This window comes from Lissotriton helveticus, chromosome 6 (assembly GCF_964261635.1).
Source record: "Lissotriton helveticus chromosome 6, aLisHel1.1, whole genome shotgun sequence".
NCBI classification, from domain to species: domain Eukaryota; kingdom Metazoa; phylum Chordata; class Amphibia; order Caudata; family Salamandridae; genus Lissotriton; species Lissotriton helveticus.
In genome coordinates, this window is record NC_136067.1 from 730861107 (window position 1) to 730933195 (window position 72089).

The following is a 72089-nucleotide window of genomic DNA, read 5'->3' on the forward strand; positions in this document are numbered from 1 at the left end:
CAGCTCTGGGACACACCACCTACTGCAGCTATCACACTCTGGTAGCTCCCAGAGGCAAGCAGGTGTAGGCTACACAGCACCTGCACATGGGGTGGGCTGGCGTGGGCCCTGGGTGTTGGGTGATCCAGGTATGGGTGGAGGTCCCTAATTAAGTCCAGGATGGTTCTGGGGTGTAGCCTCTACCTCTGCAGTATCCCAGGCTCGGTCAGTTGGAACAGGGTGATCCTCTGCCTGTACACCTGCTCCTCCCTTCTCCATACCCTCTCTCCTGCTGCCTGTAGCCTTTGCCGCCTCGCAATCACATAGAATGCCGCCATTCTTGCAACACTGTTGCATTTTGGACCCTTTTTTATAGCCTGCACCTGGTTACCACCTGCTTTCAGTCCATGGTAAATACCGACTCTTAAATACCGAATTTCATGGAATTCGGTATTTTTGGCCTTTCCTACATCTCGATGGGCATTTTTTTTCAATTTCTTATTTACCGATTCGGAAAATAAGAACTCGGTAAAAAAGGAATCGGTAAATACCGATTCGGATTTTTACAGATTCATATTTGCCGATACGGTAAATTTTTAACACCTACATCTCATTTTCCAAATACCAGTCGGTAAAGGCCGAAATTACCGATTTTCGGCCGTTACCGACCGGTATTTGCCTACATACATCGGGCCCTCAGTCACTTAAAATACCAATTTTAAATGAGAAATTTCATTTAAGAGAAAAAATATCCAATACATCATCTGTTTCGTGATATAACTTTGCTTTCTTAAGGCACCTTAATAAATTAAAAGTTTAAAAGTTTTTTTTTGGCAGTAATAATACCAATTCAGTGGGTTGTCTTCTTTGCAATTCTCTTATTTTTTATACCTCATATAATCTCTTAATCGTCACTGAAGGAATCAGCGCATTTCTATTTGTAGTTAAAATCATATAGAAAATAGATTTTTTGCACCTTCTGCAAAGGGTTCAACATCTGATTTGCCTTAGCACAAAAGGAGGAAACTTCCAACCTAAGACTAGTATTACTAAACGTTTTAGACAATGGAGATTTACCTGACTGCCTTACCTGGATTAAAGGTCCTAGCCGTGATCGAGGTGTACAAACAGAAACGACCCCATATGGGTCTAAGTAAAAGAGATGAGCAGCAGTGATTGAGGAATCTAAAACGACCCTGTAAGACTTAGGATCCAAAAAGTCAGAATGCAAAGGAGGATCCCTTTGAAGCAAACATTCTCTCCACGTTCCCAAGTATTGGAAAATAGTTGTACAAAAGCATCATCCCCGAGCATTTGGGAGTATGGGGGGCCTGATGGTGTTTACTACAAAACCTAGGTTGAAACAAAAGGATATAATATATCTCTTACATAAAACAAATGCTGTCTGTCATGATCTATTACTATTACTAAAGATGTAGCTGAATTTCCTTCTAGAAAATTTGTAACAAAGGTGTGTCTTCAGAGGATGCTCCTTAGGAGGAGGTATGGGGTCCCAGGGAACCTCCATCTATTTTGCTAACAGGTGGATGTAATAAAAAAAAACTGCACCCACCTGTGGGGACATATCTGTTAACTCCCTGCACTCCTACCAGTCCTTCTTTATTGAAAGATGGACTGGTAGTTTCAAACTTTGGGGCAGATTTATGACCGCCTTGCACCGCCGGTGCGTCACTTTATTTGACGCAATGGCGGCGCAAACAATGCGCCCTATTTACAACGTGACGCATCTAGGAGATGCGTCACGTTGTAAAGCCCTGCGCCTTAAGGAGGCGTTCCGGCGCAGGGGGGGCGTTCCTGCGCAGGAACGCCTCCTAAAAGTGGCTGAGTGAAATCTATGAGATTTCACTCAGTCACATTCAGGACAATGCTGCATCAAAACCCTGCGCCTGCTTGAAGCAGGCGTAGGTCTTGATGCAGCATTGTGGAAATGGGGCACCCCCGAGCCTTGCTGGAGCTGCGTCGCGCTTGCGACGCAGCTCCAGCAATGCGCCACCTTTGCGGCACAGATGCGTCACGCATCTGTGCCGTTTTTGCCCCATGGTGCGCCGCATTATAAATGCGGCGCACCATGGGTGGCGGAGCAGCGGCGCAGGATGACTGGCGCATCCCCAGGGATGCGCCAGTCATCATAAATATGCCCCCTACTTTTTCTGAAATGCTAAGCTGTCCCTGGGCAGCTGAATGTTGTGTGGTTTATAGTAATTCGGTATAATACATTTCTATATAAAATGCATTGGCTAAAGGGTGAATGTAGTAAGAGGTGAGTAGTAGGGATGCAGTAATAGTGATATCACTCAAAACAAGCACTGGTAAACTCAACAGGTCTGGTTTAAATGTGTTATGGTATGCAAACAGAGTGTGGCATTTTAAGCAAGTATGCAGCATTACCCCTCAACACAGTTATCAAAACACGATCTCGAAACCTCGAAAACCCTTTTCTTTGCAACATAGGAACTTTGACATGGACCATTTCCCCAACTCCAACTCTAGCCTTCTTGACAACACTTTCATTGACAACCTCTTTTCTCTGACATCATAAAATGCCACTTCTGTCACTCAATAGCTTAGCCTTTTCACTACCACTCAAAACATCACAACGCTGACGCATAATGTCCATCTTCCAAAAAGGGCATAAAGCGATACCACCTTTCTTCCTCTCATGAGATCAAAAGATACCTTTACCGTGACCCAATGTGGTGTAGAACTGTAAGCCCAAATCAACTCTCTTAACGCAGTTTCACAATCCATTTTAGATGTGATTGCACTTGTAAATACTCCACTAACACTTTGTTGAAACTTTCAACATTTCCGTTGGCTTGAGGATGATAAAGAGGGGTGCATAGATGTTTCACACCACGCCTATCAAGAATTCTTTCATGGGAAGAGTAGTGAACTGAATTCCTTTGTCTGTAAGAAGTTCCTCTGGTGCTCCTTCTCTTGAAAATACTTGCAGAATACATTAATCACAGACTATGTGTTAGGTACTGCCACTCCTCATACCTTAACCCACCTTAAAAGATGATCCACCAAATATATGAAATATCTCATTCTGGTAGGCAAAATATGAAACGGTTCCGAAGAATCAACAGCAATCCTCTGCCACACTTTACTAGAACTATTCACAGGAATGGGGGTAGGTATAGTAGTAATCAAATGCTTGTCACTAGAACAAGATTATGTGCAGTTTCTCACCAATCTGTCTACTTCAGAATCAAGACCCGGCCACTAGAAATCGTTTCTTATTCTGCTTTTAGAGGCAGTCATGCCTAAATTTCCAGCATGCCCATTCTCTAGGATCTGTTGCTGAAAACATAAAGGTGGGACCAGCTTAACACCTCTTGCCAACACTTCACCTTCCAATGATAGCTCATCTGCCACTTTGCAGTATGGTTGTAATGACACATAAAGGAACTTTTCTCCCAACCATCCCGATTTCATCAATGATACCACCTTGCTTAATTCCACATCCTCTTGTATTCTCCTATGCCACTCAATCATGTCAGCACAAATCACTAGGCCTTTAACTTTAGCAATTATGCACTCTTCAATTACATCATGCACAACTTCCATACCATCATTTTCCACAGGCAGACCAGATAAAAAAAATCGGCTCTAATGTTTTTACCACCTGCAGTATGGCTAATCTGGGTGATCTTTGACTTTTGACTTTGACTTAATCTGGCTGATCATTTTATCTTCATACCTAATAAAATGTCAACTAACAGTTTGTGATCCGTTCTAAGGTCAAATGCTCTTCCCCAAAGATAATTTCTTTTTCTATTACAGAATATCTCCACACAGAGGCATTCCAGTGCTTGGAAAAAGCAGCAAAAATGGACTGCTTTCTGTATAAAGTGTGTATAGGAGATGGGGCACTGAATGTGACAAAAAGTGTGATGATTGAGTTTACGTATCAGATGTAAAATAGTCATCTGCCAATGGCATACAGTTAGAGAGAAATAAACCTCCAGTATGACTCAAAGCCCACTCTATGTATAATTGAAAGAACTGGTAACATTAAGTCTTACAGACCCAACAACTGACCTTTAGTAGGTGAGAGGCCTTTAAACACTTGTCCCACTAGTGGTTTCTGAACCCAACTTACACAGCTAAATGACCAGCCACCTTGTAACTACATTAATAGCAGTGGCCTACTAGGGACCCATTGCACAATCCTATTTTGTATCACAGGCACTGCAGGTGCCCAGATAATCATAGAGGGAGTTGCGTAATCTTCAGGGAAGTCACATCATCTTAGTCTGTGGAGCAGCGTATATTTGTTTCCACCCTTTTACGTTTTTACAATGCCATAAATATGTACACATGGTCTCATGTATTTGTGTGATTTAATATTGTTTAACATAATGTAGTGCACTTGAACGGATACAGAAAGTGCATTTACTGTATACTGTCAACATTTATATGAGTTTGCATATATACCAATGTTTTCCTTACTATGTCTCTGAATTGCGGTTCTCATATATATCTGCATTTGTGTGGTTTGAATAATATTGCTAATTCCTGTGTAATCATGTATTAATTTAAATGGTAATCATCATTTACCTTGTGACTGTATATGCATCCATACCCATGCATTTAAACGTGTACTAAATGATTGCTATGTTACCTTGACCAAAGGTCTCTTATCATTTGGATTTTAATGTTTAATCTTCAATGTGAAAGATTGCTTTGGTTGCAATGTTCTTACCTCCTCTCTAGGTGATTCATATGATCTCACACCTAGTGAAAGGCACATTGTGAATGAGAGATAGTGATGCTTGAAAGGACTATCACTGGCATGGACTAAAAGCGCTAACAAGGAAAGGGAGGACCACTGTCTGTGCTGTATCTGGAGACAGAAGGAATACAAGGATGTTCTAATGTGTGCATCAGAAGAAGGAGTTTCAAGTGTAATTGCCAAAGATTTACCATGAGAAGGTGGACAAGCCATGAGACACTTGATATGAGAATCTTGAATGTTCTTTGTGGGTTTAATTGATGATCACATCTTAGCTTTAGAGGGTTACAAACCTCTTCGATTTTTCTCTGTTGTGTGACGCTATGCCATCCAATGCCCTTGACTTGAGAGACATTTTACAGAAGCTTTCCAAAATGCTGATACTTTTCTGCTTTATTGGATTAAATTAGGGTTTCCCCAGTCGTAACAATTAGGTGAGGCTTAGTTAGGTAATCTGACTTTACTTATGTATAGGCTGTTGTATGACGTTACAACGCATACTTTTACAACACATGCCTTTACAACGCATTTTTTACAACGCAACATCCTTTACAACGCATTCCATTACAACACATGCCATTACCATGAATTGTCTAAAACTACCTTTACAACGCATTCCATTACAATGCATACCACCTTTACACCGCATACCATTACATGCATTGGATAGTATAGGGGTAGAAATTACTATTCTAACTCCAGGGGGTGCAACAGTAGGGTAAGTGTTGGATAGTGTAGGGGTAACAATTACTATTCTAACTCCAGGGGGTGCAACAGTAGGGTAAGTGTTGGATAGTGTAGGAGTAAAAATGACTATTCTAACTCCAGGGGGTGCAACAGTAGGGTAAGTTTTGGATAGTGTAAGGGTACTCTGCATTGTGATGGTATGCGTTGTAATGGTATGCGTTGTAATGGTATGCGGTGTAATGACTGCGTTGTAATAACATGCGTTGTAATGGTATGCGGTGTAATGACTGCATTGTAATGACATGCGTTGTAATGGTATGCGTTGTAGTGTCATACAATGTAATGGTTGTGTTGTAATGGCATGCGATGTAAGGGATGTTGCGATGTAATTACTGCGTTGTAATGGTAGTGTGTTGTAAAAGTTGCGTTGTAAAGGTTGTTTCCCTTATAGGCAAGGGGAATGTAAAGCATATTCTGATAATCAAATTCTGTTTTTAATCTTCTGCAATGCCATTACTGAATTTCCTTTTTGTTTCATGTTGTTATATTAAGAATTAATGTTGTTGGACAGTTTAGTTTGCCAGTAGAAATTCTGAATTTTTACAACGTATTTTTACCACTAGTGTATATCAGCTTGGTTCTGAATTTGTAATTAATATATCCTTACTCCCATCTACCGACATTGTGTCCTCACTGTGTGGCCAAATTAGTTACACTGCCATATGAATTGGTGGATGATCCCAACTCCTCTTTATTCTTCAGGCACCTAGACAGTTTAGTTGCAGGGAGGTTTGGACAATGGGCCCAAAGTCCTCTGGCTTCTGTAATGCTGACTGAGTAAAGTTCAGCTCTAAAATCCAATTTACCGTAAAATAAAAATGAATACAAAATTACAAACAATAATTATTTACATGAATAAGAGTAGGAATAAATTATAGAAGTTCTGGACTATGTGATAGGTAAGTCATGAGAATACCACACCTCCTCACAGAAAAATCAACATAAATTTGTCCTAAACTCTATTAAGAGCTAAGTGGCCAAGACTAGGCGCAGCAACATCACTTTCATTGAAGTCGGAGCCAGTTCCGCTCAACTAATGAGATTATAGTTTGGATGCTATACTTTCCACTTCAGGGAAGTGTGCTATTTGACCAGTGCATATGGCAATGTCTACCCTGAAGGCAGTGAGCGAGGCTCACTTCTACAAAGTTTTAAGTATGTAAGTTAAGGAAAGTAATTATCTCTCCTGCTTCTTATGATGCGTGGCTAGCATCTGTGCTGAAATGCGCAGTGGGTGGTGAATTAAGGAAGCTTCAGACCTGATTTCCGTTTGTGTGTAAGTTACATTGCTTAAGAAACCTACAGGGCGAGCTCTTGAAAAATGGAGGCCCTTTAATGGTCTCATTGTTTCATATGGATGTCTTTCCAGTATAAAAGGTTTACTATTATCATGAAGATTTAGAGAAGAGGCTAAAAGGTGGAAGAATACACATTTGGAAATACAATTCTAATATCTGATAAATACACCTTAATAGTAAAAGAAAGTCTGAATGCATGAAAATAAAATGCACTATTCAATATGATTGGAAATGAGGAAACAGGAGTCAGCAGTACTCTCATATATCATCATTGAGTGTATTAATATGGAGTCCGTCTCTTTGGAAATGTGATATTATAGTGCACAGTGCATATGAAATATACCTATAAACAGTTTACCAGAATATATAGGAAATGAAAAGAAAAATTTATTTTTAATAAATGCAATTTTTTTATATGAAAATCTATTAGATTCTTCTTTAGTGTTACCTTTTTGGTGCAGTAAGAATAGAAAAGAATCTAAGTTCCAAAGATGATAACCTTTTTAACATTGAAATAAAATTCAAGATACAATTCTTTTTTTCGTGCTACAATTCAATTGCACAATCTGCTTAAGATATAGTCAGTGAGACTTAATAACGCTGTATCCCCAGAAGAATTTGTTTCTGGATTTTGTCAACAGTCATGATACTCCAGGTATATATTTGTGTACAAAGAGCTTAATTCACTGTCGATTTTTGGTTGAAAAGAAAATATTTGACTCTGTTTAGTACTTCAATGCATTACCTTATAAGAAGAAAATGAAACTAATATACAATCCTTTCAGAACTTTCGAACACTAAGTAGTCTTAAACATTTAGGGCCCAATTCATGAAAAAAACAGGATAGTGTGGGTGAGGAATTATATTGCCGACTGAATTTATTTTAGCTTTTTCTCTGGTCACAAACAGTTGCAGAAGTATGCCTGGATTGTGCACAGGTTCAGGTTTTAAGGCACACTTCTGGGAAGGTCATGTGTGGTGCTCCTCGGGTTCCTATGCTTGCTGTGTGCAAGCCTCCATAGCATAGCATTACGCACAGGTGAAATGCAGTCTGCTGTACAAATGCACACAGTTTTTTGGTATTTTTTACTCCATAGGGAAAAAATGTTTTCTTGCGTGATCAATTCCACTTCTCATTCTGGAAGAGAAGCTTTTCCTGCCATTGGCTAGACTAACTTTATGGCCATTATCAGCGTGGGTAGGGGTCAGAATGGAGTTTGTGCATGCTCACAAATGAGGATGTTTGAGGATGTCCACAAACAGACAAAGTTAACCACGCCTTGTAATGTCCACTTTCCACTCATTACCTGGGATTTACTACTGCAGGTTTCGGCACTTGTGGAAGAGTATTCTGTGGTAGTAAGTCCACTACTTCCTGCCAGCAATCATTTTGTCAATTCCTGACAGGAATAAAAGAGGCACAACTTCAACAGTATAACAAAGAAATTGGCTGCTGATGTCTTTTTGTATCAACAAAATTGCTGATAAAGCTAATCAAACATAAAAAAGAGGCACACATTTATATGGGATGATAACAATTAAAATAGCCTTACCGTTATTAACAATGAGGAATTATTCTAATTCTTCCAATTCATCACAATGTGTCTAAACAAGTGTAAAACTAGTAAATCTATGGCTAATGAACAGCAAGTTAATATTTAAGCTAGAATTAGATAATTCAGAAAGTTCTCTGTGGCAACATGTTAGTCTACATGTTGACATCATCTGCCCTATTGTACTTGGAAATAATAAGTGTCTCAAATATCCAAGGAATATCCAAAAGAGAAGAAAAACTGCAGCCAGTCCTGTCTGATCACAACAAAGTCATCCAAAGTTGTGGCACATCTGCAGTCAATGGAGAAAGCAGGTTTTAGTGTCTCTGCAATGACGTACAAGATTGGATCTGGGTGGATTCTGTGTCCTCCATTTCTCAGGCTACCTGTGTATCATAATAGACCATCATACAGAGTTACTCTAAGTGAACGTTTTTCCGGAAGTAAAAGTGTATGAAATGTGGCCAGGTTTTAGTTTTTAGCATTATCTTTTATTGCCTTTTATGCATTTTGTTGTTGTTTTGTACCGGTCAATATTTTTCTTTCCAGTGCTGAAAGTCTGTTTCTGCATGAATCCTTCTTAACCTGTTAACATGAGCACTGTTGGCAGCCCTTAATTGCTCCTCTCAATTGGTCTCCATTGATGTGGTGTATTTCTGAGTCTCAAATTTAAAACACTTAGGGGGATATTCACAAGAACGTGTGCTAAACACCACCAAAAAATGCTGACGCAACTTTACACATCACAGCCTATTGCAGGAAAATAACCCTGTGTCAAAGTGGAATTCACAACAAGGCGGTACTATGCGATAGTCTGCCGAAACGCGGCCAATGTCCACGATACAACCACCTCAACGGAGCTAAAAACACAAACCACAACTCAAAAAAACATGCGATGAGCCCATTTGCGATGAGGAAAGCAGGGATAAGCACCGCCAGGCCAGCGACACACGCGGCATGCGGGAATAAGCACAACAAAAGCCTGAAACAGAAAGACAAACCAAACAGAAAACAACAGCCAAGCACAATGAAGGCAACCTGAGCCACCAGACAACCCCACAAGCCCCTTTGGCAACAAAACATTGCATTGGCAGGCCATCTTGAAGAAGGTGAATGCAGCCTGAGAGAGAGGAGGAGGATAATGGGAGAAAACCAGATCATCAGTGTTAGAAATGGGATTTCTGGTTGGCTAAGGCTTGCACCAAAGCAAGGCAGAAACCACCACTCTAGTCAGAGCAAGGGAGTTACACGCCAAGATAACCCCTGCTCACCCCCTTGGTAGCTTGGCACAAGCAGTCAGGCTTATCGGGGAGGCAATGTGCAAAGCATTTAAGCAACACACACACACAGCAGCAACACACTAGGCACCCCACAAAAGGAACTCCACACAAGGTTATATATGAAAATAGCCTTTGTATTACATTAAACACATTAGATCATAATCACACAATGTACACTGTGCCAACTGGCACTGGGCGGTATCTACAGGAGATTATATACGCCTGACAGGGCCAATTGGGCTACAGTCAGAACAATCACAAATCACCAATTATAAATGTAGCACAGATAATAAATGCAGAGCACAACCATTAACTACTGGTAAATGGTAGGAACACACTACGCAATACTATTCGCCTTCGGCATAGGTCACGCAGTGAAACATAAACTGACTAGCATAAACTATACTAGGCAAAACAACCTCCTTATAAATAAAACACATTTAGAGGCATAGAACAGGCATAAAGGCATTACGCAAAAATCACATTAGGCAATTATCATCATAAACACAGTAGGCAATCACCTTGCGCAAACATCAGAGAAGTTACTGATCCCAGGCCCACTGGCCTTTCGTGGGGCTTTAACGCCCTTTGTCCCAAAAGTCAGGGCTGGCTGCGCACGCAGCCAAAAGCAACAACGCAAAAGAACAAGCCTAAACGTGCAGCTGCCCACTAAGTGCTGGGCAGCGGTAGTATTAACAGGGGCACCAGTGTGCCCTATGAGCCCCTCTCTGGGCCTCTGAAACTGGCCTGGCCCCCAAGTGTTGCAGCTGCCGGTGCCCTCAGAGGGCAGCTGAGGTGATGATGCCAACAAACAAGCACTGGCGCTACCGTGCCTCTGGGCCCTCGCTTTGGGGCTTCTCTGATAACTTGCCCCCTGATAGAGCCACGCACAGGCTCTAGGACTAAACGAATACGCCTCATGTTGCAGCGGCCCGCAACTGCGGCCCCACTGTGAGCCTCAAGTCAAAATGAGCACAGGTAGGCAGGGGCCCCACTCTGGGGATCTTGAAAAATGCGCGCCCCGACAGTAGAGCGGCTCGCCTTCTGGCGAGTCCGCTGAGCAGATGTGCCCCTAAAGCAGTGAGTACGGGCAGGAGGGGGCAGACACCAGCAATGTGCCCCTTCACACTCCCCACCCCTTCGCAAACGAGCCCCACTCACCGGCTCTCATCAGACAGCACTTCCCCGCTTTCTCCCTTGCTGGCAGAGCTTCGGTCGCATCGCGGGGCTTGGGCGGACACGATGCTGCTGCCTCCTTTCCTGGTTGCGCTGTGGCTACCCATGGGACTCCCTCTGCACTACGGGGGTCCCGCCTCGAAGGTCCGGTGGTCGCGCTGAGGCGGGCTTCCTTTACCGGCCTTATCTCACTTCACCCGGGCCCCCTCCTGGGACCCCGGGATTTTTGCAGTGGGAGCCCGCGAGGCTCCCAGACTTCCTGGTTGCTTGCGGCAAGGCCCGCCCACTTTCCAGCAAAGATTGCCTGACTTCCTGTAATCCCCAGCCGCTGCAGTGATCTCCTCTCGTAGTGGGGTGGGCACCGCTCTGTCCAAACTCTCAAAAGCGGGGTAGGCTCCAGCTTGTTTTAAAAGTGTCTACATGCGGGGTGGGCACCCGCGGTAGAATACGAACTTGGCGGTAAAACAAATACCGCAATGCACCCGCCTACAAAGTACCGATGCAGGGTAGTCTCCCGCTTGGATTTCACAATGCACAGTGCACAGATGCAGGGTGGGCACCTGCTGGATAAACGGCACTTGCGGGGGGATCCCTATGTCGTGCTTCCCTCGGTAGAGGAGGTAGCTCAGCGCTGTGGAGCCCATATGCTCCTGGGTCAAGAAAAGCGCTCTGCACCAAAAATGAAGCACTTTCAAGGCGCTAAGATTGAAAGTCCCCCAAAGTCCAGGGAAAAGTTCTTTAGGAATGCAGGGGGCAAAGGTTGGTTCTGGAGCACTTAGTTTTGCTCAGCCCCTCTCCCTATTCACAGGACAGGCTAGGGACATCAGACGCACCACAGGAGGTGGAGCCAGCATTGTGTAGGGAAGGCACAGCCCCATTCAGGTCCCAGGGGCAACTCCTCCCTCCCATCTACATGCAGATCTCCCTATTCACCACCGGGCAGACCCATCATGGGTCCTGGAGCCAGGCACACCAGCCAGCCCCTATCACTCACAAGCCAGACAGTCAATTCACGTTTACTGCACACAGAAAGGCCAACTTCTAAAAGTGGCACTTCTACACTAGTCACATTAAATATGCGCACACCGTCGCGCAACATTTAATCTCACGAGTTCGCACATACCAAACTCGCCCCTGCACTCCTCTCACATCGGGAACTACCATGGACATTCATCTTCGCCATGCATTCCAATGGGAGGGCAGGACAATCTGCACCACACGCACTCGGGCTGCGCACGCACTTTACACTGGGACACAGGGCTAAAGTGCGCAGAAGTCCAAAACAACTAACATCAGGTCACATTTAAAAGCAAAAAGTTTAGGGGTAAACCTGCCAAAAGGGCCAAGTCCAACAATCAGGAATGATGCGAGAGGCACAAAGAATCAGAAAAACGCCAACAACAAGAAGACCGCAATGCACACCGAAGGTGGGAGTACAGCGCCACACCTGGAGCTGGATGACATGGAGGAAATGGTGTCCACCATATCAGTCTGGAGATGGTGGCAGCACTCGGGGACCGGAAACTGCCGAAAACAACAGACACAACAGCAACAGGGAGAGGAACCAGCAGGGACTGGGGAGACGGGAGGAGATGGGCACAATGGCACACATGCACAATTAAGCACAGCACAACTGCAGACAAACTATTCCCTAGAGTAACAACATCAACCAGGTGCACAAGTCACACAACCCGGCAATATCACACCACTGAACAAGCACAGAAGTGAAAACCACAATGCTTGAAAGGAGAAGGGTGAGCCAAATCAGAGCTGAAGGGACATCTCACACACAATGCAGCACACACACATAGGAAGCGGAGCACCCCAACATCAAACACAATGTGGTACAAATACCAACATTTGCACAACCGAACACAGAACACAAGTGCACCCACCTTTGGCCGGTAAACGGCCATGTGCATCTGGCTAAGCATGAAACAGGGACATGATAATGCACAAGTACAAACCCACAGTCCTGATAGGGTAGCAATGCATGTATGGCAGGGAGCCAGAGAGTCAGTGACACACACATTGGCATACAAATGAAGACACAACACAGTTGTAGACAAGTGAAAGTGCAGAAACTTTATCAACAAGGGTGTGTCAGCACAGCCAAGAGAAGTGCCACGATACGCAGACCAATGCAGCAGCATGTCTGAATGAGGAACATAGGAAAGCGCCCATGTCCACCTCGGGGGAGTCCATCACCAACACAAGTCAGTGCAACCCGCATTGGTTGTCCGCGCATGGGTCATGAATTCAGGCCAATGCAGCCATGTCCACTGTCGTCTTGGGACATGTGACCAGATTCCCAACATGCAACCAGGCATCGGGACATGTGCAATGGGTCACATCCAGTTGTGGCTGCAGGTACCTTGTCACTCGTCCATGAACGTGAGTGCAGCTGTGTAGGCTAACATCTCCAATGAGCGATTGTTGTCCACCACATCTGACATGTCATCAACATAATCCATCAGCTGACCCAGACAAATGTTCTGACTCCAACCACTGGACCCAATGTGCACCAGTTTCATGCCAAACATCCATGCATGCCATAAACGGGCATCAAAGTGACACTCCTGGTCGTGGGCCAACAGGGGGCGCACACACACATCGTAATCCAGGTCAGCTACCATTACGTTGGAGAGGCAGACATCCATGGACCACTGGAATATGCACGAGCGACAATGCAACACAGGCTGAATGCAGGTGATGTCCACAAGGCGGAAGCTCAGCTGGTAACTGATCCGCAATGGCAGTGCCTCCAGTACATGCAGCAGATGTGCATCGTACAGGTCCACGTGACTGGAGTCGAGCATGTGTCCGGGATGGTCTGCCATTGTGTCAGTGGCTCTGCTTGAAGTGGCAGTGGCTTGTCCTGCACCAGTCCTGTGGATGACATGGCACAGCAATGACCAGTGTCTGTGTGCAATGGGTGCAGGCCTGAGGTGGGGTGGGGTGGGAGTACGTGTGAAGGCCATTTCACGCACGCTAATGACAACCAAGGACTTCTGCATGTGGGATGTGTACATGTTGGTCTCACGTCGGGCAGTGCGTAGTGTGGGAGTCGCAAGTAAATCCTATTGTATCTGTCAGGGGTGCTGGCCACATGCAAGTTCCTGCTCGGAGCTGCAGATGTGCTACCGCCTGATAGTTCATCCCTACAGTAACTTCACCATCTGCATGCATGCATACAGGAGATGTACAGAGGCCTGTCGTGAGTGTGGTGGGATGTCTACGACCCTGGGAATCATGGATGATATGCCCAGCATGTGGCACAGGAGTGGCCTCACTGTGTGTTACGTTGCCACAGAGCTGCTGCTCCCTCCCATGAGCCCTCACAGTTGTGTGCGCCACACGGTTGCATCACATGCACTCCTATGGCACACCATTGTAATGCCTGACAGTGCATGTCCAGCGGCATGCCAACAACACCGTGCTGCTGGCATTTAGAGGTATGCGGCCACAGGAGTATAGTCACATGGTCCGACAGGGTGGACACAGGTGTTTAGCCCACGGCTGGCGAATGAGGCCAGGCAACTGACTCATGCATCCGCAGGACGGATACATATAACTCTTGGCATGCATATGCCAAGACCCTGAGCGGCCTTGAGCTCCTACATATCCACGTACGTGCAGGCCCGCCCTCCTGGTGCATGCCACATGGCAACATTGACTACTGTGGCCCTGGTGGCGACAACACCCCAACAAAGAGACACACTTACCGCACTTTCTACCCAGGGCCAGGTCTGAGTCACGCCCTGCTCCACCTGCCGAATCAGCACACCCCTGCGCTGACCTGACGTACACCAGACCAGCACATGCGGCTTGTGCATGCAAGGTGTGTGCGAAGCTACATGTCCAGAGTCACTGCCAACGCTGAGGTAACATATTAACGTCCGCTAAGACAGCACACTGTGATGTTGCAAGGCCAGTGCCCATCATGCTGACACAATGACCACACTTGCTCAAAAGGTGTGAATGGCTACGGGCACATGTGCAGGGCCACATTTATTAGCAGGCACACATACCGAGTAAAACCTGTGTTGGATGTGTGTGGGGTGTGTGCACACCAGCCAGCAAGGGCTGCCTGTTGCTGTCAGAAATCTACAACAGTGTACATCATAAAGGACACAACCATTCAACCATAAAGGCCCCATGACATGTGCTGCAGAGAGTTAGTGGCCCCGGATGCACAGCATCCTGCACAGGCCTACGGTCATGGGCCACTGACTTGCGGGACACTGGGGCAGGGTCCCGAGTTTAGAGCAGGTTTCTCTAGATGAAAAAGGGGCTTGTCACGGAGTGTCTCGGTGGATAGTGGAAGGTGTACCCTCAGGGCATGATGCAGAGAGCAGGACCACGCTGAAACAGTCACTATGGTGGAGATGAATGGAACAGACACATGTCGAACACCAAGTCCGGTCCAGCCAGACGAAGATGCAGAAAACCACCAGGCCATGAACTTAGACGCCACCAAGGTCCAACCAGATGGTGCCCACGGCTCATTGGGCACAGAGTTAGTGGCACCAGTGCTGTTAGGGGATGCCGCCTGCAATGAGACGTGTCAAATGATGTGTACTTCTACACATCTTACCCAAGACACATTTCGACATGTGTGACCTACTGGACCGCAGTGTAGCCCTGAGGCAGCGGTCAGCACGGGCAGTTTCACCAGTTTTGGTTGGATGGCCCCACCGGCCTGTGTAGTTCAGGTTCAGTGGCATCACAGGACGCGGACTTGCGGAGAACAGGGTTGATGGCACCAGGCCAGTTGTTGATAGTGTTCGATCACCTCCGTGACTCTAATCGGCTTTCGTCCGGACTGAACCGCATCTTCCTCTTACTCCTCTCCAGGCGTTCACTGGTGTGGACTCTGCCATTCATGATTCGCGAATATGTACTGGATGTGGGACCTACTGCTCCGCAGGGTAGGCCGGAGCCCTCATCCATGTGTCGCCGGTTTGCGTTAAAAAGGGTTAGTAGCACCACGTGTCACCGGCTTGCGTTGAACAGGGTTAGTGGCACCACGTGTCGCCAGCTTGCGTTGAACAGGGTTAGTGGCACCACGTGTCGCCAGATTGCATTGAACAGGGTTAGTGGCACCACATGTCGCAGGCCAGTGATATGGAATTATGCCTCACTGATCGAAGGGAGTCTGGTGCTGTGGCCGCTGCCACGAACTTGGGGTCACTGTCATTCAGGACTCAGGACACAGTTCCACATGTGGGACCTACTGAGCCGAAGGGGATGCCGGTGGAGTATGTCTATGAGAAAGGAGTAATGTGGGCCAGCGTCGGGGGGTCAGCGATTATCTGCGGAGGCTGCAGGGGTCACAGAACTCTTGCTTGGAGCTTGCACCGGCAAGTGGTGGGCCCTCTTTCACACACCCTGGTGTAGGCAGGTGCACTGGGGTAGGCTTGACGGGTCTGGGGACCAGTGGCCCGTGGTGCAGCAGGCGCACAGGGACACAGGCACCGCCGCACTCGGTGCAGGACTCATGGTGGGGTGAGAGGCACCGCCCTAGCAGACGCATTGTCCATTCTGAATGAGAGCCATGACCAGTGCCACAGGCTTTTTGCCACACCCCTATGCAAGCCTGGTGTACGCAGGTCCAACCCACTACGCACTTGCATGCAGGGGCGGACGTAACATATGACATTGCCACGTTCTGGCCCACAGCCTGTGGGGACATGTTAGCGTCCACTGGCCACTACACTCCATGCACCAGCAGTTGATCTCCACATGGCCATTTCTGTGGTTTGCATTCTGTGGTCTGTCCGGCACCTCCTCGCCACACCTGGCATTGGGTGGGTTCACATTCCTTAGTCACTTGCTGCTCTCACACATGCCTGCTCCATGCCTCTCCTCACATCCTGCTATTGTGTGTCTCTGGTGCCATGCCGTGGCTGGGTTGTGGGCATGGCAAGGCCAGATTGCCAATGGAGTCGTGTTGTTGTGTCTGGTTGGTTGGCATATTGTGTGTCATGTTGAATGTAGTTGGGCTGCATGCCCATTGGCAGTGTTGTGAGCTGCATGACTGAGGGCTGGAGGTGTGTGGTGTGTTTATTTCGGAATAACCAACGGGCACTGCATTTCCATGTGTGCAATCCTTGGAGCGCTGGGTGATGATGGACTGTTGGGAGATGTGAGTATCATGCACTCTGCCTGGGAAGTTGGCCACGACATTGTTGAGGAGTTCCGGGTGGTCCACTATTGCCTGCACATTCATGGTATGCATGTGCTTTCTGTTGTGGTTGCTGTGTGCAGTGTGGGCAGGGGGCACGAGGGGTATATGTGTGCAGTTGATTGTCCCTGACATGTGAGGGAATCCAGCGATGGCATAGGGGCCTTGCTTGGTCTCAGGCTGCTCCTGTGCAGTGTGGGTGATGTGGGGGTGCTGGGGTACCAGGCTGATGTTGGCATCCAAGACAGAAGTGATGACCTTGCATGGGGCTGGCTGTGTGACTCCACCGACTCTGGCAGTTGTCGGTTGGATGGTGCCAGAGGCCGGCATGTGGTGTGCAGCCGGCAACTTTGTCTGCGGAGGGATGTTGGTTGTCCGCTGGGTTGGTACCGTCAGAAGGTGGGGTATGTGGGTCAGGATGCAGAGGATGGTTGTCCTTTTGGGCCTGTGGTGGGCAATGTCCTCCTCTGGCATTGGGTCTGGCCGGCAGGTGCGTTTCAGGTGGGTCTGCTGTCTTTGTGTACGCTGCCTCTGTGGTGTTCCCGGGGGGGGCGTGACGGGTCCTGGAGGTGCTGCCGGGCCTGGGGTGGTTGCAGTGGGTGTTGTGGCCCTCATGGGTATCCTCGTTGCATGATCATTGTCTCCATGGCATCTGTGGGTCTTCCGGTGTGGCTCTTGGCTGGGCTCCCTTTTATGCTGCAGGTAGTTGTCCTGCTTAACACCAGCAAAAGGCAGGTGTTAATTCCCTGCTGTTACCGCAGCTTATTGCCTGTTTTTGGTTCGCTTTGCAGATCTGGCAGTTCATTGTGAAAGAGGTGTTGGGGTTTTTCCGTGTGTTTTTGCACAGGAACGCCTACTCTGCATCTCATTAGGGTTAGTTGGTGGTGTCCACAGTGGAGATAAATTTTGGGGCAGTTAGCGTGGGAATAATGGTGATGTCTGCAGTTTGCACCAGCTTGTGAATGGGGTGTTAAATCTATCCCCACTTTTGATGCAATAAGGTGGAGATAAATCGGTGATAAGTCCTTGTGAATATCCCCCTTGGAGTTTTGTCAAATTGAAACACTTACCTGGAAGTTCATGTTTTTTTGCTTCCTCTTTTACCATCAATAACTACACCACTTGGGCAAATTCTGCTGTGTCTAATGTGATGCCATCTTGAAATGTGAATACAACAATCTAAGTGCATTTATTATATGTATCATTGTCATACTCAGTACATACATTTGGCACCATTGTGTTCTACTGATTGCCCTAAAAGTTTTCATTTTGATTTAAATGCTTATATTTGTCCCCCTTTGAGGTAGCCAAGGTATGTGATCCAGTAATTGAAAGTATTTTTGTGGTATTGTACGGTTTATTGTTTTAAAATGATGTACCAGAGGTGATCTTTTGATCCTGAATGTGGATATTTATTTGTGGTCATTCTCCCTTTGTTTTGCTTTATGTGTTGTTTTTCAGACATAAAGAAGCTTTTTTACAGTTGATTCTTGCTAAAATAAGTGAACTAACCATCAAGTCTAACCCTTTTCCCAGATTGTGAATGATTCAGAATATATCCTGTTATCACATTTTTGCTATTCCAACAAGAATGACATTTAACTATCCCAATCTCTTTTTCAATAATTTTCAGTTTTTCAGACTTAGTTGTTTTTTTGCTCTTACTAAATTATCTTCACATTGTCTGATTGTGTATGCTTGAAAGAAATATATCTTCTTTCACATCTTAAATGCAAATGTGCTTATTATGTTCTCTGTACATCCATTTCTTTTATAGATTCAACTAACTTCCCTACTTCTATATTTTCTGTCTCTGAGGGCCCTGCCCATCTTGGCCCTCTCACAGGACACCCCTTGCTTTTGGGTGGCATGGTGTAGCACTAGTTAGTCCTACTCCTCGTCCCTGCGTCATGTGTTTCATACAGGGCCTATTATAGTTTTCCCTATGTTAGCCTCACTGGGCATGAAACAGGCCATATTAGTTTTGCAAAAGTTACTACATAATCACATTTGCTTCTGCGCAACATTATATTTTTACACAGAACCTGCAATTGTTTTCTTGTTCTGGTCTTTCCTGGGTTTTAATCTGAACATAAGACAAGGTTAAACAATGTCCCTTGTTATTTTGTTCTGGTCGGGCACTCCCACCTAGACACAACACAGAAATTGAGTTGTTGTTCATGAACATGTGAACATTGTCATATAGGTATCCACATCACTATAACACATAGAGAGAGAGAGAGACTGATATTTCCTGAGAGAGATGACGGCTGTATCTGAGATGTGATACATTCCTCTATGCATACTAAGGTATGGGGTTCGCTACTAATCCCAGAGATCTCTTCTGTATAATCAGTTTGCTTCTGTAGAAGGGGAAGGGGGTTAGACTATTCTTGCTAGGCAGGTGTTTTCTAATTGGGGCACGTATACTGCATTTTAGAGCACAATACTTTAAATAAACATTTCCAACTTCCTTCATTTCTCTTTCATATCTTATTGTACAGGAGTACGAGTATGTGAGCAAAAGGGAGTGTCCTGTCACCGTGATCCCTGAGAGGGTCGAGTGTGTTGTGTTCTGAGTGTCAATTCACTTGTTCCTCTAACCCACAGAAAGAGCATAGAATTGTTTAAGAATAGCCGTCTTGCTCCTGACATAGACATTTGACTGGAATGATAAATCCCCCAATCCACTACCTGTAACTTTTACTGGACATTGGTTTATTTGATATTTCTGCATTCCATGTAGTATTAGGATTTGAGCAATAACCCAACACTGATGAAGTCCGCAAGGACGAAATACATAGGCTGGGCAGAGGGGCAATTGTTATATTGAATACAACTTCAATAAAGTGGATTGAACCTGATGCTTAAGACTCCTGAGGAAATTGATTGGATATTCAATCATTAACGTTTGAGGACAGAACATCACATTGAATATGTTGTAATGCTGCTAATGAGCGAAATTAATCATACAATTCTATACTCCTCATTTCTGAGGGTCTTTGAAAGTTTGTGATCGCTTAGCAGTGCGGTCATGTGAAGTTGAGCATATATTAGATATATATAAATACTACTATACACTAGTGTGACATCCTATGTCCTGCACTACTATTGTATCTTATTTGTCACTTGTCCTTTGGATATGAGTAGGAGGGCAAGTGAGAAAATATAGCTAGTCGGGCTCAGAGTCACGGTACTGAGGTAGTATGGTGACTCAGTCCCTAACCACAGATGTCTTTTGGTCACAAGCCTAGTTCTGTTCCTGAGCAGAATCCCTACAACACCTGAGAGAGGCCCTTACTCCCCATGCATTAATTACCCCTATGTATTAGAATCCAGTGCAGGAAAAGTCGGCCATTGGAAGTTATTATTTACTCTGTTTCCTCTCAACTAGCATATTTTGTGCAGTTTTAATATCTGAAAGAACTATCAATTTTCTATTAATCTGGACTTTCAATTTTGCTTCTTGGAAATGGGATACCTATGCACCTTGAAACTGAATGGCAAGGAGTTTAAACTATTTAAGGGCCTGCAATGGCGATGGAGTACTCTCTTCGCCAAAATGAATTTCTGCCCAAATCATTGAAAGAAGGGAGGAACATAAGTTTGCCAACAACAGAGACTACTCCATCTCCACCACTGATGGCCCGATGTAGCAAGGGCCATCGGAGATTTGGCCATATGTCTGCCCACCATGTTTAGAGTGAGAAGACAAATGGCCAGCTTTTACTTGCACACACCACAATCCAAAACATGGTGGTAGATGAAAGTAAAAACTTGAATAACCCCGCCCCCCGCAAAAAAAGCAAACACTTCTGTGGTGAGAGGGTCAATACTGTTTCTTTACTTAAAAAAGAAAATTTCACTTTGGTATTTTGTTTTTGGAAAACAAAATGACAGTATGCAGTACAGCACTGCCGTGTTGATGCCGCCACACGTCATAATTTCAATGCATTGACAGAAACCACTGTGAAAGCAGTTCCTGCCAAGATAAAATATGTCAACTGGGGCAGTGGATAGTTCTAAATTTGGAGCACAGTTACTCCATCAGGGTGACAGAGTATTTTACTTTGTCGCCCTGATGGAATAAATAGAGTACTCTGCAAATAAAATCTGTTGTTTCCAAAAGTGATATATGAAAATCTCCTTTGTGGCGAGGAATCTCTCCTGTGTGACTGTGGCTGACTGACGTGGCAACCTTACGACATTATGATGCTCGACGTGGACTGCAAGTGAGAAAGCGGACGCAGATCAGAGTGGAAAGCTGAGAAGACGAGGCCCGCTTATAATCACCAAAAAAACCTGAGGAAAGCGCTGAAATAGTGCGTGAAGGCATGAGGAGTGACAAGACTATCCTGGGGACCTTGCGAGTATCTGAGTAGGGAAGCGCTGTATGTAGCTGGGAGTCCCCACCCCCGGCCCTGTGTCCTCTGGTTTTGTTTTTGCGGTCCAGATGGGGGCGCCTGGGTCCCTGGAGACCAGCAGCAGTGGCGGTATAGGGAAATCCGCAGGAGGAAGCCCAAATCCCTGGGGAGACGCCCACTCCAGGGGGTCCAGTGAGGCCTGGGCAGGAGTAAGCCAAGACTTTATTAGTATACAGGAATAATTAGCCTCTGACAAAGCCAGCGTTACGAATAAACCACGGTTAGTCAGTCAGCACACAGTGGAGGTAAGTGTTTTTAAAACTTTTTATACTAAAAAGTGTTTCATTAAATTCCAGACCTGTGCGTGAGTAGAAAAGACACAGGAATTTCAAGAAAAAAGTGCGTGAGGAAAGTTTCAATTTGAATTGGAGAATTTTCAATTAAATAGTGAAAGGCTACTCTGTTTGGCTTGGCAAACCTGTGAAATAGACTTAACTAAACATAATGAGGATTTTCGAATGGCGCAAAGAAAGGCAAAGCCAAGGAAATTATGTATAGACCCATCGAAACAATTTGATGAGTTTGAGGTGGCGTCAGTCGAAGAAGGGCCCGAAGGGGTGGTAGTGAATCGCCCGTGATAAATGATAAAAGGGAGATGAAGAAAATCACAAAGAAACCCACTGCTAGTAATAAACTACAAGGTTGTGGGAAAGAAGGCGGTTTAGTATCCAAATCAATAAAGGACTTTCGGGGAAGCATTTTAAGAGGACACCTACACCGGGAAAAGGCCAAGCCCAAGAGAGTAATAAGGAGCTACTAAGTGTAGAGGAGGTCGCAGAGATTGTTGATTCCTCCTCACACAGAGTGATCTAAGCCGCATGGTCCCCCCCATGGAACCAAGAGTTTCATCTTCGCCACGGATCTTTTCCACGTTAGGGGTTGAGGATGAAGTATCAGTAGGGAATGGGTCCAAAGATGTGGGGTCCCGCATTGATTTGTCGAACTCTGCTACAATAACTACATTTGACAGCAGCTTGGATCATGTAGGAAACCAAAGCCCAAAACTCATAGACTCCCTAAATGTAATCTTACGGAAAGGCACACTGGGCCTAGACATTACAACGTCATCTTCTGCCTCTATGCTGGAAATTATGCAGTATTTTTTTTTTTTTTTTTACTCATTTGTCTTCTCGACGCCCATTACTAAACGAGACCACCCTAGGCTTTTTACCTCATTTACTGGCTTTGCAGGAAAAAAGGCTTGCGCAACGCTATTCGGAAGTGAGACTCTCCTCTGGGCATAGCCCTCTGAATGGAAAGGACAGAGAGTCTACCTCCAGAGCGTGTCCACCCTTACCGCAGGTCTTCCCTATCCCTGGGAAGACTTCAACCAGCCGAGGTAGGCGTAGGCTTAATCATTGGATTTCTATTTTAAAAAAAAACCTTTTCCCTCACCCCAAACACAACAAAAATGGAGTCCAAAATCTATATCTTTTTTTAGTCTGATCCAAAATATCCAACTTAGCAATAAATCTCATAGCCTGTAACCAATCCAATTCTGTTGGGGAGGCCGGTGAAACCCATAATTTACAAATCTCTCTCCGAGCCAAAAGTATAGCGTAAAAAATCAAGTTTGGCATTATCATCTGTACCCTTACCTTGCAGGTCAAGTCTTCCAGATATAATTAGCTCAAGGCTTACCTTGATCTGCAGGCCAAGGGCTCTTGACATACAGCTGCTCACGGCCTCCCAAACTTCTTTTATCTTCGGACATAACAGGAACATGTGCAGGTCATCTTCGTTAGGACTCCTGCACTTGGGGCACACCACCACACCGCCAGAGCTGAATTTAGAAAGTCTTCGAGGGGACCAATATGCCCTGTGAATCGTAAAAAAATTATTCCACCTTAAATTTGCAGGTTTCACTATTTTATAGAGCATAGACATTTTTACTTGCCATTGGTCTTCTGTTGCGATCTCTGGCAAGCAATCTCCCCACAGGGTCTCAGGCAACCTAGAGGGGCCGTCCTCCATCTCTAGCATCAGCCAATACCACAATGCAACTTCTTTTTTAAATAGGCAATTTGAAAAAATCTTCTCCTCCAACTCGTTGTAACTTCCAATTTGATTTTCCATTTCCATTGACTAGCTCTGAATCTGTAAATATTTAAACCTGGAAAAACTCCGGCCCCATTCTTGTTCACAGAATCCCCAAGAGACCAACTTCCCTTCAGGAAATAAATCCTACGATCTCTGGGGGCCTAGCTCTTTTAGTGGTCGAGCCAGTGCATCCTTTGACCAGAGGGGAGACCCTGGTGCATCCCAAATCAGAGCCGTGTAGCTACAATATGGAATTTTTAATGCCCTCCTACTTCTGAACCACAGCTCTGCTAAATCTCTTAAAACCTTTAGCCTAACCTTTTTAAAGAGTTTCGGATCAGCAAACTTATATAAAAAACCCTGCTCATTAAAATTATTCTTTCTGAGCATTGCACAAAACATTTTCCCGATCACGGAGTTTGTTGGGGTATCCAACAGCGTTCTACAATTTTTCAACCAGAAGTCCCATGAATAAAGTTGAAGGTCCGGGACCGCTAAACCTCCTTAACAAGTTTTCTCCTGAGATTCTTCCAAGAGAGACGCATCCCTTTTGAAGCCCATAAGAAGGAACTGATCTCACTTTATAGCTTTACAAACCACTGTTTCTTAAATATCAAAGGAACTGTTTCAAACAAAAATGTTAACTTTGGCCAAATGATCATTTTCACCAAGTTCGTCTGGCCAAACAAAGACAGCTGTAGATGTGCCCAACCTCGTAGACTAGTACTTATCTCCTTTTTTAGCTTAAGAAAGTTAACTTTAGTGAGATCCCTAATATCCTGCGTTATCCTAACCCCAAGATATCTCATCTCACTCTTGCAGACAATTCCCTCGGCATTTGTGTTCCAAACCATACCTTCTGTATTGTCTTTATTTATAGCATAGCCTGAAACAGCCCCGAACTCCTTGGTCAGATCTAAAAGACACTCCATTGACTGTTGTACATTAGGCGTATAGATAATTATATCATCGGCGTATAGCCCAATCTTTTTGGACCAACCTTCAAATTCAAATGGGACAATATTCTCTGCAGCTCGTATCTTACATGCTAGGGGCTCAATGTATAAATCAAACAAGAGTATTGACAGGGGACACCCTTGTCTGGTCCCACGCATGATTGGTACTGGCTGAGTAACTATCCCATTTACTGACACTCTAGACGTGGGGGACAGACATATAGCTGTAATGGATTTACTAAAGTTCTGACCTAAATTGAGATGTTTTACTAAGGCATGTAAGTAGGCCAAGTTTACACGATCAAACGCCTTGGCGGCATCTAACGCTATAACCGCCAAGGGAAGATCATTGGCCGAAGCCATATCGATGGTACCAATAAGTGAAAAAGTTAACTCTTTCAGATATCTTCCCTTTATAAAACCTTTTTGATATTCGGGAACTAACTGTGGAATAACAACACTCAATCTATCAGCCATAATGTTTGCAAAAAATGTATAATCACAGTTAAGTAACGATATAGGCCTGTACGAATCCATATACTTTGGTGACTTCCTTGGCTTCGGGATTAGTATAATATTTGCCTCGTTCCAAGAAGAAGGCAAAGAAGCCTTACCCAAAAAAATCTGATTAAATAACTGGCAGATAATTGGTGTTAATATGCCTCCCAAAAATTTATAAACTTCAGCCGGAAGACCATCTGGCCCAGGAACTTTACCTCTTTTCCCCCCTTTAATAACCCCTCAATCTCTGACTGAGATATTTCCCGATTTAGAACGTCCTTAAACTCATCCGATAGAGGTTCCAGAAGCTCCACCCAATTCAATACCGCCTGCTCTTCAACCCTGAGATCTTCATTACAAACCCTCACGAAATATTCATGAAAAGCAGCCGCTATTCCTTTGCTATCTGTAATCATCAGCCCTAACTCCACATCCCTCACTTCTTTAATCAGATATCAAACTTGGTCCTTCTTTGCCCTCACCATATTCAAAATGCGCAAGTTGACTTGCATCCCATTTCTCCTTGACCCTCTGACTCTGAATTCCCACTAAATCTGATTTTAACTCAGTTAGCTCTTGAAGGACCCTTTCTTCTGAAGCAGATCTACCAAGATTTACCATAGCAACCTCCCGCTGACGAATCTTCTTCTCCAAATCTGTAAGCTTGCCGTAATATAATCTCCTTTTCTTTGCTCCCAAAGCTCCCAATTTTCCTCGTAAAAAAGCCTTACATGTGTCCCAAACAATCTCAATCCTAGCTGATCCCAGATTTAAAAAAAATATATACTTTGGTCTCCTCATTCAAAAGCTCTAGTGCTTCCTGATCATAGAGGACCATACGATCTAATCTCCATATTGAACCCGATACACAGTCTCCTATTTCCAACCAAAGTATAATAGCTGAATGATCCGAAAGATGCACTCCAATATGACCCACATGGGTCACTGAATCGACCAGCATAGAATCCAACAAAAAGTAATCACTTCGAGATTAATGATTGTATTTTTTATTATAAAATGTAAACCCTAATATCAGTCCAGATCGAAATCTCCAAATATCTCGCAATCCTAGCTGGGAGATCATCAACTTAACTCTATTTGACATTTTGGGATTCACCATAGCCCTACTCTTTTCCGAACTGTCTAACTTATGGTCCAACACAGTATTAAAATCGCCAGCCATAATAATCCTACCGGGAAAATTCAATAATTTCCTAGCCAAATCATCTAAAGGACCTATATCATCCTGATTCGGGCCATAATAACCAATGATGATAAACATTTGCCCACAAATCTTTAATTTCACAATCAGCCATCTCCCTCTTACATCCGCAGCTTTACCCTCAACTGAAATAGTAACCGCTGTTTGAGGAGTATAAACTGCATGAGCCACCGAGTGCAAGTGGCACATAAACTATGACAAGTTGCGGGGCAACGTCTTGCAGTTGTTTAGTCTCTTTCCGCATATGCTCTGTTCGCTATTTGTTATTGTAGCCACACACTTTATTTTATCTCTTTCGCAATTCCTTATTGCCATGCTCTATTTCACTTACAGCTTCAGCTTTTTCCTCTGTTAAATCTGTATTCAGTGTTACCTGCATCCAGAACTGGCTTGTACTGCGTTTTTCCAGCTTGGTTGTACGTCTCTACTCTATAATAATCTGCTTGGAGTACAAGACTCTGGGCCTGTATCCTGGTGGAACAGGGGCCAGTCATGGGATTCTTCAAATCAAGTGAGAGATAAGCCATATTCTATTATTGTACAATATATGAATTTGACAACTTGTGTAACAGAATCTAAAAGATTTGTGTGTGTTTTGTCATGGTTACCGAATAATGGTGATCCCAGCAGCCCTTGGTGTGAGTCCGACCTAGTGTCTCGACTGTCTTTTTTGGATTGAGAAATCAGAATCTTTTGTTTACATCATTTAAGCATTTTAATATGCACATGCCAATAATCATGTATGCCCTAACTTGTACTATTTTGTTTCATGATTGAATTTCAATATAATTGTCATATTATTCTGAAGTGGACATTAGCCCTAATAAGTCTGGAAGTGTCATGCATGTTGGAGGCCTAGAAGCCATTTTATCAGTGTTGTACAATTGCACATTTTTCTGCACTGTGTAGTAAGCATAGCCTAATTTTGAGTAATTGCCATCATGATGCATAAATTATAGAAAGCGACAGTCAGCACGTGTTTATAGTTTAGTATCTAGTCTTTAAGGACTTTTTCCCTTCCTTCTTGAGAGAAGATTCTGTCTTCGTCTCATTAATCACAGAAAAAAGCTAGTATCACATGTTCGCTTTTCCATTGACTTAGATCAAGACGAAACTGTATAAAAGAGGGTGTAAAATATATGGGGTTTTAGGATGATATGCTCCAGCTGTATTTTGATTGGAAACTCTGGTCCTTTCAAATGACAATGGTTGCATACTGTTTTGCTTGCATATTGGCTAGTTTTCCATTATACACTTGTCAGAATTTTTTAGGCTTCTTAAGTTGCTGTGTTTTATTTTACAAGATGGACCATGTGGACATTTGAGACTATCAGCTATATCCTTTAGGGAACTTTAATCTATTCTCACTGTTACTATCCGTATTGAATCAAGGTTCATTTATGCATGACGCAGGTACTAATACTTGCGACAGTACATGTATTAACATTATTACAAACAGTGATACAGATTGAGGTAAAGGTACTGTTGTAGGCATACATGTGTCTACAAGAGCTGGTCTGTATGCACTCACAGCTGACATTGACAAGGGACTTATTTGCCCCTTAAGATGAGTTAAGTGAATTAGAATTGTTCCTACCAAGTTCCATCTCATAGTTGTGACATGACTATCTCCTAACTGGTAACCATTGTCTTACCATCTTTCACCTGAGTATTTTGGAACCCCCTTGATTGTGTTTCAGCTTACGGAGGAAAGCTGTCTGCCTTTTGTGAATCATTTATAGGAACGTTAATTGACACATTTTTAATATGCACAACAATATTGATCTCCTGATTAATGTCTTCTACTCCTGTCACCTCCCAAAGAATGGTTTAGGTCAGTTGAGCCAACTGTTGCTGTATTCTCAGGAGATTTAGAAGAAGGTACTTGCAATAGTTCTGTGCTCCATAGTACCGCCATCTTAAGTTGCCCACCCGATTTCATCTTTCCAAACTTACCTTCTTAGTGACACGTTTTTGACTTTTTAGGTCATTTTCTGATCTTTCCTGATACTCCAGCCCCTTCTCCATATAGGGTTTAAGAGTTCTTAACATGAGGACTTCATCTAGGGCCAGAGTCAAGATTTCTAATTGTTTTTCTTTTAATCAGCTGATGGAGCAGATTTCATCTGGAGTCAGGCATTGTTTTATTTTTGTGCTTCGGACAGACTGCATTTAAATTGACACGCACATTTTGGTGCAAGTTAAAACTCATGGCACATGAAAATATGAAAATGAGGCCTAGTCAGTCTGAAATGCTTGTGCTGAATTAACATGCGTTTTTGCAGTGTAGAGAAAACATGTGATTTAAGTGGCCTTTTTAGATTTGAAGATTAATAGAATGTGTTCTCTCTTCCCAGCTCATGTATTTGTAATCTACACCCCTGTACATTCTTGTGATTGTGCCAATGTACCAGTGTTAGTTAAAGTACTCTTCTGCATGTGCTGTGACATGAAGGAAGGGAAAAAGATAGAAACATTTTTCCTAGTAAATGTCGCAGAACATATAAGTGTATTAATCATTGACGCTTCTTTTGTTAAAACTGGTATAGTTTAGAATTTAGAATTAGATCAGGATGGGGAGACCTTGTGTCATCATTGCTAACCAATTAGGTACAAGCTTTTCTGAATATGAAACATTTTTGTGCAGTCTGCCAAGAATTAGACTATAAATAATGACCTCTTTGGAGGCGTGGTTAGCTTTTGGCTTTTGGGCTATTGGCTTAGGCTTAGGCTCTTTAGGCCCTGCTTCATTCATATGTGTTAGGTACGAGACAATCGCGGGAAGAGATTGCTGCAGCCATGGTGGGAATTTTCATCCGAGGACAGGGGAGGTTTCTTGTTCATATTTTTTTAGAGTAGTCCCTGCACGTCATATTTTTGGCACAGCAGGCCACATTTCTTTAAGGTCTGGTGAATGAAGGGGCGCTTTCGAGGAGCAGCTCCTGTCAGATGGAGAGGGAGAGAGACATATTGAGCATCACCAGAGCAGAGAGTGCAGCTGATTAAGATAGAATTAGATGCTAAACTTTAGGTTTATGCTTTGACTAATTAATTAGGTCTGAAAGGATTTATTTGTCTTATGCATTTATTTCTCTTCATGGGAGATTTTTGCCAACTATTAGCCTTGCAAACCCACTGTTTTACTTAGAAACTCTTTAAGAATTTTTGACTGACATTTTGCGCCACATTTTTCTTATCTACGTGTGATGCTCATATGCAGACTGGAAAATGTTCTGTATTAATGCTATTTTTCCTGTTTTCCAAATTCTGTAACCTACCTGATTTATATTTTACTATAGCCTTATAGCCCGCCGTAGAGGGCTATACCGGCTATTAAAGGCCCTCTCCAGTGTTAAAGGCCCCGTGCCGAAGGCGAGGGCCTTTAACAAGGGAGAGGAACTTTAATAGCGGTATAGCCCATCTACGAAGGGCTATAAGGCTATTCGAACATTCTGTCACTAGAGGACAGAATGTTCTAACAAAAAAAACAAAGCCTTTTGGGAGCGTGAGGGGATTGGAATCCCCTCAGGCTCTCTGAACCATTTGTTCACAGCCAGAGCTGTGAACAAAGAAACATTGGAATTTTGGAGCTCCAGGCTTATACCAGCCATTATAAGCCCAGAGCACTCCATTGTTTTCAATGGAGCTCCCAACATTCCAATGTTCTAATAATGAATAAAGGGGTAGAGAAAACATTAACTTTTGACTAGAAAATAAAACCCTTTAAAATACTCATCAACTCTCTTCATTGGCTTAAATAACAATTGCATTTTTAACTGTTTATGTTTATGTAAGTCTCTTGAAGGTAATACATGGTGTCAAGGGCCCAACACCTTTTTCAGCGGTAAATAGAGGTAGATGAGGGGTTTGCATTGAGAAATTACTGCTGTATCACAGCAGTGCTCAGCAAACTGCATTCAAAGTCTCCAGACAAGGGAACAGGACAATGAAACCATACCTCCCCATTCTAAATCCGATGCTGTCCAGGATCCCTGAGAGCTTACCACTAAAGAGGATAGGAAGACTCAGCAGTCTAAATTGAATCCACCTGCATGAAGCATTGAGGTCTCTGAATGGTAGCCGGATCTTTCATTCTTTCTGTGCACTGATGAAGGCTCTCTGGTTCATACCAGTTACTGAGGACTCTATGCTGGCAGCACCACAAAACACCATTGAACGGCTGCAAAGAAAACAAAAGCTTTTTGCTTAATGAATGAGGATAGAAAGAGTGGTAAAGAGGCAACCAGAGTGCACTTTATGACCATATTCTACTGGCTCACTTGTACAGAATGTTTGAATTTGGTGCTTTTCTGAAAAGGGAAAGACATGTACCAGTTGCTATATGTAATATAACAGAATAGTGTGATTTCAGGGAGTGGATGACACGTGTGTGCTATGTGAAGGTGACAATAGTAACAAATTCTTGGTTCCACTTTGTATATTGTGCCTGTCTATAACTTTAGATCAATAGTGCATTGGAATGTTTGATTTTGGCTGCATGTGGGAGTGGGCGGTGGATATCCATGAGGGAAACTATAGGCCCTATTGTACTAAAAATAGGGGTATTAGGGCCTCGGATACTGGGGCTGCCCCCAGCCTTGCCACCTGGATGTACTATTAAGGGATACCTAAACTATACTTAAGTGTTTTTATGGTGTGTATGATGGTAACTTAAACTTTAGTGCATGCGCTCTAATTTCACACATCGTAGATTCTGCAGGGTGGCAATTTGTGACTATGTTAGATTTGTGCTTGGTGCTTGCTGGCACTGATAGGCCCCCTTGTGCTATGTACACTGGATGCTGTGTCAAGTTAGACTGTGATACTGAAGCACTTGTACTTTTCTGCTTGTCTATTTCTAATGATAAGGGGGAAGCTTACTTTCTTTGAAAAATTGAAAAGTGGCTACAAATGAGATGAGGTACAGGACTTTGCATACCTTAGAGGTGGGATGGGGTGGATTGCATAAGAAATCCTCAGGTGATTAGACAGCTACTGACAGTTATCACAAGTCCCCAAACTAAACATGATCTTGTGGAATGTACGGAGGCTGAGCACTGAAAGGAAGGCGAGGCAAATGCTAACATATCTGAATAGACACAATGTGGCTTGTTTCCTAAGCGATACATTTGACTATAACTACATAGGGCAGTTTTGTTAGAATCTCAGAGTGCACCATTTTCATTAGAAAACATGCAGTCTAGGGGGAGGGGAGGCACCTCATTATGCAAGGCATACTGGAAATGCCATGTGACATTTGTCAATACATATGGCCTAAATATAATTGCTCAAATTATTTTAAAGGGTTTTAGCTGCATCTGCTGGGGTTGATTTGCGTTCATTTCAGTGGGGTTAGGACTTTAACATTCTCAACACTGCACTCAATAGGTTCATTGCCACCTAACATGAGCCCTTTTAGTGCCAAAACAACTACAGGAGTGCATTTCCTCAATGGGAACTCTCAGAGACTCTCAGGGTGTCAGTCAGAGGAAAACAGCAAAGTACAGTCCAGGTCCAGTTTCCCATGGTCAACTGGGATTCTTGACAGCAATGTTCTCTTCAGCGAATTTAAGTTCCTGGAGCCACCGAGGGAATCAACTTCATGATCCTTATGGATCTTTCTGTCCTTGGATTTAAAGTAGAAGGGTGTTCAACTTTCTCAGGTCCTTCTCACAAGTCACAGATGCCATGTGCTGCAGGTTCAAAATCCTCCTCATATTCTTTCACAAGATCAGCATTGTTTTGAGTAAGGTAGCGTGGGTGCCACATTTCTGCTTGGGCCTGAGCATACCCAGCCCACTCGGGGTGAAAATTGCAAAAAACACAGTTGATGGACAGAATGTAGAACAATGCCATACATTCTGTCCATCAACTGTTTTTTTTGCAATTTTCACCCCAAGTGGGCTGGGTATGCTCAGACGTGAGTCCCAGGCTCTCCACACCACTGCAGTCAAGCTATCCAGGCTGATGAAGGCTGATAGCCAGAAACCGGTCCTTGGATGCTTGATTCCGGTCTAGGAAAGACATGGCTTGGTAGTTCGGACTGGACTGTTACCATGAGGCACAGGGTCAGAGCTGATTTGCATATAGCCAGTGTCTAACCCAGGGTGGTGTGGAGTGCAAAAAAGCGGTGGATTTAGGCCCAGATCCTTGTACTGGGATGAATGTATGACATTGTTCTACATTCTGTCTATCAACTGTGTTTTTTGCAATTTTCACCCCGAGTGGGCTGGGTATGCTCAGACGTGAGTCCCAGGCACTCCACACCACTGGAGTCAAGCTATCCAGGATGATGAAGGCTGATAGCCAGAAACCGGTCCTTGGATGCTTGATTCCGGTCTGGGAAAGACATGGCTTGGTAGTTTGGACTGGACCGTTCCCATGAGGCACAGGGTCAGAGCTGATTTGCATATAGCCAGTGTCTAACCCAGGGTGGTGTGGAGTGCAATGAAACGATGGATTTAGGCCCAGATCCGTGTACTGGCGTGAGTGTATGACATTGTTCTACATTCTGTCCATCAACTGTGTTTTTTGCAATTTTCACCCCGAGTGGGCTGGGTATGCTCAGACGTGAGTCCCAGGCTCTCCACACCACTGGAGTCAAGCTATCCAGGCTGATGAAGGCTGATAGCCAGAAACCGGTCCTTGGATGCTTGATTCCGGTCTGGGAAAGACATGGCTTGGTAGTTCGGACTGGACTGTTCCCATGAGGCACAGGGTCAGAGCTGATTTGCATATAGCCAGTGTCTAACCCAGGGTGGTGTGGAGTGCAAAAAAACGATTGATTTAGGCCCAGATCCTTGTACTGGGGTGAATGTATGACACTGTTCTACATTCTGTCCATCAACTGTGTTTTTTGCAATTTTCACCCCGAGTGGGCTGGGGATGCTCAGACGTGAGTCCCTGGCTCTCCACACCACTGGAGTCAAGCTATCCAGGCTGATGAAGGCTGATAGCCAGAAACCGGTCCTTGGATGCTTGATTCCGGTCTGGGAAAGATATGGCTTGGTAGTTCGGACTGGACTGTTCCCATGAGGCACAGGGTCAGAGCTGATTTGCATATAGCCAGTGTCTAACCCAGGGAGGTGTGGAGTGCAAAAAAACGATGGATTTAGGCCCAGATACTTGTACTGGGGTGAATGTATGACATTGTTCTACATTCTGTCCATCAACTGTGTTTTTTTCAATTTTCACCCCGAGTGGGCTGGGGATGCTCAGACGTGAGTCCCAGGCTCTCCACACCACTGGAGTCAAGCTATCCAGGCTGATGAAGGCTGATAGCCAGAAACCGGTCCTTGGATGCTTGATTCCGGTCTGGGAAAGACATGGCTTGGTAGTTCGGACTGGACTGTTCCCATGAGGCACAGGGTCAGAGCTGATTTGCATATAGCCAGTGTCTAACCCAGGGTGGTGTGGAGTGCAAAAAAACCGATTGATTTAGGCCCAGATCCTTGTACTGGGGTGAATGTATGACATTGTTCTACATTCTGTCCATCAACTGTGTTTTTTGCAATTTTCACCCCGAGTGGGCTGGGGATGCTCAGACGTGAGTCCCAGGCTCTCCACACCACTGGAGTCAAGCTATCCAGGCTGATGAAGGCTGATAGCCAGAAACCGGTCCTTGGATGCTTGATTCCGGTCTGGGAAAGACATGGCTTGGTAGTTCGGACTGGACTGTTCCCATGAGGCACAGGGTCAGAGCTGATTTGCATATAGCCAGTGTCTAACCCAGGGTGGTGTGGAGTGCAAAAAAACGATGGATTTAGGCCCAGATCCTTGTACTGGGGCGAATGTATGACATTGTTCTACATTCTGTCCATCAACTGTGTTTTTTTCAATTTTCACCCCGAGTGGGCTGGGGATGCTCAGACGTGAGTCCCAGGCTCTCCACACCACTGGAGTCAAGCTATCCAGGCTGATGAAGGCTGATAGCCAGAAACCGGTCCTTGGATGCTTGATTCCGGTCTGGGAAAGACATGGCTTGGTAGTTCGGACTGGACAGTTCCCATGAGGCACAGGGTCAGAGCTGATTTGCATATAGCCAGTGTCTAACCCAGGGCGGTGTGGAGTGCAAAAAAACGATGGATTTAGGCCCAGATCCTTGTACTGGGGTGAATGTATGACATTGTTCTACATTCTGTCCATCAACTGTGTTTTTTGCAATTTTCATCCCGAGTGGGCTGGGTATGCTCAGACGTGAGTCCCAGGCTCTCCACACCACTGGAGTCAAGCTATCCAGGCTGATGAAGGCTGATAGCCAGAAACCGGTCCTTGGATGCTTGATTCCGGTCTGGGAAAGACATGGCTTGGTAGTTCGGACTGGACTGTTCCCATGAGGCACAGGGTCAGAGCTGATTTGCATATAGCCAGTGTCTAACCCAGGGTGGTGTGGAGTGCAAAAAAACGATGGATTTAGTCCCATATACTTGTACTGGGGTGAATGTATGACAGTGTTCTACATTCTGTCCATCAACTGTGTTTTTTGCAATTTTCACCCCGAGTGGGCTGGGGATGCTCAGACGTGAGTCCCAGGCTCTCCACACCACTGGAGTCAAGCTATCCAGGCTGATGAAGGCTGATAGCCAGAAACCGGTCCTTGGATGCTTGATTCCGGTCTGGGAAAGACATGGCTTGGTAGTTCGGACTGGACTGTTCCCATGAGGCACAGGGTCAGAGCTGATTTGCATATAGCCGGTGTCTAACCCAGGGCGGTGTGGAGTGCAAAAAAACGATGGATTTAGGCCCATATCCTTGTACTGGGGTGAATGTATGACATTGTCCTACATTCTGTCCATCAACTGTGTTTTTTGCAATGTTCACCCCGAGTGGGCTGGGGATGGTCAGACGTGAGTCCCAGGCTCTCCACACCACTGGAGTCAAGCTATCCAGGCTGATGAAGGCTGATAGCCAGAAACCGGTCCTTGGATGCTTGATTCCGGTCTGGGAAAGACATGGCTTGGTAGTTCAGACTGGACTGTTCCCATGAGGCACAGGGTCAGAGCTGATTTGCATATAGCCAGTGTCTAACCCAGGGTGGTGTGGAGTGCAATAAAACGATGGATTTAGGCCCAGATACTTGTACTGGGGTGAATGTATGACAGTGTTCTACATTCTGTCCATCAACTGTGTTTTTTGCAATTTTCACCCAGAGTGGGCTGGGGATGCTCAGACGTGAGTCCCAGGCTCTCCACACCACTGGAGTCAAGCTATCCAGGCTGATGAAGGCTGATAGCCAGAAACCGGTCCTTGGATGCTTGATTCCGGTCTGGGAAAGACATGGCTTGGTAGTTCGGACTGGACTGTTCCCATGAGGCACAGGGTCAGAGCTGATTTGCATATAGCCAGTGTCTAACCCAGGGTGGTGTGGAGTGCAAAAAAACGATGGATTTAGTCCCATATACTTGTACTGGGGTGAATGTATGACAGTGTTCTACATTCTGTCCATCAACTGTGTTTTTTGCAATTTTCACCCCGAGTGGGCTGGGGATGCTCAGACGTGAGTCCCAGGCTCTCCACACCACTGGAGTCAAGCTATCCAGGCTGATGAAGGCTGATAGCCAGAAACCGGTCCTTGGATGCTTGATTCCGGTCTGGGAAAGACATGGCTTGGTAGTTCGGACTGGACTGTTCCCATGAGGCACAGGGTCAGAGCTGATTTGCATATAGCCAGTGTCTAACCCAGGGCGGTGTGGAGTGCAAAAAACACGATGGATTTAGGTCCATATCCTTGTACTGGGGTGAATGTATGACATTGTCCTACATTCTGTCCATCAACTGTGTTTTTTGCAATGTTCACCCCGAGTGGGCTGGGGATGGTCAGACGTGAGTCCCAGGCTCTCCACACCACTGGAGTCAAGCTATCCAGGCTGATGAAGGCTGATAGCCAGAAACCGGTCCTTGGATGCTTGATTCCGGTCTGGGAAAGACATGGCTTGGTAGTTCAGACTGGACTGTTCCCATGAGGCACAGGGTCAGAGCTGATTTGCATATAGCCAGTGTCTAACCCAGGGTGGTGTGGAGTGCAAAAAAACGATGGATTTAGGCCCAGATACTTGTACTGGGGTGAATGTATGACAGTGTTCTACATTCTGTCCATCAACTGTGTTTTTTGCAATTTTCACCCCGAGTGGGCTGGGGATGCTCAGACGTGAGTCCCAGGCTCTCCACACCACTGGAGTCAAGCTATCCAGGCTGATGAAGGCTGATAGCCAGAAACCGGTCCTTGGATGCTTGATTCCGGTCTGGGAAAGACATGGCTTGGTAGTTCGGACTGGACTGTTCCCATGAGGCACAGGGTCAGAGCTGATTTGCATATAGCCAGTGTCTAACCCAGGGTGGTGTGGAGTGCAAAAAAACGATGGATTTAGGCCCAGATCCTTGTACTGGGGTGAATGTATGACATTGTTCTACATTCTGTCCATCAACTGTGTTTTTTGCAATTTTCACCCCGAGTGGGCTGGGAATGCTCAGACGTGAGTCCCAGGCTCTCCACACCACTGGAGTCAAGCTATCCAGGCTGATGAAGGCTGATAGCCAGAAACCGGTCCTTGGATGCTTGATTCCGGTCTGGGAAAGACATGGCTTGGTAGTTCGGACTGGACTGTTCCCATGAGGCACAGGGTCAGAGCTGATTTGCATATAGCCAGTGTCTAACCCAGGGTGGTGTGGAGTGCAAAAAAAACGATTGATTTAGGCCCAGATCCTTGTACTGGGGTGAATGTATGACATTGTTCTACATTCTGTCCATCAACTGTGTTTTTTGCAATTTTCACCCCGAGTGGGCTGGGGATGCTCAGACGTGAGTCCCAGGCTCTCCACACCACTGGAGTCAAGCTATCCAGGCTGATGAAGGCTGATAGCCAGAAACCGGTCCTTGGATGCTTGATTCCGGTCTGGGAAAGACATGGCTTGGTAGTTCGGACTGGACTGTTCCCATGAGGCACAGGGTCAGAGCTGATTTGCATATAGCCAGTGTCTAACCCAGGGTGGTGTGGAGTGCAAAAAAACGATGGATTTAGGCCCAGATCCTTGTACTGGGGCGAATGTATGACATTGTTCTACATTCTGTCCATCAACTGTGTTTTTTTCAATTTTCACCCCGAGTGGGCTGGGGATGCTCAGACGTGAGTCCCAGGCTCTCCACACCACTGGAGTCAAGCTATCCAGGCTGATGAAGGCTGATAGCCAGAAACCGGTCCTTGGATGCTTGATTCCGGTCTGGGAAAGACATGGCTTGGTAGTTCGGACTGGACAGTTCCCATGAGGCACAGGGTCAGAGCTGATTTGCATATAGCCAGTGTCTAACCCAGGGCGGTGTGGAGTGCAAAAAAACGATGGATTTAGGCCCAGATCCTTGTACTGGGGTGAATGTATGACATTGTTCTACATTCTGTCCATCAACTGTGTTTTTTGCAATTTTCATCCCGAGTGGGCTGGGTATGCTCAGACGTGAGTCCCAGGCTCTCCACACCACTGGAGTCAAGCTATCCAGGCTGATGAAGGCTGATAGCCAGAAACCGGTCCTTGGATGCTTGATTCCGGTCTGGGAAAGACATGGCTTGGTAGTTCGGACTGGACTGTTCCCATGAGGCACAGGGTCAGAGCTGATTTGCATATAGCCAGTGTCTAACCCAGGGTGGTGTGGAGTGCAAAAAAACGATGGATTTAGTCCCATATACTTGTACTGGGGTGAATGTATGACAGTGTTCTACATTCTGTCCATCAACTGTGTTTTTTGCAATTTTCACCCCGAGTGGGCTGGGGATGCTCAGACGTGAGTCCCAGGCTCTCCACACCACTGGAGTCAAGCTATCCAGGCTGATGAAGGCTGATAGCCAGAAACCGGTCCTTGGATGCTTGATTCCGGTCTGGGAAAGACATGGCTTGGTAGTTCGGACTGGACTGTTCCCATGAGGCACAGGGTCAGAGCTGATTTGCATATAGCCAGTGTCTAACCCAGGGCGGTGTGGAGTGCAAAAAAACGATGGATTTAGGCCCATATCCTTGTACTGGGGTGAATGTATGACATTGTCCTACATTCTGTCCATCAACTGTGTTTTTTGCAATGTTCACCCCGAGTGGGCTGGGGATGCTCAGACGTGAGTCCCAGGCTCTCCACACCACTGGAGTCAAGCTATCCAGGCTGATGAAGGCTGATAGCCAGAAACCGGTCCTTGGATGCTTGATTCCGGTCTGGGAAAGACATGGCTTGGTAGTTCGGACTGGACTGTTCCCATGAGGCACAGGGTCAGAGCTGATTTGCATATAGCCAGTGTCTAACCCAGGGTGGTGTGGAGTGCAAAAAAACGATGGATTTAGTCCCATATACTTGTACTGGGGTGAATGTATGACAGTGTTCTACATTCTGTCCATCAACTGTGTTTTTTGCAATTTTCACCCCGAGTGGGCTGGGGATGCTCAGACGTGAGTCCCAGGCTCTCCACACCACTGGAGTCAAGCTATCCAGGCTGATGAAGGCAGATAGCCAGAAACCGGTCCTTGGATGCTTGATTCCGGTCTGGGAAAGACATGGCTTGGTAGTTCGGACTGTCTGTTCCCATGAGGCACAGGGTCAGAGCTGATTTGCATATAGCCAGTGTCTAACCCAGGGCGGTGTGGAGTGCAAAAAAACGATGGATTTAGGTCCATATCCTTGTACTGGGGTGAATGTATGACATTGTCCTACATTCTGTCCATCAACTGTGTTTTTTGCAATGTTCACCCCGAGTGGGCTGGGGATGGTCAGACGTGAGTCCCAGGCTCTCCACACCACTGGAGTCAAGCTATCCAGGCTGATGAAGGCTGATAGCCAGAAACCGGTCCTTGGATGCTTGATTCCGGTCTGGGAAAGACATGGCTTGGTAGTTCAGACTGGACTGTTCCCATGAGGCACAGGGTCAGAGCTGATTTGCATATAGCCAGTGTCTAACCCAGGGTGGTGTGGAGTGCAAAAAAACGATGGATTTAGGCCCAGATACTTGTACTGGGGTGAATGTATGACAGTGTTCTACATTCTGTCCATCAACTGTGTTTTTTGCAATTTTCACCCCGAGTGGGCTGGGGATGCTCAGACGTGAGTCCCAGGCTCTCCACACCACTGGAGTCAAGCTATCCAGGCTGATGAAGGCTGATAGCCAGAAACCGGTCCTTGGATGCTTGATTCCGGTCTGGGAAAGACATGGCTTGGTAGTTCGGACTGGACTGTTCCCATGAGGCACAGGGTCAGAGCTGATTTGCATATAGCCAGTGTCTAACCCAGGGTGGTGTGGAGTGCAAATAAACGATGGATTTAGGCCCAGATCCTTGTACTGGGGTGAATGTATGTTATTGTTCTACATTCTGTCCATCAACTGTGTTTTTTGCAATTTTCACCCCGAGTGGGCTGGGGATGCTCAGACGTGAGTCCCAGGCTCTCCACACCACTGGAGTCAAGCTATCCAGGCTGATGAAGGCTGATAGCCAGAAACCGGTCCTTGGATGCTTGATTCCGGTCTGGGAAAGACATGGCTTGGTAGTTCGGACTGGACTGTTCCCATGAGGCACATGGTCAGAGCTGATTTGCATGTAGCCAGTGTCTAACCCAGGGCGGTGTGGAGTACAAAAAAAACGATGGATTTAGGCCCAGATCCTTGTACTGGGGTGAATGTATGACATTGTTCTACATTCTGTCCATCAACAGTGTTTTTTGCAATTTTCACCCCGAGTGGGCTGGGGATGCTCAGACGTGAGTCCCAGGCTCTCCACACCACTGGAGTCAAGCTATCCAGGCTGATGAAGGCTGATAGCCAGAAACCGGTCCTTGGATGCTTGATTCCGGTCTGGGAAAGACATGGCTTGGTAGTTCGGACTGGACTGTTTCCATGAGGCACAGGGTCAGAGCTGATTTGCATATAGCCAGTGTCTAACCCAGGGTGGTGTGGAGTGCAAAAAAACGATGGATTTAGGCCCAGATACTTGTACTGGGGTGAATGTATGACAGTGTTCTACATTCTATCCATCAACTGTGTTTTTTGCAATTTTCACCCCGAGTGGGCTGGGTATGCTCAGACGTGAGTCCCAGGCTCTCCACACCACTGGAGTGAAGCTATCCAGGCTGATGAAGGCTGATAGCCAGAAACCGGTCCTTGGATGCTTGATTCCGGTCTGGGAAAGACATGGCTTGGTAGTTCGGACTGGACTGTTCCCGTGAGGCACAGGGTCAGAGCTGATTTGCATATAGCCAGTGTCTAACCCAGGGTGGTGTGGAGTGCAAAAAAACGATGGATTTAGGCCCAGATCCTTGTACTGGGGTGAATGTATGACATTGTTCTACATTCTGTCCATCAACTGTGTTTTTTTCAGTTTTCACCCCGAGTGGGCTGGGGATGCTCAGACGTGAGTCCCAGGCTCTCCACACCACTGGAGTCAAGCTATCCAGGCTGATGAAGGCTGATAGCCAGAAACCGGTCCTTGGATGCTTGATTCCGGTCTGGGAAAGACATGGCTTGGTAGTTCGGACTGGACTGTTCCCATGAGGCACAGGGTCAGAGCTGATTTGCATATAGCCAGTGTCTAACCCAGGGTGGTGTGGAGTGCAAAAAAACGATGGATTTAGGCCCAGATCCTTGTACTGGGGTGAATGTATGACATTGTTCTACATTCTGTCCATCAACTGTGTTTTTTGCAAATTTCACCCCGAGTGGGCTGGGTATGCTCAGACGTGAGTCCCAGGCTCTCCACACCACTGGAGTCAAGCTATCCAGGCTGATGAAGGCTGATAGCCAGAAACCGGTCCTTGGATGCTTGATTCCGGTCTGGGAAAGACATGGCTTGGTAGTTCGGACTGGACTGTTCCCATGAGGCACAGGGTCAGAGCTGATTTGCATATAGCCAGTGTCTAACCCAGGGCGGTGTGGAGTGCAAAAAAACGATGGATTTAGGCCCATATCCTTGTACTGGGGTGAATGTATGACATTGTCCTACATTCTGTCCATCAACTGTGTTTTTTGCAATGTTCACCCCGAGTGGGCTCGGGATGGTCAGACGTGAGTCCCAGGCTCTCCACACCACTGGAGTCGAGCTATCCAGGCTGATGAAGGCTGATAGCCAGAAACCGGTCCTTGGATGCTTGATTCCGGTCTGGGAAAGACATGGCTTGGTAGTTCAGACTGGACTGTTCCCATGGGGCACAGGGTCAGAGCTGATTTGCATATAGCCAGTGTCTAGCCCAGGGTGGTGTGGAGTGCAAAAAAACGATTGATTTAGGCCCAGATCCTTGTACTGGGGTAAATGTATGACATTGTTCTACATTCTGTCCATCAACTGTGTTTTTTGCAATTTTCACCCCGAGTGGGCTGGGGATGCTCAGACATGAGTCCCAGGCTCTCCACACCACTGGAGTGAAGCTATCCAGACTGATGAAGGCTGATAGCCAGAAACCGGTCCTTGGATGCTTGATTCCGGTCTGGGAAAGACATGGCTTGGTAGTTCGGACTGGACTGTTCCCATGAGGCACAGGGTCAGAGCTGATTTGCATATAGCCAGTGTCTAACCCAGGGTGGTGTGGAGTGCAAAAAAACGATGGATTTAGGCCCAGGTCCTTGTACTGGGGTGAATGTATGACATTGTTCTACATTCTGTCCATCAACTGTGTTTTTTTCAATTTTCACCCCGAGTGGGCTGGGGATGCTCAGACGTGAGTCCCAGGCTCTCCACACCACTGGAGTCAAGCTATCCAGGCTGATGAAGGCTGATAGCCAGAAACCGGTCCTTGGATGCTTGATTCCGGTCTAGGAAAGACATGGCTTGGTAGTTCGGACTGGACTGTTCCCATGAGGCACAGGGTCAGAGCTGATTTGCATATGGCCAGTGTCTAACCCAGGGTGGTGTGGAGTGCAAAAAAAGATGGATTTAGTCCCATATACTTGTACTGGGGTGAATGTATGACAGTGTTCTACATTCTGTCCATCAACTGTGTTTTTTGCAATTTTCACCCCGAGTGGGCTGGGGATGCTCAGACGTGAGTCCCAGGCTCTCCACACCACTGGAGTCAAGCTATCCAGGCTGATGAAGGCTGATAGCCAGAAACCGGTCCTTGGATGCTTGATTCCGGTCTGGGAAAGACATGGCTTGGTAGTTCGGACTGGACTGTTCCCATGAGGCACAGGGTCAGAGCTGATTTGCATATAGCCAGTGTCTAACCCAGGGTGTTGTGGAGTGCAAAAAAACGATGGATTTAGGCCCAGATCCTTGTACTGGGGTGAATGTATGACATTGTTCTACATTCTGTCCATCAACTGTGTTTTTTGCAATTTTCACCCCGAGTGGGCTGGGGATGCTCAGACGTGAGTCCCAGGCTCTCCACACCACTGGAGTCAAGCTATCCAGGCTGATGAAGGCTGATAGCCAAAAACCGGTCCTTGGATGCTTGATTCCGGTCTGGGAAAGACATGGCTTGGTAGTTCGGACTGGACTGTTCCCATGAGGCACAGGGTCAGAGCTGATTTGCATATAGCCAGTGTCTAACCCAGGGCGGTGTGGAGTGCAAAAAAACGATGGATTTAGGCCCAGATCCTTGTACTGGGGTGAATGTATGACATTGTTCTACATTCTGTCCATCAACAGTGTTTTTTGCAATTTTCACCCCGAGTGGGCTGGGGATGCTCATACGTGAGTCCCAGGCTCTCCACACCACTGGAGTCAAGCTATCCAGGCTGATGAAGGCTGATAGCCAGAAACCGGTCCTTGGATGCTTGATTCCGGTCTGGGAAAGACATGGCTTGGTAGTTCGGACTGGACTGTTCCCATGAGGCACAGGGTCAGAGCTGATTTGCATATAGCCAGTGTCTAACCCAGGGTGGTGTGGAGTGCAAAAAAACGATGGATTTAGGCCCAGATACTTGTACTGGGGTGAATGTATGACAGTGTTCTACATTCTGTCCATCAACTATGTTTTTTGCAATTTTCACCCCGAGTGGGCTGGGTATGCTCAGACGTGAGTCCCAGGCTCTCCACACCACTGGAGTGAAGCTATCCAGGCTGATGAAGGCTGATAGCCAGAAACCGGTCCTTGGATGCTTGATTCCGGTCTGGGAAAGACATGGCTTGGTAGTTCGGACTGGACTGTTCCCATGAGGCACAGGGTCAGAGCTGATTTGCATATAGCCAGTGTCTAACCCAGGGTGGTGTGGAGTGCAAAAAAACGATGGATTTAGGCCCAGATCCTTGTACTGGGGTGAATGTATGACATTGTTCTACATTCTGTCCATCAACTGTGTTTTTTTCAATTTTCACCCCGAGTGGGCTGGGGATGCTCAGACGTGAGTCCCAGGCTCTCCACACCACTGGAGTCAAGCTATCCAGGCTGATGAAGGCTGATAGCCAGAAACCGGTCCTTGGATGCTTGATTCCGGTCTGGGAAAGACATGGCTTGGTAGTTCGGACTGGACTGTTCCCATGAGGCACAGGGTCAGAGCTGATTTGCATATAGCCAGTGTCTAACCCAGGGTGGTGTGGAGTGCAAAAAAACGATGGATTTAGGCCCAGATCCTTGTACTGGGGTGAATGTATGACATTGTTCTACATTCTGTCCATCAACTGTGTTTTTTTCAATTTTCATCCCGAGTGGGCTGGGGATGCTCAGACGTGAGTCCCAGGCTCTCCACACCACTGGAGTCAAGCTATCCAGGCTGATGAAGGCTGATAGCCAGAAACCGGTCCTTGGATGCTTGATTCCGGTCTGGGAAAGACATGGCTTGGTAGTTCGGACTGGACTGTTCCCATGAGGCACAGGGTCAGAGCTGATTTGCATATAGCCAGTGTCTAACCCAGGGCGGTGTGGAGTGCAATAAAACGATGGATTTAGGCCCAGATCCGTGTACTGGGGTGAGTGTATGACATTGTTCTACATTCTGTCCATCAACTGTGTTTTTTGCAATTTTCACCCCGAGTGGGCTGGGTATGCTCAGACGTGAGTCCCAGGCTCTCCACACCACTGGAGTCAAGCTATCCAGGCTGATGAAGGCTGATAGCCAGAAACCGGTCCTTGGATGCTTGATTCCGGTCTAGGAAAGACATGGCTTGGTAGTTCGGACTGGACTGTTCCCATGAGGCACAGGGTCAGAGCTGATTTGCATATAGCCAGTGTCTAACCCAGGGTGGTGTGGAGTGCAAAAAAACGATGGATTTAGGCCCAGATCCTTGTACTGGGGTGAATGTATGACATTGTTCTACATTCTGTCCATCAACTGTGTTTTTTTCAATTTTCACCCCGAGTGGGCTGGGGATGCTCAGACGTGAGTCCCAGGCTCTCCACACCACTGGAGTCAAGCTATCCAGGCTGATGAAGGCTGATAGCCAGAAACCGGTCCTTGGATGCTTGATTCCGGTCTGGGAAAGACATGGCTTGGTAGTTCGGACTGGACTGTTCCCATGAGGCACAGGGTCAGAGCTGATTTGCATATAGCCAGTGTCTAACCCAGGGTGGTGTGGAGTGCAAAAAAACGATGGATTTAGGCCCATATCCTTGTACTGGGGTGAATGTATGACATTGTTCTACATTCTGTCCATCAACTGTGTTTTTTTCAATTTTCACCCCGAGTGGGCTGGGGATGCTCAGACGTGAGTCCCAGGCTCTCCACACCACTGGAGTCAAGCTATCCAGGCTGATGAAGGCTGATAGCCAGAAACCGGTCCTTGGATGCTTGATTCCGGTCTGGGAAAGACATGGCTTGGTAGTTCGGACTGGACTGTTCCCATGAGGCACAGGGTCAGAGCTGATTTGCATATAGCCAGTGTCTAACCCAGGGCGGTGTGGAGTGCAAAAAAACGATGGATTTAGGCCCAGATCCTTGTACTGGGGTGAATGTATGACATTGTTCTACATTCTGTCCATCAACTGTGTTTTTTGCAATTTTCATCCCGAGTGGGCTGGGTATGCTCAGACGTGAGTCCCAGGCTCTCCACACCACTGGAGTCAAGCTATCCAGGCTGATGAAGGCTGATAGCCAGAAACCGGTCCTTGGATGCTTGATTCCGGTCTGGGAAAGACATGGCTTGGTAGTTCGGACTGGACTGTTCCCATGAGGCACAGGGTCAGAGCTGATTTGCATATAGCCAGTGTCTAACCCAGGGTGGTGTGGAGTGCAAAAAAACGATGGATTTAGGCCCAGATCCTTGTACTGGGGTGAATGTATGACATTGTTCTACATTCTGTCCATCAACTGTGTTTTTTGCAATTTTCACCCCGAGTGGGCTGGGGATGCTCAGACGTGAGTCCCAGGCTCTCCACACCACTGGAGTCAAGCTATCCAGGCTGATGAAGGCTGATAGCCAGAAACCGGTCCTTGGATGCTTGATTCCGGTCTGGGAAAGACATGGCTTGGTAGTTCGGACTGGACTGTTCCCATGAGGCACAGGGTCAGAGCTGATTTGCATATAGCCAGTGTCTAACCCAGGGTGGTGTGGAGTGCAAAAAAACGATGGATTTAGGCCCAGATACTTGTACTGGGGTGAATGTATGACAGTGTTCTACATTCTGTCCATCAACTGTGTTTTTTGCAATTTTCACCCCGAGTGGGCTGGGGATGATCAGACGTGAGTCCCAGGCTCTCCACACCACTGGAGTCAAGCTATCCAGGCTGATGAAGGCTGATAGCCAGAAACCGGTCCTTGGATGCTTGATTCCGGTCTGGGAAAGATATGGCTTGGTAGTTCGGACTGGACTGTTCCCATGAGGCACAGGGTCAGAGCTGATTTGCATATAGCCAGTGTCTAACCCAGGGAGGTGTGGAGTGCAAAAAAACGATGGATTTAGGCCCAGATACTCGTACTGGGGTGAATGTATGACATTGTTCTACATTCTGTCCATCAACTGTGTTTTTTTCAATTTTCACCCCGAGTGGGCTGGGGATGCTCAGACGTGAGTCCCAGGCTCTCCACACCACTGGAGTCAAGCTATCCAGGCTGATGAAGGCTGATAGCCAGAAACCGGTCCTTGGATGCTTGATTCCGGTCTGGGAAAGACATGGCTTGGTAGTTCGGACTGGACTGTTCCCATGAGGCACAGGGTCAGAGCTGATTTGCATATAGCCAGTGTCTAACCCAGGGTGGTGTGGAGTGCAAAAAAACGATTGATTTAGGCCCAGATCCTGTACTGGGGTGAATGTATGACATTGTTCTACATTCTGTCCATCAACTGTGTTTTTTGCAATTTTCACCCCGAGTGGGCTGGGGATGCTCAGACGTGAGTCCCAGGCTCTCCACACCACTGGAGTGAAGCTATCCAGGCTGATGAAGGCTGATAGCCAGAAACCGGTCCTTGGATGCTTGATTCCGGTCTGGGAAAGACATGGCTTGGTAGTTCGGACTGGACTGTTCCCATGAGGCACAGGGTCAGAGCTGATTTGCATATAGCCAGTGTCTAACCCAGGGCGGTGTGGAGTGCAAAAAAACGATGGATTTAGGCCCAGATCCTTGTACTGGGGTGAATGTATGACATTGTTCTACATTCTGTCCATCAACTGTGTTTTTTGCAATTTTCATCCCGAGTGGGCTGGGTATGCTCAGACGTGAGTCCCAGGCTCTCCACACCACTGGAGTCAAGCTATCCAGGCTGATGAAGGCTGATAGTCAGAAACCGGTCCTTGGATGCTTGATTCCGGTCTGGGAAAGACATGGCTTGGTAGTTCGGACTGGACTGTTCCCATGAGGCACAGGGTCAGAGCTGATTTGCATATAGCCAGTGTCTAACCCAGGGCGGTGTGGAGTGCAAAAAAACGATGGATTTAGGCCCATATCCTTGTACTGGGGTGAATGTATGACATTGTCCTACATTCTGTCCATCAACTGTGTTTTTTGCAATGTTCACCCCGAGTGGGCTGGGGATGGTCAGACGTGAATCCCAGGCTCTCCACACCACTGGAGTCAAGCTATCCAGGCTGATGAAGGCTGATAGCCAGAAACCGGTCCTTGGATGCTTGATTCCGGTCTGGGAAAGACATGGCTTGGTAGTTCAGACTGGACTGTTCCCATGAGGCACAGGGTCAGAGCTGATTTGCATATAGCCAGTGTCTAACCCAGGGTGGTGTGGAGTGCAAAAAAACGATGGATTTAGGCCCAGATACTTGTACTGGGGTGAATGTATGACAGTGTTCTACATTCTGTCCATCAACTGTGTTTTTTGCAATTTTCACCCCGAGTGGGCTGGGGATGCTCAGACGTGAGTCCCAGGCTCTCCACACCACTGGAGTCAAGCTATCCAGGCTGATGAAGGCTGATAGCCAGAAACCGGTCCTTGGATGCTTGATTCCGGTCTGGGAAAGACATGGCTTGGTAGTTCGGACTGGACTGCTCCCATGAGGCACAGGGTCAGAGCTGATTTGCATATGGCCAGTGTCTAACCCAGGGTGGTGTGGAGTGCAAAAAAAGATGGATTTAGTCCCATATACTTGTACTGGGGTGAATGTATGACAGTGTTCTACATTCTGTCCATCAACTGTGTTCTTTGCAATTTTCACCCCGAGTGGGCTGGGGATGCTCAGACGTGAGTCCCAGGCTCTCCACACCACTGAAGTCAAGCTATCCAGGCTGATGAAGGCTGATAGCCAGAAACCGGTCCTTGGATGCTTGATTCCGGTCTGGGAAAGACATGGCTTGGTAGTTCGGACTGGACTGTTCCCATGAGGCACAGGGTCAGAGCTGATTTGCATATAGCCAGTGTCTAACCCAGGGTGTTGTGGAGTGCAAAAAAACGATGGATTTAGGCCCAGATCCTTGTACTGGGGTGAATGTATGACATTGTTCTACATTCTGTCCATCAACTGTGTTTTTTGCAATTTTCACCCCGAGTGGGCTGGGGATGCTCAGACGTGAGTCCCAGGCTCTCCACACCACTGGAGTCAAGCTATCCAGGCTGATGAAGGCTGATAGCCAAAAACCGGTCCTTGGATGCTTGATTCCGGTCTGGGAAAGACATGGCTTGGTAGTTCGGACTGGACTGTTCCCATGAGGCACAGGGTCAGAGCTGATTTGCATATAGCCAGTGTCTAACCCAGGGCGGTGTGGAGTGCAAAAAAACGATGGATTTAGGCCCAGATCCTTGTACTGGGGTGAATGTATGACATTGTTCTACATTCTGTCCATCAACAGTGTTTTTTGCAATTTTCACCCCGAGTGGGCTGGGGATGCTCATACGTGAGTCCCAGGCTCTCCACACCACTGGAGTCAAGCTATCCAGGCTGATGAAGGCTGATAGCCAGAAACCGGTCCTTGGATGCTTGATTCCGGTCTGGGAAAGACATGGCTTGGTAGTTCGGACTGGACTGTTCCCATGAGGCACAGGGTCAGAGCTGATTTGCATATAGCCAGTGTCTAACCCAGGGTGGTGTGGAGTGCAAAAAAACGATGGATTTAGGCCCAGATACTTGTACTGGGGTGAATGTATGACAGTGTTCTACATTCTGTCCATCAACTTTGTTTTTTGCAATTTTCACCCCGAGTGGGCTGGGTATGCTCAGACGTGAGTCCCAGGCTCTCCACACCACTGGAGTGAAGCTATCCAGGCTGATGAAGGCTGATAGCCAGAAACCGGTCCTTGGATGCTTGATTCCGGTCTGGGAAAGACATGGCTTGGTAGTTCGGACTGGACTGTTCCCATGAGGCACAGGGTCAGAGCTGATTTGCATATAGCCAGTGTCTAACCCAGGGTGGTGTGGAGTGCAAAAAAACGATGGATTTAGGCCCAGATCCTTGTACTGGGGTGAATGTATGACATTGTTCTACATTCTGTCCATCAACTGTGTTTTTTTCAATTTTCACCCCGAGTGGGCTGGGGATGCTCAGACGTGAGTCCCAGGCTCTCCACACCACTGGAGTCAAGCTATCCAGGCTGATGAAGGCTGATAGCCAGAAACCGGTCCTTGGATGCTTGATTCCGGTCTGGGAAAGACATGGCTTGGTAGTTCGGACTGGACTGTTCCCATGAGGCACAGGGTCAGAGCTGATTTGCATATAGCCAGTGTCTAACCCAGGGTGGTGTGGAGTGCAAAAAAACGATGGATTTAGGCCCAGATCCTTGTACTGGGGTGAATGTATGACATTGTTCTACATTCTGTCCATCAACTGTGTTTTTTGCAATTTTCATCCCGAGTGGGCTGGGTATGCTCAGACGTGAGTCCCAGGCTCTCCACACCACTGGAGTCAAGCTATCCAGGCTGATGAAGGCTGATAGCCAGAAACCGGTCCTTGGATGCTTGATTCCGGTCTGGGAAAGACATGGCTTGGTAGTTCGGACTGGACTGTTCCCATGAGGCACAGGGTCAGAGCTGATTTGCATATAGCCAGTGTCTAACCCAGGGTGGTGTGGAGTGCAAAAAAACGATGGATTTAGGCCCAGATCCTTGTACTGGGGTGAATGTATGACATTGTTCTACATTCTGTCCATCAACTGTGTTTTTTTCAATTTTCAGCCCGAGTGGGCTGGGGATGCTCAGACGTGAGTCCCAGGCTCTCCACACCACTGGAGTCAAGCTATCCAGGCTGATGAAGGCTGATAGCCAGAAACCGGTCCTTGGATGCTTGATTCCGGTCTGGGAAAGATATGGCTTGGTAGTTCGGACTGGACTGTTCCCATGAGGCACAGGGTCAGAGCTGATTTGCATATAGCCAGTGTCTAACCCAGGGCGGTGTGGAGTACAATAAAACGATGGATTTAGGCCCAGATCCGTGTACTGGGGTGAGTGTATGACATTGTTCTACATTCTGTCCATCAACTGTGTTTTTGCAATTTTCACCCCGAGTGGGCTGGGTATGCTCAGACGTGAGTCCCAGGCTCTCCACACCACTGGAGTCAAGCTATCCAGGCTGATGAAGGCTGATAGCCAGAAACCGGTCCTTGGATGCTTGATTCCGGTCTGGGAAAGACATGGCTTGGTAGTTCGGACTGGACTGTTCCTATGAGGCACAGGGTCAGAGCTGATTTGCATATAGCCAGTGTCTAACCCAGGGTGGTGTGGAGTGCAAAAAAACGATTGATTTAGGCCCAGATCCTTGTACTGGGGTGAATGTATGACACTGTTCTACATTCTGTCCATCAACTGTGTTTTTTGCAATTTTCACCCCGAGTGGGCTGGGGATGCTCAGACGTGAGTCCCAGGCTCTCCACACCACTGGAGTCAAGCTATCCAGGCTGATGAAGGCTGATAGCCAGAAACCGGTCCTTGGATGCTTGATTCCGGTCTGGGAAAGACATGGCTTTGTAGTTCGGACTGGACTGTTCCCATGAGGCACAGGGTCAGAGCTGATTTGCATATAGCCAGTGTCTAACCCAGGGTGGTGTGGAGTGCAAAAAAACGATGGATTTAGGCCCAGATCCTTGTACTGGGGTGAATGTATGACATTGTTCTACATTCTGTACATCTACTGTGTTTTTTGCAATTTTCACCCCGAGTGGGCTGGGGATGCTCAGACGTGAGTCCCAGGCTCTCCACACCACTGGAGTCAAGCTATCCAGGCTGATGAAGGCTGATAGCCAGAAACCGGTCCTTGGATGCTTGATTCCGGTCTGGGAAAGACATGGCTTGGTAGTTCGGACTGGACTGTTCCCATGAGGCACAGGGTCAGAGCTGATTTGCATATAGCCAGTGTCTAACCCAGGGTGGTGTGGAGTGCAAAAAAACGATGGATTTAGGCCCATATCCTTGTACTGGGGTGAATGTATGACATTGTTCTACATTCTGTCCATCAACTGTGTTTTTTTCAATTTTCACCCCGAGTGGGCTGGGGATGCTCAGACGTGAGTCCCAGGCTCTCCACACCACTGGAGTCAAGCTATCCAGGCTGATGAAGGCTGATAGCCAGAAACCGGTCCTTGGATGCTTGATTCCGGTCTGGGAAAGACATGGCTTGGTAGTTCGGACTGGACTGTTCCCATGAGGCACAGGGTCAGAGCTGATTTGCATATAGCCAGTGTCTAACCCAGGGCGGTGTGGAGTGCAAAAAAACGATGGATTTAGGCCCAGATCCTTGTACTGGGGTGAATGTATGACATTGTTCTACATTCTGTCCATCAACTGTGTTTTTTGCAATTTTCATCCCGAGTGGGCTGGGTATGCTCAGACGTGAGTCCCAGGCTCTCCACACCACTGGAGTCAAGCTATCCAGGCTGATGAAGGCTGATAGCCAGAAACCGGTCCTTGGATGCTTGATTCCGGTCTGGGAAAGACATGGCTTGGTAGTTCGGACTGGACTGTTCCCATGAGGCACAGGGTCAGAGCTGATTTGCATATAGCCAGTGTCTAACCCAGGGTGGTGTGGAGTGCTAAAAAACGATGGATTTAGGCCCAGATCCTTGTACTGGGGTGAATGTATGACATTGTTCTACATTCTGTCCATCAACTGTGTTTTTTGCAATTTTCACCCCGAGTGGGCTGGGGATGCTCAGACGTGAGTCCCAGGCTCTCCACACCACTGGAGTCAAGCTATCCAGGCTGATGAAGGCTGATAGCCAGAAACCGGTCCTTGGATGCTTGATTCCGGTCTGGGAAAGACATGGCTTGGTAGTTCGGACTGGACTGTTCCCATGAGGCACAGGGTCAGAGCTGATTTGCATATAGCCAGTGTCTAACCCAGGGTGGTGTGGAGTGCAAAAAAACGATGGATTTAGGCCCAGATACTTGTACTGGGGTGAATGTACGACAGTGTTCTACATTCTGTCCATCAACTGTGTTTTTTGCAATTTTCACCCCGAGTGGGCTGGGGATGATCAGACGTGAGTCCCAGGCTCTCCACACCACTGGAGTCAAGCTATCCAGGCTGATGAAGGCTGATAGCCAGAAACCGGTCCTTGGATGCTTGATTCCGGTCTGGGAAAGATATGGCTTGGTAGTTCGGACTGGACTGTTCCCATGAGGCACAGGGTCAGAGCTGATTTGCATATAGCCAGTGTCTAACCCAGGGAGGTGTGGAGTGCAAAAAAACGATGGATTTAGGCCCAGATACTCGTACTGGGGTGAATGTATTACATTGTTCTACATTCTGTCCATCAACTGTGTTTTTTTCAATTTTCACCCCGAGTGGGCTGGGGATGCTCAGACGTGAGTCCCAGGCTCTCCACACCACTGGAGTCAAGCTATCCAGGCTGATGAAGGCTGATAGCCAGAAACCGGTCCTTGGATGCTTGATTCCGGTCTTGGAAAGACATGGCTTGGTAGTTCGGACTGGACTGTTCCCATGAGGCACAGGGTCAGAGCTGATTTGCATATAGCCAGTGTCTAACCCAGGGTGGTGTGGAGTGCAAAAAAACGATTGATTTAGGCCCAGATCCTTGTACTGGGGTGAATGTATGACATTGTTCTACATTCTGTCCATCAACTGTGTTTTTTGCAATTTTCACCCCGAGTGGGCTGGGGATGCTCAGACGTGAGTCCCAGGCTCTCCACACCACTGGAGTGAAGCTATCCAGGCTGATGAAGGCTGATAGCCAGAAACCGGTCCTTGGATGCTTGATTCCGGTCTGGGAAAGACATGGCTTGGTAGTTCGGACTGGACTGTTCCCATGAGGCACAGGGTCAGAGCTGATTTGCATATAGCCAGTGTCTAACCCAGGGCGGTGTGGAGTGCAAAAAAACGATGGATTTAGGCCCAGATCCTTGTACTGGGGTGAATGTATGACATTGTTCTACATTCTGTCCATCAACTGTGTTTTTTGCAATTTTCATCCCAAGTGGGCTGGGTATGCTCAGACGTGAGTCCCAGGCTCTCCACACCACTGGAGTCAAGCTATCCAGGCTGATGAAGGCTGATAGTCAGAAACCGGTCCTTGGATGCTTGATTCCGGTCTGGGAAAGACATGGCTTGGTAGTTCGGACTGGACTGTTCCCATGAGGCACAGGGTCAGAGCTGATTTGCATATAGCCAGTGTCTAACCCAGGGCGGTGTGGAGTGCAAAAAAACGATGGATTTAGGCCCATATCCTTGTACTGGGGTGAATGTATGACATTGTCCTACATTCTGTCCATCAACTGTGTTTTTTGCAATGTTCACCCCGAGTGGGCTGGGGATGGTCAGACGTGAATCCCAGGCTCTCCACACCACTGGAGTCAAGCTATCCAGGCTGATGAAGGCTGATAGCCAGAAACCGGTCCTTGGATGCTTGATTCCGGTCTGGGAAAGACATGGCTTGGTAGTTCAGACTGGACTGTTCCCATGAGGCACAGGGTCAGAGCTGATTTGCATATAGCCAGTGTCTAACCCAGGGTGGTGTGGAGTGCAAAAAAACGATGGATTTAGGCCCAGATACTTGTACTGGGGTGAATGTATGACAGTGTTCTACATTCTGTCCATCAACTGTGTTTTTTGCAATTTTCACCCCGAGTGGGCTGGGGATGCTCAGACGTGAGTCCCAGGCTCTCCACACCACTGGAGTCAAGCTATCCAGGCTGATGAAGGCTGATAGCCAGAAACCGGTCCTTGGATGCTTGATTCCGGTCTGGGAAAGACATGGCTTGGTAGTTCGGACTGGACTGTTCCCATGAGGCACAGGGTCAGAGCTGATTTGCATATAGCCAGTGTCTAACCCAGGGTGGTGTGGAGTGCAAAAAAACGATGGATTTAGGCCCAGATCCTTGTACTGGGGTGAATGTATGACATTGTTCTACATTCTGTCCATCTACTGTGTTTTTTGCAATTTTCACCCCGAGGGGGCTGGGGATGCTCAGACGTGAGTCCCAGGCTCTCCACACCACTGGAGTCAAGCTATCCAGGCTGATGAAGGCTGATAGCCAGAAACCGGTCCTTGGATGCTTGATTCCGGTCTGGGAAAGATATGGCTTGGTAGTTCGGACTGGACTGTTCCCATGAGGCACAGGGTCAGAGCTGATTTGCATATAGCCAGTGTCTAACCCAGGGAGGTGTGGAGTGCAAAAAAACGATTTATTTAGGCCCAGATACTTGTACTGGGGTGAATGTATGACATTGTTCTACATTCTGTCCATCAACTGTGTTTTTTTCAATTTTCACCCCGAGTGGGCTGGGGATGCTCAGACGTGAGTCCCAGGCTCTCCACACCACTGGAGTCAAGCTATCCAGGCTGATGAAGGCTGATAGCCAGAAACCGGTCCTTGGATGCTTGATTCCGGTCTGGGAAAGACATGGCTTGGTAGTTCGGACTGGACTGTTCCCATGAGGCACAGGGTCAGAGCTGATTTGCATATAGCCAGTGTCTAACCCAGGGTGGTGTGGAGTGCAAAAAACCGATTGATTTAGGCCCAGATCCTTGTACTGGGGTGAATGTATGACATTGTTCTACATTCTGTCCATCAACTGTGTTTTTTGCAATTTTCACCCCGAGTGGGCTGGGGATGCTCAGACGTGAGTCCCAGGCTCTCCACACCACTGGAGTGAAGCTATCCAGGCTGATGAAGGCTGATAGCCAGAAACCGGTCCTTGGATGCTTGATTCCGGTCTGGGAAAGACATGGATTGGTAGTTCGGACTGGACTGTTCCCATGAGGCACAGGGTCAGAGCTGATTTGCATATAGCCAGTGTCTAACCCAGGGTGGTGTGGAGTGCAAAAAAACGATGGATTTAGGCCCAGATCCTTGTACTGGGGTGAATGTATGACATTGTTCTACATTCTGTCCATCAACGGTGTTTTTTTCAATTTTCACCCCGAGTGGGCTGGGGATGCTCAGACGTGAGTCCCAGGCTCTCCACACCACTGGAGTCAAGCTATCCAGGCTGATAGCCAGAAACCGGTCCTTGGATGCTTGATTCCGGTCTGGGAAAGACATGGCTTGGTAGTTCGGACTGGACTGTTCCCATGAGGCACAGGGTCAGAGCTGATTTGCATATAGCCAGTGTCTAACCCAGGGCGGTGTGGAGTGCAAAAAAACGATGGATTTAGGCCCAGATCCTTGTACTGGGGTGAATGTATGACATTGTTCTACATTCTGTCCATCAACTGTGTTTTTTGCAATTTTCATCCCGAGTGGGCTGGGTATGCTCAGACGTGAGTCCCAGGCTCTCCACACCACTGAAGTCAAGCTATCCAGGCTGATGAAGGCTGATAGCCAGAAACCGGTCCTTGGATGCTTGATTCCGGTCTGGGAAAGACATGGCTTGGTAGTTCGGACTGGACTGTTCCCATAAGGCACAGGGTCAGAGCTGATTTGCATATAGCCAGTGTCTAACCCAGGGTGGTGTGGAGTGCAAAAAACCGATTGATTTAGGCCCAGATCCTTGTACTGGGGTGAATGTATGACATTGTTCTACATTCTGTCCATCAACTGTGTTTTTTGCAATTTTCACCCCGAGTGGGCTGGGGATGCTCAGACGTGAGTCCCAGGCTCTCCACACCACTGGAGTGAAGCTATCCAGGCTGATGAAGGCTGATAGCCAGAAACCGGTCCTTGGATGCTTGATTCCGGTCTGGGAAAGACATGGATTGGTAGTTCCGACTGGACTGTTCCCATGAGGCACAGGGTCAGAGCTGATTTGCATATAGCCAGTGTCTAACCCAGGGTGGTGTGGAGTGCAAAAAAACGATGGATTTAGGCCCAGATCCTTGTACTGGGGTGAATGTATGACATTGTTCTACATTCTGTCCATCAACTGTGTTTTTTTCAATTTTCACCCCGAGTGGGCTGGGGATGCTCAGACGTGAGTCCCAGGCTCTCCACACCACTGGAGTCAAGCTATCCAGGCTGATAGCCAGAAACCGGTCCTTGGATGCTTGATTCCGGTCTGGGAAAGACATGGCTTGGTAGTTCGGACTGGACTGTTCCCATGAGGCACAGGGTCAGAGCTGATTTGCATATAGCCAGTGTCTAACCCAGGGCGGTGTGGAGTGCAAAAAAACGATGGATTTAGGCCCAGATCCTTGTACTGGGGTGAATGTATGACATTGTTCTACATTCTGTCCATCAACTGTGTTTTTTGCAATTTTCATCCCGAGTGGGCTGGGTATGCTCAGACGTGAGTCCCAGGCTCTCCACACCACTGGAGTCAAGCTATCCAGGCTGATGAAGGCTGATAGCCAGAAACCGGTCCTTGGATGCTTGATTCCGGTCTGGGAAAGACATGGCTTGGTAGTTCGGACTGGACTGTTCCCATGAGGCACAGGGTCAGAGCTGATTTGCATATAGCCAGTGTCTAACCCAGGGCGGTGTGGAGTGCAAAAAAACGATGGATTTAGGCCCATATCCTTGTACTGGGGTGAATGTATGACATTGTCCTACATTCTGTCCATCAACTGTGTTTTTTGCAATGTTCACCCCGAGTGGGCTGGGGATGGTCAGACGTGAGTCCCAGGCTCTCCACACCACTGGAGTCAAGCTATCCAGGCTGATGAAGGCTGATAGCCAGAAACCGGTCCTTGGATGCTTGATTCCGGTCTGGGAAAGACATGGCTTGGTAGTTCAGACTGGACTGTTCCCATGAGGCACAGGGTCAGAGCTGATTTGCATATAGCCAGTGTCTAACCCAGGGTGGTGTGGAGTGCAAAAAAACGATGGATTTAGGCCCAGATACTTGTACTGGGGTGAATGTATGACAGTGTTCTACATTCTGTCCATCAACTGTGTTTTTTGCAATTTTCACCCCGAGTGGGCTGGGGATGCTCAGACGTGAGTCCCAGGCTCTCCACACCACTGGAGTCAAGCTATCCAGGCTGATGAAGGCTGATAGCCAGAAACCGGTCCTTGGATGCTTGATTCCGGTCTGGGAAAGACATGGCTTGGTAGTTCGGACTGGACTGTTCCCATGAGGCACAGGGTCAGAGCTGATTTGCATATAGCCAGTGTCTAACCCAGGGTGGTGTGGAGTGCAAAAAAACGATGGATTTAGGCCCAGATCCTTGTACTGGGGTGAATGTATGACATTGTTCTACATTCTGTCCATCAACTGTGTTTTTTGCAATTTTCACCCCGAGTGGGCTGGGGATACTCAGACGTGAGTCCCAGGCTCTCCACACCACTGGAGTCAAGCTATCCAGGCTGATGAAGGCTGATAGCCAGAAACCGGTCCTTGGATGCTTGATTCCGGTCTGGGAAAGACATGGCTTGGTAGTTCGGACTGGACTGTTCCCATGAGGCACAGGGTCAGAGCTGATTTGCATATAGCCAGTGTCTAACCCAGGGCGGTGTGGAGTGCAAAAAAGCGATGGATTTAGGCCCAGATCCTTGTACTGGGGTGAATGTATGACATTGTTCTACATTCTGTCCATCAACTGTGTTTTTTGCAATTTTCATCCCGAGTGGGCTGGGTATGCTCAGACGTGAGTCCCAGGCTCTCCACACCACTGGAGTCAAGCTATCCAGGCTGATGAAGGCTGATAGCCAGAAACCGGTCCTTGGATGCTTGATTCCGGTCTGGGAAAGACATGGCTTGGTAGTTCGGACTGGACTGTTCCCATGAGGCACAGGGTCAGAGCTGATTTGCATATAGCCAGTGTCTAACCCAGGGTGGTGTGGAGTGCAAAAAAACGATGGATTTAGTCCCATATACTTGTACTGGGGTGAATGTATGACAGTGTTCTACATTCTGTCCATCAACTGTGTTTTTTGCAATTTTCACCCCGAGTGGGCTGGGGATGCTCAGACGTGAGTCCCAGGCTCTCCACACCACTGGAGTCAAGCTATCCAGGCTGATGAAGGCTGATAGCCAGAAACCGGTCCTTGGATGCTTGATTCCGGTCTGGGAAAGACATGGCTTGGTAGTTCGGACTGGACTGTTCCCATGAGGCACAGGGTCAGAGCTGATTTGCATATAGCCAGTGTCTAACCCAGGGCGGTGTGGAGTGCAAAAAAACGATGGATTTAGGCCCATATCCTTGTACTGGGGTGAATGTATGACATTGTCCTACATTCTGTCCATCAACTGTGTTTTTTGCAATGTTCACCCCGAGTGGGCTGGGGATGGTCAGACGTGAGTCCCAGGCTCTCCACACCACTGGAGTCAAGCTATCCAGGCTGATGAAGGCTGATAGCCAGAAACCGGTCCTTGGATGCTTGATTCCGGTCTGGGAAAGACATGGCTTGGTAGTTCAGACTGGACTGTTCCCATGAGGCACAGGGTCAGAGCTGATTTGCATATAGCCAGTGTCTAACCCAGGGTGGTGTGGAGTGCAAAAAAACGATGGATTTAGGCCCAGATACTTGTACTGGGGTGAATGTATGACAGTGTTCTACATTCTGTCCATCAACTGTGTTTTTTGCAATTTTCACCCCGAGTGGGCTGGGGATGCTCAGACGTGAGTCCCAGGCTCTCCACACCACTGGAGTCAAGCTATCCAGGCTGATGAAGGCTGATAGCCAGAAACCGGTCCTTGGATGCTTGATTCCGGTCTGGGAAAGACATGGCTTGGTAGTTCGGACTGGACTGTTCCCATGAGGCACAGGGTCAGAGCTGATTTGCATATAGCCAGTGTCTAACCCAGGGTGGTGTGGAGTGCAAAAAAACGATGGATTTAGGCCCAGATCCTTGTACTGGGGTGAATGTATGACATTGTTCTACATTCTGTCCATCAACTGTGTTTTTTGCAATTTTCACCCCGAGTGGGCTGGGGATGCTCAGACGTGAGTCCCAGGCTCTCCACACCACTGGAGTCAAGCTATCCAGGCTGATGAAGGCTGATAGCCAGAAACCGGTCCTTGGATGCTTGATTCCGGTCTGGGAAAGACATGGCTTGGTAGTTCGGACTGGACTGTTCCCATGAGGCACATGGTCAGAGCTGATTTGCATATAGCCAGTGTCTAACCCAGGGCGGTGTGGAGTGCAAAAAAAACGATGGATTTAGGCCCAGATCCTTGTACTGGGGTGAATGTATGACATTGTTCTACATTCTGTCCATCAACAGTGTTTTTTGCAATTTTCACCCTGAGTGGGCTGGGGATGCTCAGACGTGAGTCCCAGGCTCTCCATACCACTGGAGTCAAGCTATCCAGGCTGATGAAGGCTGATAGCCAGAAACCGGTCCTTGGATGCTTGATTCCGGTCTGGGAAAGACATGGCTTGGTAGTTCGGACTGGACTGTTCCCATGAGGCACAGGGTCAGAGCTGATTTGCATATAGCCAGTGTCTAACCCAGGGTGGTGTGGAGTGCAAAAAAACGATGGATTTAGGCCCAGATACTTGTACTGGGGTGAATGTATGACAGTGTTCTACATTCTGTCCATCAACTGTGTTTTTTGCAATTTTCACCCCGAGTGGGCTGGGTATGCTCAGACGTGAGTCCCAGGCTCTCCACACCACTGGAGTGTAGCTATCCAGGCTGATGAAGGCTGATAGCAAGAAACCGGTCCTTGGATGCTTGATTCCGGTCTGGGAAAGACATGGCTTGGTAGTTCGGACTGGACTGTTCCCATGAGGCACAGGGTCAGAGCTGATTTGCATATAGCCAGTGTCTAACCCAGGGCGGTGTGGAGTGCAAAAAAACGATGGATTTAGGCCCAGATCCTTGTACTGGGGTGAATGTATGACATTGTTCTACATTCTGTCCATCAACTGTGTTTTTTGCAATTTTCATCCCGAGTGGGCTGGGTATGCTCAGACGTGAGTCCCAGGCTCTCCACACCACTGGAGTCAAGCTATCCAGGCTTATGAAGGCTGATAGCCAGAAACCGGTCCTTGGATGCTTGATTCCGGTCTGGGAAAGACATGGCTTGGTAGTTCGGACTGGACTGTTCCCATGAGGCACAGGGTCAGAGCTGATTTGCATATAGCCAGTGTCTAACCCAGGGTGGTGTGGAGTGCAAAAAAACGATGGATTTAGTCCCATATACTTGTACTGGGGTGAATGTATGACAGTGTTCTACATTCTGTCCATCAACTGTGTTTTTTTCAAATTTCACCCCGAGTGGGCTGGGGATGCTCAGACGTGAGTCCCAGGCTCTCCACACCACTGGAGTCAAGCTATCCAGGCTGATGAAGGCTGATAGCCAGAAACTGGTCCTTGGATGCTTGATTCCGGTCTGGGAAAGACATGGCTTGGTAGTTCGGACTGGACTGTTCCCATGAGGCACAGGGTCAGAGCTGATTTGCATATAGCCAGTGTCTAACCCAGGGCGGTGTGGAGTGCAAAAAAACGATGGATTTAGGCCCATATCCTTGTACTGGGGTGAATGTATGACATTGTCCTACATTCTGTCCATCAACTGTGTTTTTTGCAATGTTCACCCGAGTGGGCTGGGGATGGTCAGACGTGAGTCCCAGGCTCTCCACACCACTGGAGTCAAGCTATCCAGGCTGATGAAGGCTGATAGCCAGAAACCGGTCCTTGGATGCTTGATTCCGGTCTGGGAAAGACATGGCTTGGTAGTTCGGACTGGACTGTTCCCATGAGGCACAGGGTCAGAGCTGATTTGCATATAGCCAGTGTCTAACCCAGGGTGGTGTGGAGTGCAAAAAAACGATGGATTTAGGCCCAGATACTTGTACTGGGGTGAATGTATGACAGTGTTCTACATTCTGTCCATCAACTGTGTTTTTTGCAATTTTCACCCCGAGTGGGCTGGGTATGCTCAGACGTGAGTCCCAGGCTCTCCACACCACTGGAGTGTAGCTATCCAGGCTGATGAAGGCTGATAGCAAGAAACCGGTCCTTGGATGCTTGATTCCGGTCTGGGAAAGACATGGCTTGGTAGTTTGGACTGGACTGTTCCCATGAGGCACAGGGTCAGAGCTGATTTGCATATAGCCAGTGTCTAACCCAGGGCGGTGTGGAGTGCAAAAAAACGATGGATTTAGGCCCAGATCCTTGTACTGGGGTGAATGTATGACATTGTTCTACATTCTGTCCATCAACTGTGTTTTTTGCAATTTTCATCCCGAGTGGGCTGGGTATGCTCAGACGTGAGTCCCAGGCTCTCCACACCACTGGAGTCAAGCTATCCAGGCTTATGAAGGCTGATAGCCAGAAACCGGTCCTTGGATGCTTGATTCCGGTCTGGGAAAGACATGGCTTGGTAGTTCGGACTGGACTGTTCCCATGAGGCACAGGGTCAGAGCTGATTTGCATATAGCCAGTGTCTAACCCAGGGTGGTGTGGAGTGCAAAAAAACGATGGATTTAGTCCCATATACTTGTACTGGGGTGAATGTATGACAGTGTTCTACATTCTGTCCATCAACTGTGTTTTTTGCAAATTTCACCCCGAGTGGGCTGGGGATGCTCAGACGTGAGTCCCAGGCTCTCCACACCACTGGAGTCAAGCTATCCAGGCTGATGAAGGCTGATAGCCAGAAACTGGTCCTTGGATGCTTGATTCCGGTCTGGGAAAGACATGGCTTGGTAGTTCGGACTGGACTGTTCCCATGAGGCACAGGGTCAGAGCTGATTTGCATATAGCCAGTGTCTAACCCAGGGCGGTGTGGAGTGCAAAAAAACGATGGATTTAGGCCCATATCCTTGTACTGGGGTGAATGTATGACATTGTCCTACATTCTGTCCATCAACTGTGTTTTTTGCAATGTTCACCCGAGTGGGCTGGGGATGGTCAGACGTGAGTCCCAGGCTCTCCACACCACTGGAGTCAAGCTATCCAGGCTGATGAAGGCTGATAGCCAGAAACCGGTCCTTGGATGCTTGATTCCGGTCTGGGAAAGACATGGCTTGGTAGTTCAGACTGGACTGTTCCCATGAGGCACAGGGTCAGAGCTGATTTGCATATAGCCAGTGTCTAACCCAGGGTGGTGTGGAGTGCAAAAAAACGATGGATTTAGGCCCAGATACTTGTACTGGGGTGAATGTATGACAGTGTTCTACATTCTGTCCATCAACTGTGTTTTTTGCAATTTTCACCCCGAGTGGGCTGGGTATGCTCAGACGTGAGTCCCAGGCTCTCCACACCACTGGAGTGTAGCTATCCAGGCTGATGAAGGCTGATAGCAAGAAACCGGTCCTTGGATGCTTGATTCCGGTCTGGGAAAGACATGGCTTGGTAGTTCGGACTGGACTGTTCCCATGAGGCACAGGGTCAGAGCTGATTTGCATATAGCCAGTGTCTAACCCAGGGCGGTGTGGAGTGCAAAAAAACGATGGATTTAGGCCCAGATCCTTGTACTGGGGTGAATGTATGACATTGTTCTACATTCTGTCCATCAACTGTGTTTTTTGCAATTTTCATCCCGAGTGGGCTGGGTATGCTCAGACATGAGTCCCAGGCTCTCCACACCACTGGAGTCAAGCTATCCAGGCTTATGAAGGCTGATAGCCAGAAACCGGTCCTTGGATGCTTGATTCCGGTCTGGGAAAGACATGGCTTGGTAGTTCGGACTGGACTGTTCCCATGAGGCACAGGGTCAGAGCTGATTTGCATATAGCCAGTGTCTAACCCAGGGTGGTGTGGAGTGCAAAAAAACGATGGATTTAGTCCCATATACTTGTACTGGGGTGAATGTATGACAGTGTTCTACATTCTGTCCATCAACTGTGTTTTTTGCAAATTTCACCCCGAGTGGGCTGGGGATGCTCAGACGTGAGTCCCAGGCTCTCCACACCACTGGAGTCAAGCTATCCAGGCTGATGAAGGCTGATAGCCAGAAACTGGTCCTTGGATGCTTGATTCCGGTCTGGGAAAGACATGGCTTGGTAGTTCGGACTGGACTGTTCCCATGAGGCACAGGGTCAGAGCTGATTTGCATATAGCCAGTGTCTAACCCAGGGCGGTGTGGAGTGCAAAAAAACGATGGATTTAGGCCCATATCCTTGTACTGGGGTGAATGTATGACATTGTCCTACATTCTGTCCATCAACTGTGTTTTTTGCAATGTTCACCCGAGTGGGCTGGGGATGGTCAGACGTGAGTCCCAGGCTCTCCACACCACTGGAGTCAAGCTATCCAGGCTGATGAAGGCTGATAGCCAGAAACCGGTCCTTGGATGCTTGATTCCGGTCTGGGAAAGACATGGCTTGGTAGTTCAGACTGGACTGTTCCCATGAGGCACAGGGTCAGAGCTGATTTGCATATAGCCAGTGTCTAACCCAGGGTGGTGTGGAGTGCAAAAAAACGATGGATTTAGGCCCAGATACTTGTACTGGGGTGAATGTATGACAGTGTTCTACATTCTATCCATCAACTGTGTTTTTTGCAATTTTCACCCCGAGTGGGCTGGGTATGCTCAGACGTGAGTCCCAGGCTCTCCACACCACTGGAGTGAAGCTATCCAGGCTGATGAAGGCTGATAGCCAGAAACCGGTCCTTGGATGCTTGATTCCGGTCTGGGAAAGACATGGCTTGGTAGTTCGGACTGGACTGTTCCCGTGAGGCACAGGGTCAGAGCTGATTTGCATATAGCCAGTGTCTAACCCAGGGTGGTGTGGAGTGCAAAAAAACGATGGATTTAGGCCCAGATCCTTGTACTGGGGTGAATGTATGACATTGTTCTACATTCTGTCCATCAACTGTGTTTTTTTCAGTTTTCACCCCGAGTGGGCTGGGGATGCTCAGACGTGAGTCCCAGGCTCTCCACACCACTGGAGTCAAGCTATCCAGGCTGATGAAGGCTGATAGCCAGAAACCGGTCCTTGGATGCTTGATTCCGGTCTGGGAAAGACATGGCTTGGTAGTTCGGACTGGACTGTTCCCATGAGGCACAGGGTCAGAGCTGATTTGCATATAGCCAGTGTCTAACCCAGGGTGGTGTGGAGTGCAAAAAAACGATGGATTTAGGCCCAGATCCTTGTACTGGGGTGAATGTATGACATTGTTCTACATTCTGTCCATCAACTGTGTTTTTTGCAAATTTCACCCCGAGTGGGCTGGGTATGCTCAGACGTGAGTCCCAGGCTCTCCACACCACTGGAGTCAAGCTATCCAGGCTGATGAAGGCTGATAGCCAGAAACCGGTCCTTGGATGCTTGATTCCGGTCTGGGAAAGACATGGCTTGGTAGTTCGGACTGGACTGTTCCCATGAGGCACAGGGTCAGAGCTGATTTGCATATAGCCAGTGTCTAGCCCAGGGCGGTGTGGAGTGCAAAAAAACGATGGATTTAGGCCCATATCCTTGTACTGGGGTGAATGTATGACATTGTCCTACATTCTGTCCATCAACTGTGTTTTATTGCAATGTTCACCCCGAGTGGGCTCGGGATGGTCAGACGTGAGTCCCAGGCTCTCCACACCACTGGAGTCGAGCTATCCAGGCTGATGAAGGCTGATAGCCAGAAACCGGTCCTTGGATGCTTGATTCCGGTCTGGGAAAGACATGGCTTGGTAGTTCAGACTGGACTGTTCCCATGGGGCACAGGGTCAGAGCTGATTTGCATATAGCCAGTGTCTAGCCCAGGGTGGTGTGGAGTGCAAAAAAACGATTGATTTAGGCCCAGATCCTTGTACTGGGGTAAATGTATGACATTGTTCTACATTCTGTCCATCAACTGTGTTTTTTGCAATTTTCACCCCGAGTGGGCTGGGGATGCTCAGACATGAGTCCCAGGCTCTCCACACCACTGGAGTGAAGCTATCCAGACTGATGAAGGCTGATAGCCAGAAACCGGTCCTTGGATGCTTGATTCCGGTCTGGGAAAGACATGGCTTGGTAGTTCGGACTGGACTGTTCCCATGAGGCACAGGGTCAGAGCTGATTTGCATATAGCCAGTGTCTAACCCAGGGTGGTGTGGAGTGCAAAAAAACGATGGATTTAGGCCCAGGTCCTTGTACTGGGGTGAATGTATGACATTGTTCTACATTCTGTCCATCAACTGTGTTTTTTTCAATTTTCACCCCGAGTGGGCTGGGGATGCTCAGACGTGAGTCCCAGGCTCTCCACACCACTGGAGTCAAGCTATCCAGGCTGATGAAGGCTGATAGCCAGAAACCGGTCCTTGGATGCTTGATTCCGGTCTAGGAAAGACATGGCTTGGTAGTTCGGACTGGACTGTTCCCATGAGGCACAGGGTCAGAGCTGATTTGCATATGGCCAGTGTCTAACCCAGGGTGGTGTGGAGTGCAAAAAAAGATGGATTTAGTCCCATATACTTGTACTGGGGTGAATGTATGACAGTGTTCTACATTCTGTCCATCAACTGTGTTTTTTGCAATTTTCACCCCGAGTGGGCTGGGGATGCTCAGACGTGAGTCCCAGGCTCTCCACACCACTGGAGTCAAGCTATCCAGGCTGATGAAGGCTGATAGCCAGAAACCGGTCCTTGGATGCTTGATTCCGGTCTGGGAAAGACATGGCTTGGTAGTTCGGACTGGACTGTTCCCATGAGGCACAGGGTCAGAGCTGATTTGCATATAGCCAGTGTCTAACCCAGGGTGTTGTGGAGTGCAAAAAAACGATGGATTTAGGCCCAGATCCTTGTACTGGGGTGAATGTATGACATTGTTCTACATTCTGTCCATCAACTGTGTTTTTTGCAATTTTCACCCCGAGTGGGCTGGGGATGCTCAGACGTGAGTCCCAGGCTCTCCACACCACTGGAGTCAAGCTATCCAGGCTGATGAAGGCTGATAGCCAAAAACCGGTCCTTGGATGCTTGATTCCGGTCTGGGAAAGACATGGCTTGGTAGTTCGGACTGGACTGTTCCCATGAGGCACAGGGTCAGAGCTGATTTGCATATAGCCAGTGTCTAACCCAGGGCGGTGTGGAGTGCAAAAAAACGATGGATTTAGGCCCAGATCCTTGTACTGGGGTGAATGTATGACATTGTTCTACATTCTGTCCATCAACAGTGTTTTTTGCAATTTTCACCCCGAGTGGGCTGGGGATGCTCATACGTGAGTCCCAGGCTCTCCACACCACTGGAGTCAAGCTATCCAGGCTGATGAAGGCTGATAGCCAGAAACCGGTCCTTGGATGCTTGATTCCGGTCTGGGAAAGACATGGCTTGGTAGTTCGGACTGGACTGTTCCCATGAGGCACAGGGTCAGAGCTGATTTGCATATAGCCAGTGTCTAACCCAGGGTGGTGTGGAGTGCAAAAAAACGATGGATTTAGGCCCAGATACTTGTACTGGGGTGAATGTATGACAGTGTTCTACATTCTGTCCATCAACTATGTTTTTTGCAATTTTCACCCCGAGTGGGCTGGGTATGCTCAGACGTGAGTCCCAGGCTCTCCACACCACTGGAGTGAAGCTATCCAGGCTGATGAAGGCTGATAGCCAGAAACCGGTCCTTGGATGCTTGATTCCGGTCTGGGAAAGACATGGCTTGGTAGTTCGGACTGGACTGTTCCCATGAGGCACAGGGTCAGAGCTGATTTGCATATAGCCAGTGTCTAACCCAGGGTGGTGTGGAGTGCAAAAAAACGATGGATTTAGGCCCAGATCCTTGTACTGGGGTGAATGTATGACATTGTTCTACATTCTGTCCATCAACTGTGTTTTTTTCAATTTTCACCCCGAGTGGGCTGGGGATGCTCAGACGTGAGTCCCAGGCTCTCCACACCACTGGAGTCAAGCTATCCAGGCTGATGAAGGCTGATAGCCAGAAACCGGTCCTTGGATGCTTGATTCCGGTCTGGGAAAGACATGGCTTGGTAGTTCGGACTGGACTGTTCCCATGAGGCACAGGGTCAGAGCTGATTTGCATATAGCCAGTGTCTAACCCAGGGTGGTGTGGAGTGCAAAAAAACGATGGATTTAGGCCCAGATCCTTGTACTGGGGTGAATGTATGACATTGTTCTACATTCTGTCCATCAACTGTGTTTTTTGCAATTTTCATCCCGAGTGGGCTGGGTATGCTCAGACGTGAGTCCCAGGCTCTCCACACCACTGGAGTCAAGCTATCCAGGCTGATGAAGGCTGATAGCCAGAAACCGGTCCTTGGATGCTTGATTCCGGTCTGGGAAAGACATGGCTTGGTAGTTCGGACTGGACTGTTCCCATGAGGCACAGGGTCAGAGCTGATTTGCATATAGCCAGTGTCTAACCCAGGGTGGTGTGGAGTGCAAAAAAACGATGGATTTAGGCCCAGATCCTTGTACTGGGGTGAATGTATGACATTGTTCTACATTCTGTCCATCAACTGTGTTTTTTTCAATTTTCAGCCCGAGTGGGCTGGGGATGCTCAGACGTGAGTCCCAGGCTCTCCACACCACTGGAGTCAAGCTATCCAGGCTGATGAAGGCTGATAGCCAGAAACCGGTCCTTGGATGCTTGATTCCGGTCTGGGAAAGACATGGCTTGGTAGTTCGGACTGGACTGTTCCCATGAGGCACAGGGTCAGAGCTGATTTGCATATAGCCAGTGTCTAACCCAGGGCGGTGTGGAGTGCAATAAAACGATGGATTTAGGCCCAGATCCGTGTACTGGGGTGAGTGTATGACATTGTTCTACATTCTGTCCATCAACTGTGTTTTTTGCAATTTTCACCCCGAGTGGGCTGGGTATGCTCAGACGTGAGTCCCAGGCTCTCCACACCACTGGAGTCAAGCTATCCAGGCTGATGAAGGCTGATAGCCAGAAACCGGTCCTTGGATGCTTGATTCCGGTCTAGGAAAGACATGGCTTGGTAGTTCGGACTGGACTGTTCCCATGAGGCACAGGGTCAGAGCTGATTTGCATATAGCCAGTGTCTAACCCAGGGTGGTGTGGAGTGCAAAAAAACGATGGATTTAGGCCCAGATCCTTGTACTGGGGTGAATGTATGACATTGTTCTACATTCTGTCCATCAACTGTGTTTTTTTCAATTTTCACCCCGAGTGGGCTGGGGATGCTCAGACGTGAGTCCCAGGCTCTCCACACCACTGGAGTCAAGCTATCCAGGCTGATGAAGGCTGATAGCCAGAAACCGGTCCTTGGATGCTTGATTCCGGTCTGGGAAAGACATGGCTTGGTAGTTCGGACTGGACTGTTCCCATGAGGCACAGGGTCAGAGCTGATTTGCATATAGCCAGTGTCTAACCCAGGGTGGTGTGGAGTGCAAAAAAACGATGGATTTAGGCCCATATCCTTGTACTGGGGTGAATGTATGACATTGTTCTACATTCTGTCCATCAACTGTGTTTTTTTCAATTTTCACCCCGAGTGGGCTGGGGATGCTCAGACGTGAGTCCCAGGCTCTCCACACCACTGGAGTCAAGCTATCCAGGCTGATGAAGGCTGATAGCCAGAAACCGGTCCTTGGATGCTTGATTCCGGTCTGGGAAAGACATGGCTTGGTAGTTCGGACTGGACTGTTCCCATGAGGCACAGGGTCAGAGCTGATTTGCATATAGCCAGTGTCTAACCCAGGGCGGTGTGGAGTGCAAAAAAACGATGGATTTAGGCCCAGATCCTTGTACTGGGGTGAATGTATGACATTGTTCTACATTCTGTCCATCAACTGTGTTTTTTGCAATTTTCATCCCGAGTGGGCTGGGTATGCTCAGACGTGAGTCCCAGGCTCTCCACACCACTGGAGTCAAGCTATCCAGGCTGATGAAGGCTGATAGCCAGAAACCGGTCCTTGGATGCTTGATTCCGGTCTGGGAAAGACATGGCTTGGTAGTTCGGACTGGACTGTTCCCATGAGGCACAGGGTCAGAGCTGATTTGCATATAGCCAGTGTCTAACCCAGGGTGGTGTGGAGTGCAAAAAAACGATGGATTTAGGCCCAGATCCTTGTACTGGGGTGAATGTATGACATTGTTCTACATTCTGTCCATCAACTGTGTTTTTTGCAATTTTCACCCCGAGTGGGCTGGGGATGCTCAGACGTGAGTCCCAGGCTCTCCACACCACTGGAGTCAAGCTATCCAGGCTGATGAAGGCTGATAGCCAGAAACCGGTCCTTGGATGCTTGATTCCGGTCTGGGAAAGACATGGCTTGGTAGTTCGGACTGGACTGTTCCCATGAGGCACAGGGTCAGAGCTGATTTGCATATAGCCAGTGTCTAACCCAGGGTGGTGTGGAGTGCAAAAAAACGATGGATTTAGGCCCAGATACTTGTACTGGGGTGAATGTATGACAGTGTTCTACATTCTGTCCATCAACTGTGTTTTTTGCAATTTTCACCCCGAGTGGGCTGGGGATGATCAGACGTGAGTCCCAGGCTCTCCACACCACTGGAGTCAAGCTATCCAGGCTGATGAAGGCTGATAGCCAGAAACCGGTCCTTGGATGCTTGATTCCGGTCTGGGAAAGATATGGCTTGGTAGTTCGGACTGGACTGTTCCCATGAGGCACAGGGTCAGAGCTGATTTGCATATAGCCAGTGTCTAACCCAGGGAGGTGTGGAGTGCAAAAAAACGATGGATTTAGGCCCAGATACTCGTACTGGGGTGAATGTATGACATTGTTCTACATTCTGTCCATCAACTGTGTTTTTTTCAATTTTCACCCCGAGTGGGCTGGGGATGCTCAGACGTGAGTCCCAGGCTCTCCACACCACTGGAGTCAAGCTATCCAGGCTGATGAAGGCTGATAGCCAGAAACCGGTCCTTGGATGCTTGATTCCGGTCTGGGAAAGACATGGCTTGGTAGTTCGGACTGGACTGTTCCCATGAGGCACAGGGTCAGAGCTGATTTGCATATAGCCAGTGTCTAACCCAGGGTGGTGTGGAGTGCAAAAAAACGATTGATTTAGGCCCAGATCCTGTACTGGGGTGAATGTATGACATTGTTCTACATTCTGTCCATCAACTGTGTTTTTTGCAATTTTCACCCCGAGTGGGCTGGGGATGCTCAGACGTGAGTCCCAGGCTCTCCACACCACTGGAGTGAAGCTATCCAGGCTGATGAAGGCTGATAGCCAGAAACCGGTCCTTGGATGCTTGATTCCGGTCTGGGAAAGACATGGCTTGGTAGTTCGGACTGGACTGTTCCCATGAGGCACAGGGTCAGAGCTGATTTGCATATAGCCAGTGTCTAACCCAGGGCGGTGTGGAGTGCAAAAAAACGATGGATTTAGGCCCAGATCCTTGTACTGGGGTGAATGTATGACATTGTTCTACATTCTGTCCATCAACTGTGTTTTTTGCAATTTTCATCCCGAGTGGGCTGGGTATGCTCAGACGTGAGTCCCAGGCTCTCCACACCACTGGAGTCAAGCTATCCAGGCTGATGAAGGCTGATAGTCAGAAACCGGTCCTTGGATGCTTGATTCCGGTCTGGGAAAGACATGGCTTGGTAGTTCGGACTGGACTGTTCCCATGAGGCACAGGGTCAGAGCTGATTTGCATATAGCCAGTGTCTAACCCAGGGCGGTGTGGAGTGCAAAAAAACGATGGATTTAGGCCCATATCCTTGTACTGGGGTGAATGTATGACATTGTCCTACATTCTGTCCATCAACTGTGTTTTTTGCAATGTTCACCCCGAGTGGGCTGGGGATGGTCAGACGTGAATCCCAGGCTCTCCACACCACTGGAGTCAAGCTATCCAGGCTGATGAAGGCTGATAGCCAGAAACCGGTCCTTGGATGCTTGATTCCGGTCTGGGAAAGACATGGCTTGGTAGTTCAGACTGGACTGTTCCCATGAGGCACAGGGTCAGAGCTGATTTGCATATAGCCAGTGTCTAACCCAGGGTGGTGTGGAGTGCAAAAAAACGATGGATTTAGGCCCAGATACTTGTACTGGGGTGAATGTATGACAGTGTTCTACATTCTGTCCATCAACTGTGTTTTTTGCAATTTTCACCCCGAGTGGGCTGGGGATGCTCAGACGTGAGTCCCAGGCTCTCCACACCACTGGAGTCAAGCTATCCAGGCTGATGAAGGCTGATAGCCAGAAACCGGTCCTTGGATGCTTGATTCCGGTCTGGGAAAGACATGGCTTGGTAGTTCGGACTGGACTGCTCCCATGAGGCACAGGGTCAGAGCTGATTTGCATATGGCCAGTGTCTAACCCAGGGTGGTGTGGAGTGCAAAAAAAGATGGATTTAGTCCCATATACTTGTACTGGGGTGAATGTATGACAGTGTTCTACATTCTGTCCATCAACTGTGTTTTTTGCAATTTTCACCCCGAGTGGGCTGGGGATGCTCAGACGTGAGTCCCAGGCTCTCCACACCACTGGAGTCAAGCTATCCAGGCTGATGAAGGCTGATAGCCAGAAACCGGTCCTTGGATGCTTGATTCCGGTCTGGGAAAGACATGGCTTGGTAGTTCGGACTGGACTGTTCCCATGAGGCACAGGGTCAGAGCTGATTTGCATATAGCCAGTGTCTAACCCAGGGTGTTGTGGAGTGCAAAAAAACGATGGATTTAGGCCCAGATCCTTGTACTGGGGTGAATGTATGACATTGTTCTACATTCTGTCCATCAACTGTGTTTTTTGCAATTTTCACCCCGAGTGGGCTGGGGATGCTCAGACGTGAGTCCCAGGCTCTCCACACCACTGGAGTCAAGCTATCCAGGCTGATGAAGGCTGATAGCCAAAAACCGGTCCTTGGATGCTTGATTCCGGTCTGGGAAAGACATGGCTTGGTAGTTCGGACTGGACTGTTCCCATGAGGCACAGGGTCAGAGCTGATTTGCATATAGCCAGTGTCTAACCCAGGGCGGTGTGGAGTGCAAAAAAACGATGGATTTAGGCCCAGATCCTTGTACTGGGGTGAATGTATGACATTGTTCTACATTCTGTCCATCAACAGTGTTTTTTGCAATTTTCACCCCGAGTGGGCTGGGGATGCTCATACGTGAGTCCCAGGCTCTCCACACCACTGGAGTCAAGCTATCCAGGCTGATGAAGGCTGATAGCCAGAAACCGGTCCTTGGATGCTTGATTCCGGTCTGGGAAAGACATGGCTTGGTAGTTCGGACTGGACTGTTCCCATGAGGCACAGGGTCAGAGCTGATTTGCATATAGCCAGTGTCTAACCCAGGGTGGTGTGGAGTGCAAAAAAACGATGGATTTAGGCCCAGATACTTGTACTGGGGTGAATGTATGACAGTGTTCTACATTCTGTCCATCAACTGTGTTTTTTGCAATTTTCACCCCGAGTGGGCTGGGTATGCTCAGACGTGAGTCCCAGGCTCTCCACACCACTGGAGTGAAGCTATCCAGGCTGATGAAGGCTGATAGCCAGAAACCAGTCCTTGGATGCTTGATTCCGGTCTG